This window comes from Chenopodium quinoa, unplaced genomic scaffold (assembly GCF_001683475.1).
Source record: "Chenopodium quinoa cultivar QQ74 unplaced genomic scaffold, ASM168347v1, whole genome shotgun sequence".
Classification (NCBI taxonomy): domain Eukaryota; kingdom Viridiplantae; phylum Streptophyta; class Magnoliopsida; order Caryophyllales; family Amaranthaceae; genus Chenopodium; species Chenopodium quinoa.
This window is the reverse complement of record NW_018745003.1, coordinates 4178029-4238976: the sequence shown is the minus strand read 5'-3', so window position 1 is coordinate 4238976 and position 60948 is coordinate 4178029. Positions and strand designations below refer to the sequence as shown.

The following is a 60948-nucleotide window of genomic DNA, read 5'->3' as shown; positions in this document are numbered from 1 at the left end:
ATCTTTTATTTCAGTAGAATCATCAACCTCGTCCACAACCAACCTACTACATCAATGGATAAATTGAACCGTGAAATGTTAGCCAAACTGAAATTGATATAAATTAAATCTTTATATTTATATAAAATAAATCAATATATTTACCAATAAATGGAAAATTATTGCAATATATAAAATCAAATCTATGCATTGGAATTTTTTCATCATCTCCAAAAATAACCAAAGCCATCCATATATTAAGTATACAACATCTAACCGTATGTCATTACATACAAAAATAATCGCTAAATATCCTAAATAAATACAATGTAACTAATAATTACAATTACAAATACAAATTTAAATATAAGATTTTAAAAATTACCCGGACATTGATAACCTAAAATTAACACAAAATTACTTACACAAAATTCGCTTGATGGGGTTTTGTATTGATACGAAATTTTATTTGTGTCGTATAATGTGTTAGATCTGCATGTAAAAAAACATTTAGTAAATAAAACATAAACATATAATCGTTGAGTATCCCAAATTAATACATTGTAAATAATAATTAGAAATATAATTTAAACATAGGATTTTAAAAATTAAGCTAAAAATTACCCGGCCATTGATGACCAAAAATTAACACAAAATTACTAACACAAAATTCGCTTGATGGGGTTTTTTATTGATACGAAATTTTGTTTGTATCGTATGATGTGTCAATTTATAATGGTAGGTATCACAAATTTTAATTTAATTATAATTAACGAACAATTTGTATTTCTTATCATAAATACTATCAAAATTTATCTTATAATGATAGGTATCAAACTTTATTATAAGCGTTTATCATTTAAATATTTCTTAGTATATTTTTTTTTTATTTCTTATACCCGTAGTATTGAATTAATATATTTATCTTTTCCTATATTTTTACTTTTTTTTTATTAAAATAATTTAATTCGTAGATTATAATCTACGTGGCATTAAAATTTTAGATTATATCAAATCTAATTCGTTACTTTTATCTAGGTGGCGACATAATTTTTTAATTCAAAAATAAAATACAAATCTTTCTTCTTATTGGTCGAAATAAGTATATTTCTTACGTTTCGCTCCGAATGCTCTCCAAAAATGCCTACTTTATTTATATATATTAGATTAGATTCTTGGTGAGATTTTTAGGGTCGCTTTTTAAAATTAATTTGAAGCCATATCTATTAACTATTACTAAAACAAAACGTGCTGATGTCATCAATTCTTTAAAGTGTCTTATGTGTCAAGTTCTCATTAAAAGATTTCCCTCCAAACTTCAATATGATGTCATCATCATTTTTTTTTTTTGCCCTTTCATTTTACTTGCTAGAAATTAGGACAAAGTAGGTATGAAACTAAAAATCCGAAACTTGAATTTTGTATCAATATTGTTGTATACTCCGTACCAATTTTGGATATTCCTAATACAGTACAACAATATTCAATAGATATGGATACTATGTCTTTAACTTTCACTCTAAACGTATAAGCTCAATAGATATTGCAATATATTTTGTCTAATCATCATTTTAATATATTTTCAATAACATAGTAAATATTATGATCTAGCACAAAAAAAAAACCCCTTTAAAAAAAGGATTATGGACATGTTTTTTTTATATTTATAAAAAACATCTTTATACAAAAAAATAAAAAAAATATTAAAAAGTTATCAACAACAAAAGATATAAAAAAAAATATGGATTAATAACTTATCACCACCGTGCAACGCGCATATACTAATCTAGTATTAGGGATATTTGATTGTTTTACTTTTAACTAGGTAATAATGTTATATTAGCATTTTGTAAAAAAGTTATAATAATAAATTAAAGAATCATTTAAGCGTTACTATGTGGCTACAAGCTACGGACACACACTATCTATAAAATCACTATTTCTTTTATAGTGTTAGGGTTATGATATTCATTATTACATATATAGACTATCCAATGGAAATGTCAAATTAGATTTCTTCTCCAAAATCCAAATTGGCCCTACCATTGGAATTATATATGATATAGACGTAAAGAATCATGATTATTAGCTTGCAATTTCCACCTTAAGATAGATATTTAACATTATGCATTCATACTGAATAATCATACACGGTCTCACTCTCATATACTTCGTATGTATTTTCAATATCAATCAATTACAGAATATATAATCAATCAAGTATAGAGTATATATTTATGCAATGCCTTCATATGAAGAAACAATTTATTGAAAGCCATCCCTAAAACTGTCACACTCTATCATTTTTTATGATTATATTTCGGTGAAGATATTAATTTATTAGGATTTCAAAAGAGAAAGCTACAATAATTGCATTAGGTTGTATAAATGGTCTTATAACTCGATCAATTTCTTAGAAATGAATGAATATATTACTCTGTAGAAACTCTAAAAGGGAAAAATTTGACTCTTTTAGCGATGAAGGGTGTAATTTGACAAAGTAGCTGATACTTGATCGAGACATTGTTCTTTTCATGTCGTTTAAAAAAAAGCCATTAATTTTTTAAATTCGAATATATAATTCATGAATATTTCTTAAACACATTAATGGTTGATATTCAAACTTTAAAATATAACCCCGAATTTTGATTAAAATATAATTTAGGAATATTGATTAAAATTATTCTAGAGTGTTTAATATGTCGGCCTGTTTACTAGCTAGTGGAGAGTAAATATATATTGATATTATTCCAAAACTCCACATCCAATTGCATGTTACTTAACGAGTAAAGACAGAGTTTTTATTTTGGATTATTCATACCAATTGGTTGGAAATATATCTGAATTCTTTCTCCCTTTACTAGATCAAACCAATTAACCAAAGAAAAATGTATAGGAGTTGATCAAATAAAAACTATAGAAAAGTAAGAATTATAACGCAACTTGTTGATCAGAGTTGGCCCATTTAATTGTCTGTATAGGAAACTATTCACGTTTTCATCTAATAAGTCGGGGTTGTACATAGCCTCTGCTTTCTTAGTTTTTGCTACTAGGTCAAGACTTCATTGATGCATGCGAGTCTTTCGTTAAAAAAAAAAGTATATATGATGAATTGATGATCAATTAGGTTATGTATATCTAAAGATCCCTAAGACCCTAACATACATTTAAAAAAAATTATACAAGTATATAGTTTTTTTAAATAGATGTTACATGTATTCATTAGTAGTGATGAAAGGCACAAGTGTTAAACGCCATGTTTTCATTTTTTAGGTTGTTTTAAGTTTGAAGTTGGTAGTGGTAAGTCTTAATTAGTTCTTGTTTCGTATTTTGTAAACTTTGATTACATAAATATATTTAGTTGTTGTCAAAAAAGAAAAATTAGTGAAAAAGTTGTACGTGTACATCTAAAAATATATGTTACGTACTTTATATCACGTACGTGTATATATATATATATATATATATATATATATATATATATATATATATATATATATATATATATATATATATATATATATATATATATATAGATCTTAACCAACCTTTTCAGATTGTAAAGAAGGTAAGGCGAATCATGTTGTATACGAGTATAAGCAAGTGAAAACCAGAAATCAGACATACTAGTAAGTTTTGTTGGCAATTGCTCAAGTTTTGTTGATACTATGGGCAGTCATATCAGCTCCAGAAGAAACACTAGTATGCTTTTGTCCAGATATCTTTACCAAGTTATCATTATTTGAAGTAGGAAGTACTATCTTTCCATAATTTTAAGCTTTATAGTCTGACTGATTAAAAGTAAGCTATTGTATGTTACAACTAACAAAGTAACAATATGTTTCAAAAATAAAACAAAGTAACAATTTAATGCTTCATGCAAAAGTTAAAAACTTGTAGACCCCTCACTCCCCCATATGTATGTTTTCATTAACCATATTGTTTATTAAACTTCTTCAAATCATAGTTTACACATTTTTAATTAGATGATTGTAATTATAACATGATCCACTTTATAAAATATTTATATATTGATTAATTTATTAAAAGTCAATGTTGTTACTTTCAAATAGTTTAGGCATTAATGTATAATTAAAGCGGATGTTGTGGATCTATATTGAGTCATCTATTTCAAGCTTGTTCTTACTCTTCAAGATAGCTTAATAAAATAATTAAAAAAAAAAGGGGGTCGGAATAATTAAAAAAAAAAAAAAGGGGGGGGGTCAGAAGTAATAGTAATTCTACTGAAATTTTGAATGAGATCACTATATTGAAGTGGTACGCCCCTTTATTATCATATCGCTCAAAACTCACAATTATGGAATAAGCTCATACATATACGTACTCTAACATACATATTGTATTGAGATTAATATTGCAAGAAAACTATAAAGGTTTTTTTTTTTTTTGACAAGAACTATAAAGATTTATGATCTTGATTACTAAACCAAGAAAATGTTGAACTATATATGGTTATTTATTTTTCTAAGTAATGGTAAAAAAATGTAAGAAAAAAAAAGGGGTGAAAGCAACTGTGGGCAAAATGCAATAGTAAGGTTGTTTTATGCCAACTAATAGTGGGGGAGTATTTTTGGCAGCCTCTTATTTGGCTTAGTCCCAATGCTTTGTTCACGTGAAATGCTGCTTCAGTGTTCTTTTTTTTTGTTCTCTTGTTATGTATGCATAGATTTTGCCCTCTATATAACCAACACTCTTTTCTTCACTACTCTCTACCATTACACTTCCTACTGTGCTCTTCTTTCTCTTCAGTACTACTTCTATCATATGATGGACTCCTCTAAGTCCTCTGCTCTTCTCTTCATATGCATGCTTTTCATTTCCTCGGCCGCTCCCATTTTGGGTTGCGGCTATTGTGGTGATCAGCCATCTCCCAAGCCCGGAAAGAAACCCTCTGAGCCACCGGCCACCATCCCTAAACTGCCCGTTCCACCAGTGACTGTCCCAAAGTTGCCCGTTCCACCAGTGACCGTCCCTAAGTTGCCCGTTCCACCAGTGACCGTCCCAAAACTGCCACTACCACCAACAACCGTCCCAAAATTGCCCCTACCACCTACAGGCGTCCCGAAACTGCCCGTTCCACCAGTGACCGTTCCCAAGTTGCCCGTCCCACCAGTGACCGTCCCCAAGTTGCCCCTGCCACCTACTGGCATCCCAAAATTACCCGTTCCACCGGTGACCGTCCCCAAGTTGCCCGTTCCACCAGTGTTGAGCCCACCATCAGGCCCAAGTGACGCGCCATGCCCACCCGGCAGCAGCCCACCAAAAGGACAGCCCACGTGCCCAATTGACATCCTCAAGTTGGGTGCTTGTGTGGATCTTCTTGGCGGGCTAGTCCACATTGGGCTTGGTGATCCATCAGTCAACAAATGTTGCCCGATTTTGCAAGGCCTTGCTGAGGCAGAAGCAGCAGTTTGCCTGTGTACAACTCTCAAAGTTAACCTTCTTAACCTTAAACTTTATGTTCCTATTGCTCTTCAAGTTCTCCTCAGTTGTGGCAAGAACCCACCTCCTGGCTTCACTTGCTCTGTTTAAATGGTACGTCGCTTCATCAATCTCCCTATTACTCGCTCTTATATTATATATTCTTTCGCTGCAAATTAAAGATTACAAATCAGACAAATAAAAATTAAATGGAGTATAATATGTCTTATCGTCACAATATTATTGCTATTATATAATATATAGTACAATTTTATGTGTTACTCATTTTATGTGAGAGAATATTTAAGATTGGGATCCTATATAATTTGGATTTCAGCCTAATGTACCAGAATTATTATAATATTGATTGTTATACATTATAGATAGTTGATGTAACGATAATTTAATTTGGATACATGTAACAATGTAAGAATTACATTTTATTTAATTATTTAAATATTTTCATCTCATATCTTCTTATTTATATTTCTCCAGATAACATTATAACTAATAGATTAAATTTAACGTCTAAGATTTTATTTCCTTACATTGATTGGGCCCATTTACGTATGGACATTTAAGAAACTACCTTATAGTTAAAATTAAAAATAAATATATTAAAAATTTCTAGATTATAATTTTTAATTTTGTTTTTTTATTATGTATCGCAGGTTGGTAGATGAATTACGATTGAACGAATGGATAATTTTGACATGAAAGAATGTCGAGCATCCATTAATTTTATCTCTTCCATTAACTTGTTCTACCTCCTCATGTAATATTTTGGATTTGTTAATTCTTGTTCATTGGAATTTGGTAGGATGTTATTTGGGTTTATTATTGAACACATATTTTATTTGTAATGACTCATATGTTATGAGTTAAAATTGCTACATTCATATGTAATATTATGTGTTGTACCACATTATGTTATTATTGTAACCAAGTAATGCAATGGCACATCCCTTCAATTTGTCTCGTCTTCCTTATCTTTATTTTATAAGTTAAATTTTGAAAAGTTTGGCGTTCACATATATAATCGTTTGAATTCAATATTTGATAGTCTTTGTACCATACATTTCCCAAAGAAGAAATTTTCTATGACGATCATTCAATACTTTCTTTAAACAAAAGTTGGTTGTATTATTGTTTACCCCAAATTCACTTAGGCATAGACGACATATCAAGTTAACTATTAGTGAACTTAATTGGTGAATTTAGGTTCGATATAAAGTCGATTCGGGTCATTTTCACTCTAACTTTTTCGATTATTTTGAGTTTTGGGTCAAAAAATATCTTCTAGAACCAAAAAAATGGCGAATTTTGATTGAGTTTATCATCACAAGAGACACAACCCCTAAACACCACAAAAATGTAGGGTTAGAATTTGATCTCCTTACTTCCAAAGTTACAAAGGATGAGGTAATCGCTAAAATTTATGCTCTTGGATGATGATGAATATTGTCTCCCTATCGTTTCATTGATCCAAACATTGATCCAAATTACGTAAATGTTAACTAACGTAATTAAGTTATGAGATGGTCCATAATCGTCGAAAAACGAAAAGAACAATGATTGGAAATGGTCTTCCTTCTCATCAGGGAACAGATCGAGTAAGCTGGAGATAATTCAAGTTCCATCGTTAAAGTTAGGTCGTATTTTACATGAAGTGTTGGAATATTATACTTAATTAGTTTTAATCGTTTCTATTTAGATTTTGCTTACAAGTTTTTACCTTTTATTTGAAAGGGTTTTTCTAGAATTTAGGATTTGTAATCTATCTTTAAGTTTCTTTAAGTTCTGTAAACTCAGAATACTTATAGTTCGATTCTAGTTCGATTCTTTAAACAAGTTGATTAGTTTGTTACGGTTTTTAGTTATTAGCTAATTAACGTGTGTCTTCTATTAGGATAAGATTAGTTATTAATCTATGTTAAAGTCCTATATTTTAGGGATAAATTTTAAGAAAGAATCGATTTGGTTTAGGACAACTAAACAAATCAGATTTTATTAATTGTAAAAACCATGTAGACTTGTTCTTGTGCTTGGTTTCGGAATACTAGTTAATTTTATAAATAGTTTGAGTTTAAACACTTAAATTTGTATTGATTGCAATCAAATGCTGTTTACAATATTCGTTTGCACAAACTAGTCTAGGCGGATTCCTTGTTAATTTAGCTCAAAATCTAGTCTAATTTTTTTTTTTGAAAACAAACTCAAAATCTAGTCTAATTTATGGCGAGTATTTTGTCTCAAACTAATTAGGTTAAATTATATCCTTGTGACTTTTAGTTTTCGAACTGAGATTCACATCGCTAATTCCTTATTAACCCTAATATTATCCTAGTATATATAAATATATATACAGCTATCTCACACATCATTAATTTCTCAACAAAATTACTAGAGAACGAATAAACCATGGATTTTTGCGTAGATGTTGCCGTGCACAAATTAGTAAAGGAGGTATAATCATCCGATAAACCTTTAGAAAACGTTGTTTTTAAGCCTTTTGGTATGTGTGTAATATTAAACATGATTGCTAATGGTGCTAAAGGAGCAACCTTACATCAACTTCTCCATTATATCAAACTTCAAAGTGTTGATGATTTGGTCACTCAAGCTTCTAATCTTATGCAATTAGCCAAATCCTCCGGTTCTGACGATGACGATGACAATCCGGTTATATGCAACTTCAACGCTCTTTTAGTGAAAGAATAAAAAACCCTTAATAAAAATCACCAGGGTTTTCTTGAGGATGTATACCAGGCTAAAGTCAAGTATGTTGATTTTAAGCTAAATGTAAATAATCTCTACTTTTGTTATATTTTTATCAATATGAAAGTTGAATTAGGTTATGCTACAATTTAGGTTAAATTAATCCAAACCTTCTAAATATTACTAAGTATGTTATGTTTATTATGATATTAATTTGACGTGTATAACTTGGACTATTAATATCTCTAATTACTATCAAATACAAATTAAAAGAAGATAACATTTTAAAATTATACATGTCGCATCTAATAGGATCATGTGACTTTGTAATGTGTTTGGGTCCAATTTCTCCTATATTGGGCCTAGTCATCAAATGATATAATTCAAAGCCCAAAAGCAAGGTTCAACTCTCCAGCCCAGTGCCAAGTCAGTCAAAGGTCCGGTCAACGCAAGCCCACTTGACTTCAAGGGCCCAAGTCCTTTAATTGAGCAAAGGTATAAAAGCTAGCATTGACTTCATTTTACATTTCATTCACAATCAGCCTCAAGCAACCAAATCTCTTGCATAGCTCATTCTCTCTCTCTTTTAACACGGTACTGACTTTGGCATCGGAGGGCCTTCCTCGGCACAACCCCCTAGACCAGCTTTACGTGTGTTTGCTGTGCAGGAAACCCTTGGCCCAGCTGTCACTTGGATTGAGACTAGTCTTCCCCCTAGAAGAGGGCCTACTGAAGGTCCCATTGTTTTCATCCAAAACAATTTGGCGCCGTCTGTGGGGAGGATACAAAAAATCAAGCCAAAAATCAATCACTCCTAGCGAAAAATATGACTAAGAGTGGCAAAAGCACCAAAAGTGCTAGAAAGAAGGGTGGTTTTACCCCCTCAAGGAAGGACAGAAACCTGATCACGGTGAGGGAAAGTCAACCGATTTCGCCATCACCGGAACCATCTTCTCCTTCTTCGAAAGCTCCCAATTCTCAGGAAAGGGAGGCTTCAAGAGACTCTTCCTCACACCACACTCGCCGGCCAACAATTTCACCTAGGTCGAGTAGGTCTAATGCGAGGAATCCTCCACCGAACAGTCTGCACTCTCGGTCCAAGCCGAAAGAAACCCCTCCATTGGGGCCCTCTACAGAGGAAGTGGCAAGGGCCGTAGCAGTCTGTATGGAGTTCCTCAAAGCCCAAGGGGGGCAGCTCCCACTAACGCCCCCCGAGTCTTCACCTCTTCAGCCGAGACACCTGAGAAGGAGGATTGGACAAGAGGAAAATGGACAAGTTCCACCCTACAAGGAGCTCGGGGAGAAATGGCAAGAGGACACATGGAAAACCGAGAGGGAAAGGAAGAAGAACCCTCACTTATTTCATCACTCCGAAACTCGGGACTCCATGAGTTTCCGAAGCAGCAACACCACCACTGAGGGCAAGGAGTCTGCTCGCCGAAGCGTCTATGAACGCTTAGGCTCAAGAGAGGTAGACGTGCGCAGCCATCTCACCTTCCTCCAGGGAACCAGGCCCTACCCTGAATTGTCTCGGCCAGGAACGAAAACCACTTCCACCTCTTTAAGAGGGAGAAGCGAGGTCCCTTCGACCAAGCAAAAAGGGAAAACCGTGATGGTCCATACAAGCTCGCCCTTCCAAAGTTGGATATTGGAAGAGCATGTGCCAACGGTAAAAATACCATCGCACATTACTTACGATGGTACCTCAGACCCGAAAGAGCACATTGCCTCTTACGAGGGGCACATGTATCTTAATCCAAGGTCCGAGGCTACTTGGTGCAAATATTTTCCAACCACCCTCAAAGGCGTTGCACAATCGTGGATCTCCAAGGGGGTGAAAGAAGGCTCTATAACAGGTTTGAGTGACCTCGCCGAGAGAAAACGACTGCAGAGCTAATGAGTCTGCAGCAAACGGATGATGAAAGCCTCCGAGACTATCTGACTCGCTTCAGCAACGAGTCATCCAGAATTACGAGTCTGGATCAGGGCCTTGCCGTATTCGCACTACGAAATGGCTTACAAGCTGGAAAGTTCCTTGATTTCCTGGTTATGCATCCCCTGTAGACCTTGGAGGAAGCTTTGGACGCCTCAGATAAGTTCATCTGAGCCGAAGAATGGAACAAGACAAAATCTCAGTCCCAACCCAGGGTTGAGAAAGCTAAGGGACAACTGTCCGAAGGCCAAGGGCCGAGGAAAGGGAAGGCGAAAGCCTCAGAACCGTCCTCGGCACCTAAGCCGAAGAAAGATAGGACCCCCTATACGGGGAGGTTTGAGTCTTACAATCCCCTTGCTCTTCCACGTGCTAAAATTTTCAGCACAACCAAGGATGAGGGGAGATTCAAGAAGCCGAGGTCACTTCCATCATGGCATCAGAAAAAGGGGAAGGAACAATCGTACAAATTCCACGAATCCCCTGGACACCGCACCGAGGACTACCTCCGGCCGAAAGACCAGATTGAGGATTTGGTCCAAAAAGGCTACTTGAAAAAATACGTCGCGGAGCGCCGCGAAGAAATGAAAGCCGAGAGAGACTCTCGACGGGATTTAGACTTTCTCCGGAAAAGGGACAAGCAGAATGACGGGGAGAACCTTGACATTCTCACTATTTCTGGGGGTGTTTCTTGGAATACGCTGAAACGCCGCTTAAGGGGCTTGGCCCATTAAGTACATAATGCTGAATTCCGAGCACCTCAGTCTCCGGTGCCGAACATGCTGTTCACAACCGAAGACTGTAGGGGGGTGGTGTACCCCCATGATGACCCATTAGTGATCACGACGGGCATTGCAAACCACAATGTCTATAGAACCCTAGTGGACGGTGGCAGCGGGGCCAATATCCTCTTTTAAAGGGCGTTCGACCAGCTGAAGTTGGAGAGCAAACACCTAACTCTAGTGTCCTTCCCGGTAACTGGATTCAATGGCTCTTCATCATACCTAGACGGGAAGATTCTTCTTCCTGTCTTCCTAGGTCAAGACCTGGCGTAGCGAAGCATTATGGCCGAGTTCTTAGTCGTCGATGTTCCATCTGTGCACAACGTGATCATGGGGAGGCCCCTTATTCACGATATTCAAGGAGTTGTCTCGACGTACAATCAAGCAATGATTTACGTTTCAGACTAGGGACGCTCCGAAAAAATCTTGGGCAGCCAAAAGGAGGCCCGAAGATGCAACCACCTCAAACCATCCAAGAATCGCCGTAGCGGCAAGGATGATGAGGAGGAAAGAAAAGGACCGAGGAACGAAAAGGCCCAAGGGCTTCAGTGCCTCGGCCCAAGGATCCCCAGCAAAGAAGACATCTTTGGGGAAAGAAAAGTCTAGTTCTTAGTCTGAGCCGAAAGACTCGGGAAGTCAGCCAAAGTCTGGGAAGCCCACTGATATTGTTAGCAGGTCTGAATCCGAAGAATCCAATGCCAGAGCAATGGAACTGGATATATAATCAGACAGAATCAATACCATTGTCAGAAGGAGATGATGAAAAATGTGTTAGCATCGTATAAGGACTAGATCCGAGGTTCCTTGTTGAGTTAATCCAACTCCTTCGAGACAACAGAGACGTGTTCGCTTTCTCAGCATCAGATATGCCCGGGATTGACCCGAACCTCATCTCCCACAAGCTTAATGTCGACCCCACATGTCGACCCATTAAGCAAAAGAAGCGGAACTACTCCGCTCAAAAGAACCAAGACATTGCAGTCGAATTCCAAAAACTTCTGGATGCAGGGTTCATCAAGCCTTGCTAATATCCGAAATAGATGGCTAATGTGGTGATGGTTCAGAAGGCAAATGGCACTTGGAGAATGTGCGTTGATTTCACGGACCTAAATAGAGCTTGTCCGAAGGACTTTTATCCTTTGCCGAGGATTGATCAATTAGTCGACTCGACGAGTGGCCATGCCTTGCTCAGTTTCATGGACGCATCTTCTAGGTACCATCAGATCTTCATGCACCCTGATGACCGAACGAAAACAACATTTGTCACAAGTTCCGAGGTGTACAATTACAAAATGATGCCCTTCAGATTGAAAAATGCGGGGGCAACATATCAGCGGTTGGTTGATCAGGTCTTCGCCGAGAAAAAAGGCCGAAACATGGAAGTTTATGTTGATGACTCCATCGTCAAAAGCAAAAAAGTAGAAGACCATGTTGCGGACCTGGTCGAAACCTTCGTCACTCTTCGCAAACATCAAATGAAGCTGAATTCGAAGAAGTGTGTCTTCAGCGTGAAGTCAGGCAACTTCCTTGGCTTCATGGTCAGCAAAAGGGGGATTGATGCCAATCCCGCCAAAGTACAAGCGACTCTTGATCTTCCCGAGCCGAAAACAAAGAGGGATGTTCAACGTCTCACTGGCGGAATGACTGCCCTTTCCAGGTTCATCTCTAGAGCCTCGGACAAGAGATTACCTTTCTTCAAAGCACTCAAACTCCCAAAATCAAAAGAGCTCATGTGGGAAGTAGAGAAAAAGCAGGCCTTTCAGCAACTCCATGAGCACCTGGTTCACCTCCCTACGCTGGCAAGCGCAGCTGATGGAGAAATAATGTACTTATACGTGGCAGTGAGTCCAGCCACTATCAGCGCGGTGTTGTTAAGGGGAAAAGAGAAAATTCAGCAGCCGATCTATTTTGTTAGCCATACTTTAACAGATGCTGAGACACGCTACCCCTTACTCGAAAAAGTTGTTTATGAAGTGGTGGTAGCAGCTCGGAAGTTAAGACCCTACTTTGATTCTCATCAGATAGTGGTCCTAACTGATCAACTGCTGGAAAAAGTCCTCGGCAAGGTGAAAAAATCTGGTAAACTAACAAAGTGGGCTTTCGAGCTTACCGAGTTCAGTATCAGCTATCAGTCGAGGGCAGCTATCAAGGCTCAAGCCTTAGCAGATTTCTTGGCCGAGTGTTCTTATCAAGAGACACTTGACGAAGAAGAGAAAATCTGAACTGTTTTCACGGATGGATCCTCCACCTTAAACGGTTCGGGGGCAGGGGTAGTCATTACCTCTCCTGAAGGAAAATCCTTTGAGTATGCACTAAAATTCTCATTCAAGGCTTCAAACAACGAGGCTGAATATAAAGTAGCAATTGCTGGTTTAGAGCTGTGCATAGCATTGGAAGTCGAGCACGTCTGTCTGAAGACGGACTCTTAGCTTGTCGCAAATCAAATCCGAGGAGAATATGAGGCCAAAGAGCCTTCAATGGTTTCTTACCTCGCAAAGATCAAAACTGTAATTGCAAAGCTGAGAACTTTTGAAGTAAAGCTGATCCCAAGAGGTCAAAACACTCAAGCCGACGCACTCTCCAAACTTGCAAGTTCATCTCTAACCGAGCTGAACCGATCTGTTTATGTGGAGGTGCACCGAGAAAGAAGTGTTGACCAAGAACCTGCGGTTTGTTGCGTCGCACATGAACCGAGCTGAATGGATCCCATCCTTGCTTATAAACTTCGGGGAGAACTTCCCGAAGACAATAGCCTCTAAGATGAAGAGAATCAGTTCAAGGTTCATCATTTTCGAAGGGGAGCTCCTGAAGAAATAATTCTCAGCCCCACTATTGAAGTGCGTAGGTCCAACAGATGCAGATTACATCCTTCGGGAAATTCATTTCGGCATCTGCGGGAACCACATAGGGGGGAGAACCTTAGCCCATAAAGCACTAAGGGCGGGATTCTATTGGCCAAAAATGATTCAAGATGCTAAGGAGTTGGTCAAAAGGTGTAAGAACTGCCAAAAATTTGCACCAGTCATCCATCAGCCATCCCGAGATCTTCAACTAATCCTGAATCCACTTCCATTTGCTCAATGGGGATTGGACATTTTGGGACCCTTTCCCGATGCTCCATATCAAAAAAGGTGGTTGATAGTCGGCATATACTATTTCAGCAAATGGATCGAAGCCGAAGCAGCTTCGAACATTACAGAGCAAGCAGTCAGAATGTTCATCTGGCAGAACATTATCACTCGCTTCGGAATTCCGAAGGTTTTTGCCTTTGATCATGGGAGGCAATTTGATAACTTGTCGCTAAAGTGGTACATAGATCAGTTCGGCATTAAATTGGCGTATTCTGCGGTTTGTCATCCTCAGAGTAATGGTCAAGCCGAGGCCGCAAATAAACAGATCCTTAACGCTCTCAAGAAGAGGGTTAAGGATCAAAAGTCCAAGTGGATAGATGAACTCCCAGGAACTCTCCGGTCACTTCGGACAACATAAAAGGAGGCGACGAGGCATTCACCTTTTGAATTGGTGTATGGATCCGAAGCCGTCCTTCTAATAGAAATTGGCTCAGAAAGTCTCCGAGTAAATCTCTTCTAAGCCAAAGAAAATGAGCAACTCATGAAAGAATCACTTGACTTCGTTGATGAGATCAGAGACTCAGCTCGAGACAAAAAGGTTGCATACAAGCAGAGAATCAGCAAATTTTATAATCGAAAAGTCCATGCAAGACTTCTCAAAATGGGGATCTTGTTCTTCGGAATGTCGCTGCTGTGCAAAAAGGCCGCATTCATAGGAAACTCTCAGCTACTTGGGAAGGACCTTATGAAATATATGATGAGCTTCAACCAGGAACATACCGACTTCGACAGTTGGATGGAACTGAGTTGAAAAACCACTGGAACGCTGATGTACTAAAAAAATATCATGTGTAAAGCCCTTCGGGGAAGAACAATCTATGTAAGTACATTCTCTTCATTAATGAAAGGCCTTTGAGCCACCATTCATTCAAATTCCGCAATGTTTCTATTTATTTTGTCTTCTATATTCAAGGTTTTTGTTCGGTGCTGTCCGAAGTATTGCTTAATGAGGCATCGTACTTCGGAAAGCCACAAAGCCTGCCGAGACGGGGATAAATGGTAAAATCCCGAAGTATCGCCTAATGAGGCCTTGTACTTCGAACAAACCAGTTCCCCCGGGCAAAGAGGCCATAGGCGCATCTTTAACACTGTCTAAAAAATACGGACTTATAAAGCCCCGAAGTATTGCCTAATGAAGCATTGTACTTCAGATGAATCAGTTTCGGGTAATGATTGCATTTCTGAAGTATTGCCTGATGAAGCATTGTATTTCGGATAGATCGTTGCCCCGGCATCGTGTTTCGGATAGTCGTTCCCTCGAATTAATTGAAAGGGTCACAAGAGTATTGCTCTCAGAGTCTATGGCTCTTGAGTAATAAATAAGAACTTCTGAAAACAAAAATAAAAAAAATAAAATGAAATAAAATAAATAAAAAAAAAAGAAAAAATGAGGAGAAATTTCAAAGCTGGAATATTGCAAAAATTTCACCAAGGCAAAACCCTCGGCTGCGCCAGGGAAGTCAAAGCAATTATCCCAGAATCCTAAAGACATCACCTTCAGATTTCTGGGGGGGGGGCAAGAGGCACTCGGTTAGCAAGTTCCTAGCCGAAGCTTAGTACTTGGGAAAAATTTTCACAAGTTGAAACATCTGAGTAAAAAGAGTGAGGTAAAAGGAAAGCAAATAGAGACAGTGCACTCTCAGATAAAGAAGTTCTCAGCCAAGTATATCTCCAAGTCGAGGTTCTTCACTTAGCCAAATCTTGAAGAAATTCAGAAAAACAGCTAAAGTACAAAGAACAGAAAAGCAGGCAATGAGAGAAGAAAACTGAAAAAGTATTTCATATGCATAGATGAGGATTTCAAATGTCAACAACAAGAAGAAATTCAAAAATCAGCAGCTGCCCACAAAGCGGAGAGCACAACTGCCGAACTGAGTACGAAGTGCAAAAAAAAAAGTTTGTACAAATTCAAGGCAAGCTGAAAGCAAAAACAGAGGCAAAAGCAGATGCGGCATAAATCAATTAGGCACATGTGGATTCGCAGGATTCCGTAGACGACTTCCCGAGTTCCTATGCTTCAGCATTCCCAGGGCCAGTGCTCGGAACGTTAGAAGCCTCGGCGCCAGCGGAGGACGAAGCAAGGCAAGCAGCATCTTGTTCCTTCTTTGCATCCTCCTCATCCTGAGCCTCGGCCTCAGCTTGCCGAGCCAAGAAAGCGACTTCAGCGAGGCTAGCCTCCTGAATATGGGTATCTTCGGGGTCTACAGACCAGGTATCGACCTGATCCCAATTGATCTCAGGGGCGACATGAAAAGCCAAACGTCGCGTTGTCTTGAAGTCGTTTTCAAAACCTTCAGCATACTCTTCCTCGGTGTACATCCGAGTCTCCAGCAATTTTTAGCAGCTTCAAGTTCAGCCTTATCCTTGGAGGCTTCCTCTCTCTGAGTCTTCAGCTCGTCTCTCAGCTTTTGGATTTCAGCCTCCAATTCAGATTGCTTCATATGGGACTCTTCAATAGCGCGAGCAATCTGACCTTCCAAGTCCGCAACCATGAGACGTTGAGTCTCAACTTCCCTCTTCACTCGTTCCTCAATGCGGGCCTTGAAGTCTGAAATGCTTTCGGCCCCATACTCTTGGATCAGAGCATGATCTTCATCAAGCCATGGGAAGACAGTCTGCTCCAGACCCTGGCAGAAGGAGAGGAATTGAAGTTGGCGCTCATAGACTGCATATCCGCTAATAAGTACACGAGTTGAAGTTATCCACTAACAACCCCATTAATCCCACTTTACTCACTGGTTGTTCGTGTTCCTCTCCAATTAATGACCCACTAATCTTCTCCACTTCCCCATTTCTTCCAATTATTTCCAAATTAACGGTTATTAACATCCGTAACCTCTCAAACTTCTCCTAATTAAAGTTATCATCATTTGCTTCCTTCCAATTTTGCAAGTCAAAACCCGATCCGTTACTCTTCCAAATCGAGTCTGGGGGGCAAGTTGTTTGGGTCCAATTTCTCCTCTATTGGGCCTAGTCATCAAATGATATAATTCAAAGCCCAAAAGCAAGGTTCAATTCTCCAGCCCAGTGCCAAGTCAGTCAAAGGTCTGGTCAACGTGGCAAGCCCACTTGACTTCAAGGGCCCAAGTCCTTTAATTGAGCAAAGGTATAAAAGCTAGCATTGACTTCATTTTACATTTCATTCACAATCAGCCTTAAGCAACCAAATCTCTTGCATAACTCATTCTCTCTCTCTTTTAACACAGTACTGACTTCGGCATCGGAGGGGCCTTCCTCGGCACAACCCTCGAGGCTAGTTTTACATGTGTTTGCTATGCAGAAAACCCTCGGCCCAGCTGTCACTTAGACTGAGACTAGTCTTCCCCCTTGAAGAGGGCCTATTGAAGGTCCCATTGTTTTCATCCGAAACATAATGTATGTAATTAGTGTAAAGGTAAAAGAATTTTAGCAAAAAAAAATGGAATAAGAATTAAAGAAACTAGCCATCTCGCCCGTGCAATGCACAGATTGTTCATATAAATTGCATTGAGAGATGAGTGAAAAAATACCAATAATCGTTATGGGTGTAATGTGTAATCGAAAACATGATTAAAAATTAAATTTTTAGAACTTTAATTTAAAATGAGGCTTGAAACAAAAGGTGGAGGGACTAAAATTAAAGACAGAAAAGTGAAGGGTTGAATTGAAGAGGGGAGATGAACATGAAATGTTTAATGAAATAGTTAAGAAAGATATAGATATTGTAAAAAAAATTAAAAAAAAAAATTAAAAAAATAAGACTACATGTGGCACATTGGGTTGGAAAAGATGATAGCGGATGGGGACATTTGTCTTTACCGGTTTGAGTTTTTAAATACGAAGTATAGATATAGATTTGCATCTTGAATTATTTTCGATTTTTTTTTTTCAATAAATACGTCTCTTTGATATCTATAATTTTGTTTTAGGATGAAGCAGTTGCTGAGGTGAATGCATGAGTTGAACAAGAGACAAAAGGCCTCAATAATAAACTTTATCTTGATGGAGCCTTTGATTCTCCATATTTAACCCTAAGTCATGCAAATGGACTCTATTTTAATGGAAAGTGGGAAATGGAGGAATTTCCCCTGTAGGTGAAAGAAAACGGTCCGTTGAGGTGCCTTTCATGAAGGATTTCGAAAATTTCTATGACTATGGTTCATTTGATGAATACGACGTTGTTAGAATTCCCTATAAGATCTCACATGAGTATGATCAGAATCTCTCGAGCTCAAGGCGATTCTCTATGGTCATTATCCTTCCGAAAGCAAGAATAGGGCTACCAAAATTGATTGAAAAGTTTCAAGAGAGCCCTCATCCTCTAACAAGCCAGCATTTGAAAATGAAGAACGAGTTGATAACGTGTTTATCTATTCCAAGGTTTAAGCTCTCGTACAATTTTATACCTTTGGATGATATGCAAGAATTGGGGTTAACATTGCCATTTGATTTCAACGATGAGCTCGATGGTTTGATTGAAGATAATGACCACGCCGTCTCACTAAAAGTTTCTAGAATCATCCGACATATTCAAGTTGAATGCAATGAGAAAGGCACAGAAGTAATAGCTTGCACTTATGACTCAGATGATGATATGGGTTTTAGTCTTGAGTCGCCGCCACCTCCAAAGCGGATTACACGGTTCATCGCTGATCATCCCTTTATCTTTATGATCAAAGAAGATGTCAGTGACTATATTTTTCCTTGGCGCCATATTCAATCCTCTGGATAAAGATAAAGAAAATGGAGTTATATCCGAAAATGATCCTCTGGATAAAGAAAATAAAGACATATCTGACAATGAAGAATCCGATGATTCTAAGGGTTATAGTCTATTTGATTAAACTGCTTTCTCTTTTCTTCGTATGATATCTAGTTTGATGGAAATTTTGTTCAAAAGACGATGAGAGAATTACTATTTGATCATATATACATGAACACAATTTAATTATGTTCTGTTTTCAGTTTCCCTTCACTTGTAAGTTGAAACACTCAATAATAAAACCAGTCTACAATATACTCGATCAATCGGATACTTACATATCGACTTCAATATCTGACGGTGAATACTATAAATGACCTTTACTTCTTACGTCGTACTTTATATGCATTGAACAAGCCAACAATGAATATTTCCGACCTTTTCCAATAAAAGTTCAGAAAACACATTTGAATTCAAAGAAAAGAGAACTTGAAAGAAGGATATCTGGCTTAATTTGTATGAAAAGAGCTCCATGTTGCTCTTTTTCTATTTCTCAATTAACATAAAAATGACTAGCCACTAAAACATCAACAATTCAATAACTACAGCTCACATCTAAATGACTAAATGACACTATGGCAGGCATTTCACTGACCTAAGAGAAAACGTTGGCCAAGCCACACCATCTCTCGGACCCTACATCGGCTACATGTAAATCTAGGAGGAAAAGTTAATGAGAAAAATGGAAAAATGAAAATATTGATTCTCTGAATCGAACTATATTTATGTTACAAATACTTTGTAAAGATTGGGTTACCTACCTTTCATCTCTGGCACCGCGATATTGACTACATGACTAAGTGCAAATGAGGGAAAATGAAGAAAATCAACAATAAAGATCAAGAAGCGGCTTTTGATCTTGAAGAGAAGGGCAAGAACTGAACCCAACAACAACGTTTCAACTTGATGAGAGCTTCTCGAGATTTGGCAAGCTTCAGATCCAAATAAACTGCCATGAGTGCAGCTTCTTGGCTAGCAGGCAGAGTCGCCAAAGCTTGAGCTGCATACCGACTAGCCTGCTCAAGTTCTCCCTGTAAGACATGCATGGATGCTAAGTTCACATAGAGTGCTCCCCGGGCTTCCTCTGGTGAGAGAAATACGTCATCTTGTTGCTCCTCATACACAGAAGCCCTAGCAGCAGTTTGTCCAGTATTTGAATCTTCAGCGTCCAGTGTTTTCTTTGTCTGCCACTGTCTACAATCATCTTCACTGTAAGGCAATTCCACATTTCCACTGGCTAAATAAGTAGAGAGATGTTCAGCAGCTTCTTTCGGTCTGTTCAGCAAGCAAAGGGCCTCAGCTGCATAAACATGCCCCAAAAAGGCATTCATTCGGGAACATTCAGGTATATTCAGGAGAGTTAGAGCTGTAGAGAGCGCATTAAGTGGATTTCCTAATTCAAGCTCAACAAACGCCAAATCAATAAGAATTGCTTGCTTGAGCTTATGGTTTTCTCTTTTACAAATCTCCTCATACTCAGATAGGGTGTTTGCTGCAGCTGCATTAGAATGAGCTCCACCTCTCTGTTCTTTTGCATCTCCATTTGTACCCATTTGACCTGAACCTGCTGTGTCTTTAGACTTCATATCATTGCTTCCCAAGTTCTTGTGAGCCAAGTTCTTTGCTGTTACTACATCAGTAGATTCACTTTCCTCTGCAGAAGATTTTGTCAATGACGCAGACTTGATATGCTTCAACTCAGAATTGCCTAGCAAGTGAAGGGCGTTAAAAAGACACTGTCGGGCAAATGACAGAGATAGCGTTGGCTTGCTATTTTTGTCAAGACTCGAATCCTCCCTGTCATCAAGATTAGTGAAACCACTTCTCAAAGAACCATTCTCAAAGGCAAGATGTCTCCATTTCCCTTGCCCAATAACTTGGACCTTAAACTGTGATTCATGTCTAGGGGTCTCAGTACGCTTTAAGAGTCCCTTATCCAGCGCCACAAGGCAGCATTCTGCAAGTCGCAGCCACAGGAGAGGCCTGTTGTAGAAAACCAAACAGGCTTTCAGAAAAAATCGAGCAGCAAGAACAGGTTTACCACAGGACAAGTATTGCACACCACAATTATATGCTATGAGAAAAGATTTGTCTTGAGAAAATGTGGCTAGCTTCCGAGGCTTTTCCTTCCACAATGATGAACAATTGCTCAGGGCTTTGTGGAAAAATATGCTTGATGTGTGTTGATTCCCCTGTTGATAATAGATGCACCCAAAGTTATTGTTGATTATAATTGAACTTCCAACATCTGATTGACTATTTGATGCTCTCAAAAGTTTGAAAGCTTTAGGGTAGTTCCCACGAGCATATTCAAGCTGCGACTTCAGTAGTAGAGCCCTAGAAGAATCTATGTCACGTGCAATGTTCATTGCCAGCTTTACTTCACGCTTAGCTGCCTTCAGATTTCTGGTGAGGAGCAATAGCTGTATCTTGTAAAGGGGCAACTGTAACCTCAAATTAATGGTGGGTGTAGACCGATCAGCTGGTGTCCTTAACAGATCATTTGAAGTTGACAGATGAGATGCCCTGGATATATTCTGCCCGCTTATATCGAGTGTTGATAGCAAGGTCTCATACTCAATCGTTTCATCTGATAGTGTTCTAGATAAGGAACCTTCTGAGATATTTCCAGCAGCAGTCCCTTCAGGATTAAAGTCATCGGAGGCTGACGAATTATTGGGAATTGATGAGGACTTCACTACAATATTTGAAGTTGGTTGCTGCCCTGTACTTCCACCATCAGCTTGATTGAGCATATAGCTTACTCCAAAAGCCTTTTCAAGATAGCTTATTACATCCTGAAGAAGAAAAAAAGTTGGCTTTTAATTGGACTCTAGAAATAAACAAGAAACCAGACTCAAATGTAACATCAAGATTTCCAATGTTGCACAGCATTTATTATTTTATATTTAATACAACTGCAGCTGCAGTGGCTAGGATTTAAGGTACAACCATACAGCATCCAGCTCTTCAAAGACTTGATGTATATTATTAACTTAAACTATTATACCCAGCATAGGAAAAATTCTATTGAGTTTTCTAACCTGTTATACCCAGCATAGGAAAAATTCTATGCTTCACCCTTCCAAAAAGGTGGGAGGAGACTGATGTAGTTTTCTATTGAGTTTCAAGGTTGCAAATTTATATCCAAAAAGTTATTGAGCGAGTTTGCCACATTAGATGCTTTGGGAGTAATGCCTGGTACAAATGGTGCTAGACATCCCTTAAAACTTATACCTGCTGCAAGTCAATGCAGCGTGCTCACTAAACTATACACAAATCCATCCTTGACACAAGTTTAAATCCCAACAAAATCCTCTTCCCATGCCTTAGCCAATAACATTTAGCAACAAGCACTTTAGGTGTCCTTAAAGAGCACAGAAAAGACAAAACGCCATGCTCACCAATTTTCTCACTAAAGAAAGCATATGTCCAGACAGAAAGAGAAAACCATCTTTAACCCAAGTCTAAGTCCCAACAAAGCCTTTCTCCATGTCTTCACCCTATAATATCTAGCTACCAGCATTTGTAAGGTTCTTTGAAGAACACATAAAAAACACAAACCCACACTTGCTAGTTTTCTATTTACAGGAAGCATATATCTTGTCGGAAAGGAAAATCATAGAACAAAAGAAAGTCAATAAAACAGTGTTTAAAAGACAGAGGGCCAGAGGCTGACAAACCAATATAATTGAACGAAGTTCGTCTACCATCAATGCTATGGGTCATCTATCACAACTACTTGACAACACTTTTCTTATGCACAATCAAACATAAAATCACATCAATCCCAACAGCCAGTCTGCTACCAGAAACATGAACAGTACACATTTTTCAACAAACATGCTCAGCTCTCCCCTACAACTAACAGTATTCCAATCTCAGGTATATCCCTATCTAATACAACTACACACCAACAACTTTTGACTCTATAGGCACAAACAAAAAAAAAAAAAAAAAAAAAAAAAAAAAAATCTAAAACTAGGTTCATGAAGAGCACAAAATGAAATCCAGAAACATAAACAGTCCACATTTCAGACTATATCCTCCCCTACACCTAATAGTCAACCTTTTCCCATAGAAAAATATTAGAGCTATCTCTGGTGCTAGGATGATAGAATCATAAGGCCAATCCTCTATGTTTTCTCAAAACAGAACAGTCTTCAACAACCATAGCCTTGGATTGGATGAGGGAAAGATATAACCAGAGCCAGAAAGCAGTGGATAGTTCCCTTATATTGAGGGACATGCAATCTTCCACAATTTATGGCTTAATAAAAATTAAAAAATAAAAAATTGTTCAACGGTAAGAAGTGCCCATAAAAAATTTTGCACCTAATTAACACCAGGATGCAACACAACTGCACTTTCAAGTTCTAAATTCTTCAACCAACCAACCACCGCATGTATTCCTGTTTCATGGGTGACACTACATATTACAATTGTGGCTTTGTGGCAGCATTACTTCTTCCTCCAAAGTAATTCTCCGCAAATACAATAGGGAAAAGTTTGCATTTTCCACCACAGGTTAAAAGAAAATATGTGTTGTCAAACAGCAGCACACAAACAAAACTGCTTCCTCTGAAGGTTAATTCACGGCAGAAACTAATTGAGCCGAACAAATAGTTTCAAATTTGATTCAACTTATGTCATATATGTGCTCATATAGCAGCACAAACAAACTAAACATTGACTGCTGTATCTAAAAATAAAAAATCAACCAAAATAAACACAAACCCTTTTGAAGACCAATATATCAAAATCCAAATGATTTACAAAACCCTCTAGAGATGTCATCATGAATCTTATTCTTTATTACTCAACATATCTCATTAAAATCTACAACCAACCAATTGATCCAGTTGGGAACAGAAAGATACTCCCCAACAAGAAACCGAGATGTGATGACAAAAGGTGGATGTTAGGCAACAATAAACAAGAAAACTACATGTAAAAAGAAATATGGAACGGAATTAGTAATTTGATGAGTATGCTATACAACAATGGTATCAATTAAAATCAACAGTAATTCAACTAATTCACAGTTAACAAACTTACCGCAAATTTAGATGCCTCTTGAGTCACAAAAGCAACATCCAGCAACAAGAGGCAAACATGAAGAGCTGTAGTCTGTGCTTTAACAATTCAAAAGCATAGAAAAGGAATCAGAAAGATACATATTTGCATATGTAAAAAAAATAAAAAAAAATAAAAATAAAAGACAGATTTACCTCATAGTATATAAAAAGACATAAACTTACCTCATCTATGGGTTCAATATTCTGAAACAGTGGCTCCAAAACCGACAATGCCTTTGAATACTCGTGAAGGTGGAATAGGACAGTTGCCTGCAATCACAATTAAACAAACAGACAAACTAAATCTCTACCCAAGTCCCAAATAATTAAAAGAAGGCAAAGCATAAATAAAATCCAACATTGTGAATGTGAGATACTACTTAATACATACAATGTTTAGCGCTGCCACAGATGAATCAAATTCATCTGTGAAAACTTTACTGGGGCTGTTCGCCAAATTGTTAGTTCCTTTGGCTCCAGAAATGGCTTTATTAGCAGCTTGGGAAGCAGCATCTGTTTGCTCTCGGGATGCACGTGCAAGATCTTCACTTTTCCTCTGGAAAATATAGAGTTTTCTCAAATCCCAGCTTATCGTTTCAAATAAAATATAGATTGTAAAATGGAAGAAGTACAAAATTCCATTAGGGTACAATAAATCCATTATGAGACTAATAATTCAATTTTGTAACAAATCCGCGACAAATTTAATTTTAACTAGACCAATTGCCTAACTATTGTGAACTGCAGTACTATAACTAAATCGTGGCATGCTTTTACTACAACATTTCCATATTTCACTTTGCCAACAGTAATTGTCAAACAAAAAGTGCCACAAAAAAATTCAACACACTTGAGAGAATTGGAAGAAATTTTCAACCAGCATATTGCTAAAAGGCCAAATGGATTATTCTCCTTTTATTTCTTCCAACTACACTTAATTCGACTTCATATTACATATTATCAAACAAGAGAAAACGAGCAGCTATATTATAAGAACAGTCGCATCACTCCCATGCAACATGAAACAAAATACTAAGATCATATTCCATACCTTAACATTGACAAGCACTTCAACCAATTTCTTTGGATCGGAACATCCATCACGCAAAAATTTTGCCACCGCAATATTATGCGAAATCTGTAAACATAACTTGCACATGAACAAACAACCATGGAAAGAAAAAACAGACATCGTCTATGATCTACAAATTAATCAAGCCAGATATTATACACTCATAGTTTAGCATCAACACAGTGAAAAGAAACTCTTCAAGTAACTTGTATAATCAGATTCCAAACATGAATCTAATACTTGAACAATTTAATAAAATATGCAGTGTACAATTTATTGTATAACTATTGATATGAACTTGACATGAAATATCACATAAGCAGTTTCTTCTGAAATATACAAAGAGAAAAAAAAAAATAGAGATAATGAAAAGAGCAACCAGCAATTTCTCAAGATGAGAATAAGGCTTAACACTACTATTCAAACTCCATGATTACCACTTTAAATCCACTTGTGCCACAATCACACACACTTCCACTAGCAAAAGGCACACAATTGGCTAATTGTCTTGCATCTTAGATTGGAAAATTTCAAGGTATAATTATTCCTCAAGATCTCAGAATGAAGCAATCATCTTGCATATCCACCATAAAAACAAACCAATCATCATTAGTTGATAAAATTCACCTTATAAAAAATGGAATCAATTGTCCCTCACTAGAACTTAAAACGCAAGATAAGAAACTCCAACCCGTGCATATCCACTCGGAACATAATCTACTACCAAATTAAAAGTAATTTGAATTCTGATCCTCCAATCTGTTTCACCAGCAATTACTCGCTAAAAGCTCCAATCTCTCAAGCTCTAGAATTCAACTGAGAGAGCCTCACTCAGACAATCAGAATTCTCAGAAAGCATGAAAACAATTCACCAGACTTCAAAACAAATATACACACAGAACTAATCCTGTCAACATTAATACATGTCCTCACCAAAGCAAATTACTATGCCCTATCAAAAATAAATGATGTGGAAGTAACTACATCATCTTGCTACCATAAGCATAAGTAGTGAACCAAAGTGCACACATCCACACTCCAAAGCAACTTCCTTACATACCCATTCTCGCATACTAAGTAAATATTAACAGATAAACTACATTATCTCTCCAATCTATCCAAATAGAGCAATTGAAATCAAATGATGGGGAAACCAGTAAATTTTACAAGTTAAAAATAAGTATAGATCCATTCAAGCTATTAATTCAGTATAAGAACTACCACCAATATGAGTTATGAGTCAAATGAAAGTGACTTATCCAAATGTTTCGAATGAATGACAACTAAACTAGTGAACTTCACGAGCTAAAAACTCGATTTCGGAAACAAACATGAGTATAACTATAAATTTAATTCAATGCAAAAACTGCCTCCAAGATGAATTACGAACTAAAACACAAATGAATTACGAACAAAAACACAAATGAATTACGAACTAAAATACAAATGAATTACAAACTAAAACAGTGATTATAAACAAAAATTAATACGAAGTAATCAAAAATATACCTTTGGATCACCTTCCTTCTTCTGCAACAATTGATTGAGCACATCAACACATTCCGAAAACTTATCAGATTGAAACAAGGCAAAAGCTTCTTTAGCGAGCAAAGCAGTGGCCGAAAGAACACCGTCGTCATCGGAACCTTCTCTAGCCACATTAATCGAAGAAGACGAAGTTGAATCTCGCGAATCCATCCGAAGATCGAAACAATTTCAACCAAAAATCACACTAAAAATCCAGCAAAACCAAAAAAAAAAAAATGCAGTTGAAAAAAATCGAAAAATTAAACCCTAAATTTTCCACTAAAACCTTGAAAAAGAAGCTAAAATCTCAGAATTGCATGGTTCATCGCAGAAAATCAAGGTTCCATAACCAACAACTAGAGAAGAGCGAATCGATGAAAATGAAAACCCTAAATCAGTTGAGAAATTCGCCGATTTGAAAGTGACGAACAATTTTGATTCTCCCTCCTAAAGAAATGAGAGGATGAAGAGATAGAGAGAGAAAATGGGGGTTTTTGGGAGGAGAGAGAAAGAGAGGGATTGTGTAATTTTTGGTTTTTGGGGAGGGATTCTTTGAGAAGGGTTGAGTTTTTCTCCTTTCTTCTTTGTGATTTTTCTTTTTTTTTTTTTTTAAAAAAAATTTATTTTACAGTTTTTGTAAAAGCAGACATTAATTTTGTTAATGTTATTAATGGGTTTCTTGCTATGCCTTCTAAAAACGATCTCACCTCCAATTAATTTAGAAACGAGCGATTTTTCAAAATAATGCTAAAATTAATTCCTTATATAAGTCGGTTTAAAAATAATTTCTCACGATACCGTCCACGTAGGATCGGTTCACAAGTTTGGAATTTGGCAATGTAAAACCGCTAACAATGTTGTCGGTTCTATATATAGAATTGCTAATACTATTAGAGGTTCTATGCATAGAACCGCTAATGGTAAAACCAAATTATATAGAATCGCTAATGGTCTTAGAGGTTTTATATAAAGAATCGTATGGTGCACCCTCTTGATCTCAGGTGCACCAAGGGCATGGTGCACTCGATCAAAAAAATAGCTGAAAAAACATTATTTAAATTGTAAAGATCATGGATATATATAGAAAATGACATAACATTGTTTTGTAAAGAGCGTGTATATACTGAATTCTCATAATAATTTTCTCTTCTAAAATTAATATCTCCAAAAAATAATTCAAGGGTTCATTTTCAAATATCAAAATTTAAAATTTTAGTTTTCTAAATATTTTGTAATCTCCCATATTTTTGTAAAGTAAACTATAATATTTTTCTTTATTATTTATACAAATATTTTATTTCGATTCTATTGTATAAATTATTTTATGTAAAAATTTAATTGAATTCTGTTAAACTAATAAGCATTTGTTTAATTTAAAATTCTCTTTTAAGTCACCAACATACTTTGTCAATAGCTTAGTAGCCCAATTTTAAGTAAAAAAAGCTTAAACTCCTATTCAAGCTGTAACGCCCCGACTTCTCTAACCTTAATTTGTGTTACTAAACTATACTTAACTCGTCATTCGCAGCGGAATTAATAGTAGATAATCTCATAACCTATGGGTTATGGCCTGGGCCCACAAATAAACATACTCCTTAATCAGAAACATTCCTTTAAAATGATACAACTTCCAGAAATAAAATTAATCTATCTCTCGATAGAACATTATCCATGATACATAAACTCTTGGTTCTGATTCCGTAATCCCTCAATAATATTATTTTCATCAATCACTTTGCCTTTGACTAACTCGAGCTCCAACATCATCATTCCTGTAAATATCCATAAAAATAGAAAACAGAGAAAACAAAGGATATTCCAAAAATGAGTGGAAAACTCACTAACATTACTTTAGCCCGTAAAATAGCTTTTCTTTCAAAATCATTTAAGCACATGTCATATATACATAGTTGTTTAGATATAATTTAGTATCATTATCTTTAAACTTGTGTCGGCAAGGATCATTCCTTTTACATAGGACCATCAGTAAGTACAGGTTTTGGACATAACATAACTTTCATTCGTGTGGGATTAATTCCCCATTTCATTAACATACTTTCCTCCACCTGTAACTCACCTTTACCACGTTCAGTTCATTTTCCAATGCCGATAAAAAATAACATCGTATCATATTAAATCATTTCTAAACAAATTTATACCTCATACAAATGCATAGTACACTAGCACATTTCCATAACGTTGTAATAAAATAATCACTGTTAAACATTTAACAGGGGCATAACAAATCACATTCACATATCTTATAAATTAATAAAATAACTAGAAACACCAGTCATTCATAGCACCTTGTAAAATAGTAAGACATCTTTATAAACGATCGTACATATCAGTATATCGTAAAACTCATCAATACAGTATCCTTGTGAGTTCTCGTAAGTCCTTTAATAGAATTCATGTATTCATAACCTTTTTAATGGACATGCTAGTCGCTGGACAGTATAACATGGCGGAACGTCTTCCGTGATGGGCAGGTGCCCATAACATAGAGCAGGTGCTCGACATATTTATCATGGGTGCATGCATTGCATGACCGAATAGTACCAGACGGATTAGGTCTTTCACTATTATTTATCATGTTGTATAACTTTTAATAAGTTATTTATAGATTATTAACATATTTTTGTGAGATTCAAAGATCAATAGAATATCGTATATTTGTAAAATCATTCATATAAAATCATATGACTGAAATACATCAATAAATGCAAGTCATTAAAATATATCCAAAGATATAAATACTTTTAAATGTGACATCATACTTTAATAAACACATTTCGAAAGGAACTGCAGGTACTAGCAATAGCAATAGTCAATAAACATGCTTTCATACTAGACCATGTTTACGTTATCTATATGAGGGTGGGATCATATATCATATCTTTTGCACATAACATGCTTTTAAACCATAATATGTTAATCATATCATAAAAGCATATCACACATACGGGACTAAACATAGTTGCTAGACATAATAGTTACCTCTTTCGATCATCCTTAATCATCTCACTTATTCTCCAATAATCATCATCCGAACTATTTAGCCTCCATCATTAATTCCTTATTGCCATCACTCTCAACCATACCCGTAATAATAATACTCATTAGTAATTTACTAATTTAAAACCTTTGATAAAACAAATATAAACTTACTTTTAGAAAACAAAACAAGTATTACCTCATTTAGAGTAAAATAAGCACTATTTTAAAAATAGATACTACAACTATTCATATTAATAGAGAAAAAGGATTAAAAAAATATAGGTATTTTAAATATTCAAAGCTTTTGTTAAATAATCTAGCAAAATGTTATGAAATATTTGTGGATATCCATTATCCTCCTTGTATCATTCCGGAATATTCTAGATCGGGTTTATTGTTATCTAAACAAACCCTAGTTATATTGTATGTATATATATCCCCACTCTATGGAATAATAGAGACTGATTTATTCTATTCCTAATTCAGCACCATTGCTCTCATTGATTTCAATATCAATTGAAGCATCATAAATTGACTTATCTCGAACGACAATCAAAGTAACTCCCAACATACTCTCAAACGTTTCCCTAATACTACTACCTCTTGATTTCACGAACATCAACCAGAAAAATAATTTCCCAAACAGACCATTGCTCTGCCGATACCACCGATCCCTGCTGCCACCGTCGGTCAGCCGTACGTCGGAGAGGACTCAATAGCGTAAGCTGCCTGCTGCCACCGTTCACCGCTCCGGCCTCCCGTGCTCGGTGCTCCACTGCTCCGTCATCCACCCATAAAATATTCTGGGGCTTTATAGGTGAATCACTGAATTTTTACCTCTTAATTTCTTATATTTTACATACTATTTGTTTTGTTAATTTGTTTATAGATTTATATCTTGAATTCTTGATGATAAATTATGATGTATTGAGTTCATATAGATTGATTAAGTCGAATTAGATACTTGAGTAGCTAGAAATCAAGATCTTAGTTTCTGTATTTGCTGTAATTCAAGAAAAATAATGCAGAAATTAGAAATAAAATTTGATAATCAATGAAATTTGACTTATGTAAAGATTGCGAAAATAGGATTTTTTAAACATAAATTGCTCCTTCAACATTATCAGTTCATAGTATAAGTTTAATCGTAAGTGTAGATTACCTGGTTTTAGGCTTCAGTTCATGAGGAAAATAGATTGCTCCGTATAAACTTCTCCACTGTAGACCTTTTGGAAGGATAAATATATTTGTTAGTTTGCTCAGTGATTGTGTGAGCTTCTGTATTGCAGACATTGTCGTATTGGTGGAATGGTGAATGGTTTGCTTATTGATATTTTTGGTCTACTTCTTTCTCGTATCCATTAATCGTTGAAACTAATGAAATTCGAGTATTACTTACCTTATTAACAATGGACTCCTTTTTGGAGGATTAGCTTTGTACTCAATGAGTCAATGTTTAAGATAGAGGAGAGAGAAAATGGAAGAAGATAAACATAATTTATAATAAATACAATTGAGAATATGCTTTTCAACGATGATTTTTTTGGGTTCTCAAATTATTGATGTGTGGTTAGTAATTTCTTTGATAAGAGAATAGTATTATGTTGAGTTTAGATGAATTATTGGAGTTAATTACAAGTTGTGATTGGTTTTGTAATGTATTTTTCTTTTGAGATTCTTTCCATGAAAGATTTATTATTTCCTTAATAAAATTTATTGAGGTTTATGTTTTGTTATGATAATTGATTAGTGGACTTAATTGTGGTCTCGTGAACAATAACCTTCTCAAGGTTCAATACGCAAATATTGTTATAATTAATTACTTGAAATAATATATATATATATATATATATATATATATATATATATATATATATATATATATATATATATATATATATTCATTATACCACCTTAGGTCCTAATTTATAATATTGTTTTATATATCAGTGAATTATGTCAAACCTTGCAACACTCGAATTTGTTGCTCTTGATATTACTGGAAACAACTATCTTGGGTGTTAGATGCTGAAATACATTTAGATGCAAAGTGACTTGGTGATACTATTAAAGAATACAACACTGCAACAAGCCAAAATAAGGCTAAAGCTATGATATTCCTTCGCCATCACCTTCATGAATGCCTTAAGACTGAGTACTTGACTGTTATAGACCCACAAGTCCTTTGGAGTAATCTAAAGGAAAGGTATGACCACCAGAAAACTGTGATATTACCAAAAGCTCGTTATGACTAGTTACATTTAAGATTACAAGACTTTAAGTCTGTGAGTGAATACAACTCACCCATTTTTAGAATTACATCACAATTGAAATTATGTGGAGAGAAAATCATGGATGCAGAAATGTTAGAAAAAAACATACTCTACTTTTCATGCAAACAATGTTGTCCTGCAGACACAATACCGTGAAAAGGGTTTTACAAAATATTCTGAATTGATATCTTGTCTCCTTGTGGCTGAGAAAAATAATGAACTATTAATGAAAAATCATGGATCACGCCCAACTGGCTCTGGCTCTACTCCATTCCCTGAAGCGAATGCGACATCCCATAGTGGGAAAGAGCAAAAGGCTAGAGATCACACCAGCAGTCGTGGTCGAGGTCATGGTCACGGCCGCGGACGTGGACATGATCGTGGTCGAGGTGGCCATTTTAGGAACTCATACTCTCACCAGAAGTGGGACAATAAAGATGGAAATAAGAATGAGAAGGATAAAAATGAAAATATATGCTACCGGTGGAGGAAAAGGCCATTGGTCTCGTGTGTGTCGCAAACCAAAACATCTAGTAGACCTCTATCAACAATCAATCAAACAGAAAGGAAAGAAAGTGGAAACAAATTTGGTGTACGAGGATGGCGAAGGTGATTTTGATTACGGTGATAAAACTCACCTGGAAGCAGCTGATTTCTTTCCTAATCCTGAAGAAAATAATTGAATAAATTATGATCCATTGGCGAATAAACTCTATTAATTAGCTTGCATTTATTATAGAATTTTATCGTAGTACTATGATTTTATGCTTTATGGGACATTTGTTTTTGGATAATTTTATGTTTTTGGATATTTTTATGTTTTCGGATATTTCATTGTTATTATTATCAGTCATTTATTAATTTAAGTTATTTGGTTTAGTGAATCTTATTTTAGAATATTAATTTGAGAATTTTTAGTATAAAGATTCATATAATTGGGCAAGAGGAACGAATATGAGTTTTATAAGAATCATTTTACTTTGTTTGATACATGCATTGATAAGAGAATTTATGGCTTAAAAGGTGTAAGAGATTTAAAGGTAGTTGGATTAATTTAATGCCCCCACATGCAAGGATTAGGGGGAGATAGTATTTATTCCATTATTTTTATGTAATCCTTGCACATAAATAATAAAAATATATTGATGGTCAGTTTGGTACATACATTAACTTAAATATTAACGTTTTATTTAATAAAAGTGGCCACATGTTAATTAATATATTTCAAAATGATACCATCCTGAATATGGATATGAATAGATGTTATTAGCTATATACCAACTGTAAATGCTCTAATTGAAATTAATGTCCCAGAAGGACAACATCAATTATTGATGAACCTAAAGCACGCCTAAAGCGTGGTAGCCGTAGCCGAGCCCAATAGATTTCAAAGCTAAGAATCTTCAACAGAAAAATAGCAATTATTGACAATAGCAAATTGAGGAAGTAATGCATTTTGATAGGTCTTTATAAGAGATTATATTTAGTAAAATGGATATGTACCATGATTATATAGAGTACTCTAGAAGAGTATAGAATGTCCAACAAGCTTAGCATGTATCAAGATTATAGTCAAAGCTCCAGCAGAGTATAAAATTTTGGATCAAATATTAGTTGATTGTCTTGCCAATTATATAAAGAAACACATGTTGGTGTTCTAATATCACATCATATTCATGGCCATGCATAAAGTAATTTTAATAAAGTGATCACTAGTGTTGGAATACTGACCAGAGTTCCAATTTAGAGAAGTGACTGGATGTGATAATTAAATTAGGCCATCCGAGTTTAATAATTACCCGTTATGGAAACTTAAAGTTTCATTTGATAATGTGCTGACGTTCTCTCAATGTTGCATATATGAAATGAGTTAAATGGAAAGACATAATATTGAGATTGAGCTATTATTGAATAGTGATTTATAATAATTTGTATTGATGAAAATGTCAAGAGTAATGGGTGACCAGAAGTTCACCAGAATAACAAATATGTTATTGTCAACTATTAGGTGACCATAATCTCACCAAATACACTATTTAAATCTTTAAAGATCTCGAAGATCACTACCTAGCAGAATTCCAATTAAGCAAGTGATTTATGCTTGTATAATAATTCTTTTGATTGGGGCTATTATATGTCAACACATAAGAAATTGGAAAAGAAAGAAAAACGTACAAATGCACAACACATGTCTCCCCATTAATATTGATCTCCAGAAGAGAACATATTATGGAAAGTGTAACAATAAATATAAATGCAATGTAAAGTTAATGAAGAAATGATTCTTCATTGAAATTGTTCTCTAGAAGAGATAAAACTTGTTTAATACAAATCTTCTGAGATAATTATTTTGATTGTGATCCTCTCGATGAAAAGAATTTTAATGCAAATTTGTATACTAAGTTGGTATAGAATTAGACGCCCCTATAAATGAGATATTTTACCAACTTAGGGGGAGAAGAATTAGCAAAAGTTGGAAAAATCGGAAAATATAATTGATGATCTCTATAAAGGCAGTTTGAAAAGTTATATGCCAACTTTTGTCTATATATTATCAAGATATGTTGCACATTTATGATTTGATTTGTATTTAGTTATGACTCATGTTGCATAGCGTTGAAGATACTTTTTGGTCATATTATGTGTATACATTGAGATAAAATCTTGCCAATTATACTTGAATCACTACACATGAAGTGTAGGTTGTATGATCGGTTCCAAAATAAAGATATCTCTAATGGATATGATATATGGAAAGATAGTGCAGTTAATACTAATAGCGTAATAGTATATAAATACCATAGTGTATGAAATACCCTAAAAGTGGTATAGATATCTGAACTATTACAATAGATGGCCTATGATGTAAGGAAGTTATGATGGTACCAATAAGAAATGTATTCAGATATCATAGTAAAATAGCATGCGAAATGTATGTTAAAGGAATATTATGATACCGGTACACAAGGGAACCGATAAATAATATGCATGTGCATGATAGAATGGACTAGTGAATAAGGGATCTGAAATATATATGTCCATTTTGATGTCGACATAATGATAATGATCAAAAGTTTATCATGGACCAGAAGTCCAATGAAATATGGATTTTTAAATCCACACTGTACAGTGTCTTGCATTATTTTGAATCCTATGTATGTTTATATGCATGTATGAGTCATAGGTTAACGGGTTTTTCATCGCATATGTCACTAGTTGTTAGATGCATTACTTATTGTATATTTTGCTTAATATGTTATCATGTTTTATATATCTCATATTGCATGCATTAGTTTCTATACAACATTTGTGGTGTATGTGCACGTTCATTCAAAGTATAGTAAGACATATTTACAACTTTGATGGAAAATTAGAAAGACATATTTATATTCCAACGGGCTTATAATTATGATGAAATTATATATGACGTTGATCTAATATTATTTATGAATCATGTAAGAAAAGTTCCTGAAGAACTTATATGCAACCTATTTATAGCCCTACAAATTTTATATCTTGAATATTGCAATTATTATCAAACTCATGAAAAGTCTATGTGACTACATCATTGACATTTCAACCTGAAGTTTGAGCATATGAAAGTTAGTGAGATTTGCTTTTGTAATTGCAAGGGAGCTATCGTGTCAATTATGAAACGTCTAAAGAATATCAATGGAATACTTATGTGTGAGAATGTTTTCTTATGATCTAGAAGAAACATGATTAGCGTATCTAATTACATGTGTTATATTATAATTCAGATGAGATTGAAGAACGACATTAATAATATCAAGTTTTGTCATCAAATTACTATTAATGAATGTTTGATCAAATAATGATCATCGATTTCTATTATTCACAACCTCCAAAAGAAGGCCTAACCGCATAAGTTTAACTTTTAAGGTAACTTTATTCAAACAGAGGTTTGGAATGATGTAGAGATAATTAGATAAATACATGTATGGTGAAATGAAGACACTTCACATGTTCACTTGAAGACTTGAAGATGCAATTTCAATTTAGGAGGATCAAAGACCAATGAATGATAGTTTACTACATATTAGAAGATATCCAACTATATTGGATTCATTGTTGCGGCACTAGAAGATCTCAGGTTATGTATTCCTCAGGGGGAGAAAATACGCGCTGCACTCTTTTTCCCTTGACCATGGTTTTGTCCCACATTGGGTTTTTCTGCTAAGGTTTTTAATGAGGCGGCATCTCGAGCGTATTACGAAGAATGTTGTACACTTTTTCCTTCATTAGGTTTTTATCCCACAGGGTTTTTCCTAATAAGGTTTTAACGAGGCACACTCTTCGATAATGGACATCCTTATGAAATATTTGTGGATATCCATTATCCTCCTTGTATCATTCCGGAATATTCTAGATCTAGGGTTTATAGTTATCTAAGCAAACCCTAGTTATATTGTATGTATATATATCCCCACTCTATGGAATAATAGAGACTGATTTATTCTCTCCCTAATTTCTCTTCCATATTTAACACAAAACTTATTTTGCAAAAATTGATGATACGTAGTACTATAAGGAAGGTCATATATACTACTGTTCATATTTAGAGTAAAATCCCAAGTATAAAATCAGCCACATAATTAAAATTCCTACTCCCACTTAAGTTGAGAAACCAAGCCTACATGCTCATTTTAAAACCCCAAAACCCCTCAAATTTCCCCTCCTCACTCACGTTATTTCTCTTCCCACTGTTTTCCCCCTTCTTGCTTTTCACAATAAATAAATAAAAAAAATCGCTGCTTACCTTGCTGCCACCGACGCCAACCCACCACCGGTGCCACCCAGCTGCCTCCGGCGACCACTCCACCACCGTACAACACACCAGTTGGCCCCCTTCTCTCTCCTTTCTTCTTTCTTTTTTTTATTTTATTTTGTTTTGATTATTTCAAGTTTCAATCTTTAATAAGTTTTTGTTTATAATTGTTATTATTATGGTTTGATTATGTATATGAATCATAAAAGACTACAAATTTATAAATTATACTATGTTTAATTTAGTGACTAAAATTTCAAATTTATTTAATTAAGAAAATAAGATATTAAAACTTAATTTTCATGGTTTTAGGGCTTAAAAAGGTGCTAGTAAAGTTACTTAAATATATAGTGATTATATTATGTTAAAATTATATTTTTGATGATTAAAAGTTTAAAACTAATTGGGATATTCTATTTGGTGGCCTCGTGGTTTTAAAAATTCTACGTGGAAGACGAACTTTTTTCCAACTCTCTTCAGTGGCACCAAGGTTTAGAAAAATATACATAGTGACCTTTTTTAGGTTTATGGCTAACCTTTTTAGCTAAAATGGTTAACCTTTTGATTTTTTTTTAAAAAAATAAATTAATTTAAAAAATAAAATAAATAAATTAAAAAAAAAAAGCCAGCCACCATCAACTACCACCCTTCCTCCCTGCCACCACCAACCCCACACCCGCCGACGCCCAGAACCACCCTCGCCGGCGTGCAGGCCTTCCCAGCCGTCGCCAATCCCCACTAAACCACCACCCCATCCCCGAAACCCCCTCCCTCTCTCACCGAAACTCCATTAAAAACCCTTCCCTCACCTCGAAAACCCCAACCGGCCCTCCTCCCACCTCGAGAAAACCCGTCGCCCCTCCCCCCACCAGCGCGCCACCACAAACCAGCAGCCACACCTCTCAATAAGCGCCAACAACCACAAATCGAAGTAACAAAGCATAAACCCGTCGCCGCTTTATTTGATTTTGGGTTTTATATGAGGTAATTTCATCTTTTCATGATTCTAGTTTCTACAAATATTTGTTGGGGTTATTTTGTAAGTATGAAACATTGAATTTTGAAGATTAGTTTTATAAGAATAAATTTTCAGAATTTTGTTTATTATTTTGAAGCCTCTAATTACATTGAATTGGTGAAATTTTGGGTTTAAAGCCTACTAACTTAATGTATAATGTAGGTAGTTTCAAAGATTACTTTGATTTTAAAATTTCATGTATAAAATAAATTTTCAGATTTTTATAAAACTTTAAACTTGCTGTGATTTCATGAATAAGGGTGTATTTTAAGGTTTTTATGAAGGAAACTTAAAGAACTATATATAAGCTTTTAATTTTAGTTAAAGGGAAGGTTTTAAAATGTTGTTTAATTGATTTTAGGATCATGTTAGGAAACTTGTGGATTGGTTGGAATTGTATGGTAGCAAGTTTGATTGGTGAGTAATGTGATGATTAGTTTTGATTCATGTATGAGAAATGCGTGTTGATTTATCTTGTAAGTATTATTTATGCATTAACATGCAAGATGGGCTTAGAGGCAAAGGTACGTGAATATGTGGAATGAATTATTTTATTACTCGTTCATGATTATTGAAATGGAATGAGTAAAGGAAGAATTAAAGTCTTATAAGACGAGGTTGAGGATTTGAGGTGTCTGATGCACCTAAAGTGTTTATACACCGAGATAGTGTAAAGGATTCAACGCTAAATGTTGTTTGTCACTAATAATTCAAGAATTGAATTGGAAATTTGAATTGCTTCAATGATTAATGTTTGGTTGGTTGTATTGTTATGCATACGAGTTAGCACCAAGTCTAAACTTGTAAATCACGTAAAGTGCAAAATGGATGAGCAATAAAACTCTGGATTTGTGCATATCTAGAGTATTGACAAACACGGGTTAGAGTTCACGGGGTATTAGCCGTGTACTTTTTAGAGGCCATCTGATCTACGAGTCTCTTGTTTTTAAATACTTTTTAAAAATTATAAGGAGTTAGATGAGATCTCATACTAGCTATGGCCACGGAGTCGCACCCGTCTGCCATTGGATGTTTATTGATGTTTCCGAAAGGAGGCATGGGGTTTTTATTTATTAATGTTCCTAATTGGAGCATGGGGAGAAAACCTTGTCTATTGCTTAATCCAATGAATAAAATGAAATGAAATAATCAATATTAGTTAGTGAAGTCTTAGTAATGTTTATAGTTGGATCATGCGTTTGAGTTAGCGGTTAAATTGTTTGTGTGTTGTTTGACAATTAGTAGCATGATAGGAATTTTATTATAATACTTCGTAGCTTGTATGTACTTAGCGTTGCTGATTGCGTGTTTTTGTGTCTTTTTCTTGGTCATGGCCTTCGCCTTTCAATGACCCTGTAATGATCCAATCTTTACACTTGTAATATTGGGAAGCAGACTTATCACAGGTGTTTGCATAGTTTGGACTTGCATCAAGGTGGTGGGAATTTGAGTGGAGAGTTGGTTATTACTCGTAGTTTATTTCTTTGCATAAACTTTGAACTTATTTAAATTCTAGTTTGATTTATTTACTACTTTATTAATTGGTTTTGGATAAGGGTCTTAATGGTTTCAACTTGTAAGACTTAATTTGGTTTTGAAACTTGATTACAACTGAGTTAGTTTTTCCATTGCTAAATTCTGAACTAGCCTTAACGTTTGAACATGTGGCGGTAGCACGTCAGTAATTCTCTTATATTTTATTAAAGGTATTCATAGGTTTAAAGAGAGAATTATTGGGGTGTCACAATTTTATTTTGAGCAAGCCCCACTTTATAACACCGTTGCATTGAAAAATGACATTTTCGTAAATAAGTTGCATTGAAAAATGTGTTTTTTGATTAAAAAATATATATTTTTACTGTTTGTGGGCCACTATGACAAGTTGGACAGATTTTTGGAGTTAACTCACCGTTTGCTACTATTCATCATCTTCTTCCTCTTGTTCATATTTTTTCTTCCCACCCACCTTAATCTTCTTCCTCCAATCTCTGCCCACTTTCACCTCCTTTTTTGAGTCCGTTTGACACCATTTAGCTGGCGAAATTAAACGAAAACCCTAATAATAAAAGGAGAAATTAATGGCATGCATGGTTAACCCTAAAAGGGTAGCTAAGTTTTCTTTCCTCCATTAAATTCGATTTCGTACCACCATTTTTGGCGGCTTCGCCGCCGGAATTAAACGAAAATTAAACCTAAATAACAAAGTGAAAATAACGAGCATGGTTAACTTTAGAGGGTAGGTAAGCTTTTCTTCCTCCATAGATGTCACTTGTTCGAGTCATAGTAAAAAGGTGTACTTTCCACCATTGAAATTGAAGGTTGAAGGAGGAGAGAGAAAACAACAAAAGGTTGAAGAAGGAGATAGAAAATCAGAAAATACCAAAAGGTTGAAGGAGGAGAGATAGAGAGAAAGCAACAGTCAACCAAAGTTAGATGTAATTTACATATACACCCCTTGATAAACCATTTTTAATTATCAAGGTTATAAACTTGTATTTTCTCTTTTATTTTGGTCATATTTTTCACCATTTTTTTTATTTTTATATATAATTATAATATTTATCTTAATAATGGTCATGTGTATATCTTGTGATGTTCTTTATATGATTTAATAAGTGTTATTTACCTAAAAACATGATGTGCTTATAGTTGTCTGTAATTTACAAAAAATTATTACACTATGTTCTTTCCATGTGTTCATTATTATTATAATATATATAATGATCTTTATTGGATCTCTTGATAAACTATTTTAAATGTTCATATTCTTTTATTGTAATTGTAATGTCCTTTTATAGTAACTTAATGTTCATTACTATTGTGAAATATTTTTCGAATTTTGTATTTGGATCATGTTATGTGGATTTAAATAATATTCATTACATAATATCATGTTATTTATTGGTATTACGAATGTTCTTTAGATTTGAAAATCAATCATCAATAGAGGAGTTCCTATAAGAATATCATCATCAACCTTCATAATCCCGATTTTTAAAAAAAAATATACACAAGAAGATGATAATTAATATACAAAAAAAATATATATAAAATTAATATATGATATTGAAGATTAAGGGTCAAATTCTAAAAATATAAGATATAAATTCAAATAACCTAGACACTAAAACAAATATAAGCTTAACATAAAGGAACAAACAAACACGAGCATAGAATAACATGTTATTTAATTAAGTAAAAGAACATACTTTGTATAATTGAAACCCAAAGAGCATTTTTAATCTATAGACATTAAAGAACAAATAGTAGAGTTCATACCCAAATAACATAATGATCAAACTCAAAGAATATATTATGCTTGCCTTCTTTGTTAATGTATGTAATGTTCTTCTTTTGTTCACATTCTTTATACATATGCACATGGTGCACCCGGGTGTTCCATAGTTTTTCAATGAATTACCATATACCACTCATTATGCACAAGAAATGATATATATAACCAAGCTAAACTTTGGACGTGTTTAGTTCACCTTATTTCATATCAAATAAAAAAAAAAAGTCCCCGTCATAAAAAATAAGTTTTGACATATTTATCATTTTACGTGTGAATTTTTAATTACTACATATCTTTAAATTTTTATGCGTGAGTATTGGGAGTTTTTCATTTTCTCAGTAGAGATACTTTTGTTACTTTGATTTTGATCACATTTCTTTTGATGCTAATATTTGTATATAGTATAAATCTATAGATTAGTATTTTGACTCGAACAATGCCCAATACATTTATTTATTTTTTTGTTTGTAAGGTAAGAAAAAAAGGAAAGAATTAGGACCCCCTCCTCACGAGAGGCGATCCTAAAGCATCCGAGGTGAGAATGGGGTACAAAGCTGAAGAGGTACAAACAGAAATATCCAATTTGCTTGTGACAAGATGGCCAACATTTGCAATCCAATCTGTTGCTCTATTTGCTTCTCTGTAGACATGCCGAATTTCCCAATGGGTGAATATGCAAAGTAGGATCTTAATATCTGCTATAATGTGATTAATCTTCCACGAGGTCGACCAAATACCGTTCACTGCGTTGACAACTAAGAAGTTGTCCTTTTCAATTTGAAGATTTTGTATTCCTTGTTGGAGGGTGAGGATAATTCCTTTGTGGAGACAAAAAGCTTCGGCTACAAAGACGTTGGTGGTTCCAAGGTTGAAAGTTTGTGCTGCAATGGGTGTACCATCACTGCCTCTGATGATGACTCCTACCGTTGCTGAATTGTTTTTGACCGAACCGTCGAAGTTGAGTTTGAAGGAGTTGAGAGGAGGAGCCTCCCATGCAACTAATTGTGGGTTGGGGTGGTTTGGGTGAGGAAGATGATGGGTTTGGGATCTCGGAGACCCCAAGCTTAAAGAGGTATCTATGAGAATGCAATAATTCCACTGTTTGAACGCAAATTGCGCTCGGTGGAAGGTTCTAGGGATGTCAAAAGTCTAAGATAACCTTTCGGAGGGAGGAGTTGTTTTTCCAATGCGTAGATAATGTCGTTATTAAGTCTGTGGGTGGAAGTGCACCAAGCAACCAGTTTTGGATTAAAGTGTGGTTCCAAATTTCTTTGACCCTATCACAAGTAAGAAATAAGTGATCGTGAGATTTCGGATAAGTGGAACAAAAGGTGCAAAGATTGAAAGGAATAATCTTTCTTTTATAAAGGGTGTCTCTAACTTCAAGACTATTATGCATTATTTGCCATAAGAAGATTTGGAGTTTAGGCGGGATGTCTAGTTTCCATAGCCAACGATGTGGCCATTTTATAGCATTTGGCTCTAAATCATGTGCTACCCATGTAGCCGACTTTACCGAAAAATTCCCCGAAGGCGTAGGGCCCCATACTGGTGTGTCAGTCATTTGAGAGCTAGGTAAGGGGATACCTATGATTAGTTGTACAATAAATTTTGGTAATAAAGAACAAAGCTTATGTTTATTCCAATGTCAATCTGGGAGAATAAAGTCTGCAACCTTTAAGTTAATGTTGACTTGGTGGCCTTATAACTCCAAGGTTTCTAGGAGACTCTTATTTGTGACCCAGTTGTCTAGCCAAAAGTAAATGTTATTGCCATTACCGATTTTCCAGCGAATGCCTTTGCGCAAAATTTCCCTTTGCTCGAGAATGGTTTTCCATATACGTGAGTCTTTAGGTTGAAGTTGATAGTAAAAAAAGAGGAGCTATGGAGATATTTCTCTTTTATGAGTTAAACCCAAAGATTAGTAGGGTCTGATAGGATCTTCCATCCTAACTTAGCTAGGAAAGCTTTTTGTAAGGGAAGGGTTCGCCTTAAACCTAGGCCGCCGTGGTTCTTGGGTTTACAAACTTTATTCCATGCTATTAGAGGAGTACCGTTCTTTTCTTTTTGTTGCCTCCAAAAGAAATTTCTATGGAGAGAGTCTAGATTTTTCGCAATATCAATGGGAAGGAGAGACGAAAAACAAATGTAGGACGGAAAGGCTTCTAAATTACTTTGGATTTAACGTGTGGCGACTCGTTTTAGAGAGGTAATTTGCTTCCCAAAAGCTTATTCGTTGTTGGGTGCTATCAAGTACTCTCTTAAAATCTTTTTTCACAAGGTAATAGGAGCTAAAAAGGACCCTTAAATATCTTCCGAGAGATAAAATGGGAGTCATGTTAAAATGTGCTGCAAAGACAGTGCGACGACTATTTGTAATTTGGTGTGAAAAAATAATTGATGACTTGTGGAAATTAATTAGTTGACCAGAGGAGGATTAGAACTCGTCTAGTATTCTCTTTAAATTATTACAAGCCGACGCTGTAGCTTTACATAAAACTAAGCTGTCATCTGCAAAAAGGAGACACGGAATATTAAATGAGCGGGGAGCAATTTTGAACCCAATCCCTGATTTATGTTTTTGGCTTTCTAGGGATAACTTTCTAATTAGAACTTCCATGCATAAGATAAAAAGATACGGAGATAGGGAGTCCCCTTATCTTAGCCCCCTTGAAGGCTTGAACCATTATGTAGTTTTTCCATTGATTTTGAGAGAATATGACACTTTTGTGACATATTCCTGAATCCAGTGAATCCATTTTGAGGTAAATCCAAAACCTAATAGGGTTTCCCAAAAAAAATCTCATTCAATCCTGTCATAGGCTTTTTCCGTGTCCAACTTTAGTGCACACCAACCCGTCTTATTTTTTGATTTATGGAAGGTGTTAAGTATTTCTTATACTATAAGAATGTTGTCATGTATTGAGCGATCAGGGGTAAAAGCATTTTGTAAGGGACTAACCAATTTCTTTAGGATTGGACATAGACAATTAACCAGGATTTTTGATATGGCTTTGTAGATTGTGTTTACCAGGCTAATTGCCCGAAAATGATTTGGGGTTTCCGGGATATCTGTCTTCGATATTAAGGTAATAATAATGTGGTTCACAAAGCGGGGAAGATGCCCATGCAAAAAAAAACTCTGAATTGCTATATTGATGTCGTTCTCAACTATTGGCTAATAGGCTTGAAAATATTTAGCCCCAAAGCCATCTGATCCGAGGGATTTATTTGGATTCATATCAAAAAAGACCCTTTTTATTTCTTCTATAGAGATTGGGCTGAGGAGGGTGTTGCTATCATTTGGTGAGACAATTGGTTCGATAAATGAAAGATCAATTTGTCGACTAGTAGGCGAATTAGAACTGAATCTATATTTGAAGGAATCAAGGAGAAGTTTGTGGATTTCCTCTCTAGATTCTACCCAAATATCATCTATATCTTTTATACTGTAAATTGTATTAAGAGCTATCGTTTTACGCATTTTATTGTGAAAAAATCTTGTATTTCTATCACCTTGCGTAAGCCAATTTTTCGTAGAAAGGGCACCCCAATGTCGTTGGCCAAAGAGTAGAAGTTTTTCTTTTTGGCGTAGCATTCTATTCATATGACTTACCAAAATCGGGTTAAGGGATTGTATGCGTAACGCTTCCTCGAGAATCCTTTATTTTTTCTGCATAAGTATGAGCTTATTATTATTATTCCCATATCTTTTTTGTGCCCATTGATTTAATTCGATTTTTGTACAGGACGGTTTTGTTGAATTATGTAGAATCTTGAACCCCGAATCGGTGATGGCCACGTTTTTTTCGCGATTGCAAGAGCATCGGCCTCGAGTGTCCAATGGTTTTGGAATCGAAAGGGTCGATGGGGCATAATTTGGTCATTGTATTGAGAATCATAAATCAGAGGAGCATGGTCTGATATTGTAAAACATCAAATTTTCTTTGTCTTCTAGGGAAAATTCGAAGGAAATCATTACTACAGATCGCTTTATCTAGTTGTTCATGAATAACTCTGTTATTGACATATTGCTTCCATGAAAATGAATTTTGGGTACTAGGGATGTCTATTGCGTGAGTATTTGCTATAAAATTATGTAGGCGTTGTGATTGGTGAGGAAGAAACGGTCTCCCTCCAATTTTATCATTTACACGGCATTTCATTAAAGTCTCCTAGAATAATCCAAGGTATAGTAACATTTGAGCTAAATGAATCAAGGCAATCCCAAAAATCATTTTTATCAGACTCTTGGGCTGGACCGTAAATGCCACTTATTAACAATTCACAGTTTAGAGGTTTAAAAATGATATTTAGGTGGGCACATCTTTCTGTCAAAGTAGATTGATTAATACCACCAGAGTGACCATTTGGTTCGATAATAAGTGTGCGATAAAAATGTAGAGATTTTAGTATTTTCCTACTATTAATAGAATTCGTCATTGTTTCCAAGACAAAGATTACGTCTGGTTTATGTTTGTTTTTTAAATGTACTAGTTCAGCCAAAGTAGCCAAAGCATCCACCTTGTATATTCCAGCATAGAATTTTCATAATAATAATGTGTGATCGGGTAAAAGGGTCTTTGCTGCATAAGATTCATCGCGAGTGTCAAGCACTCAATTCCATTGGGGTTTTGAGGCCCCGATTCTATAATATAAGCTATTACAAATACATACTTGCGGTGGAAAAATAAAATAAGACAAAATAAAATTTTCAAGAAGTTGCGATGTAGAGAGGTGCCCTAAAGCCACATCGTATCCACAGGGGGTGTCAAGCACTCGATTCCAAGGGGTTAAAATAACTCATTCATCAAACGACAATATAATCATTATTGCAACTTTAATTAAAATAACAGAATAAGAAATTGAGTCGGTACATAATAGTAACATGATCCATGGATGGAAAGTGTTTTTGGTAACCCTGCAAGGTAGCTGTAAACAAGAACATGGGCGAAAAGCAATCATGAAATGCAAGTATAGAGAATATAGTGCATTTAGAAAGTATAACTTCAGGTTAATAGCCAAAAGAACGGTAATTAGAACATGCCAAAAGATGGGAAGTTGCAAGCTTAGGTAAAAACCAAACAGACTATAGAATAAAGGAGGCCAACAAAGTCGTAATTCAAGAACCCGTAAATCCATCTTTCCAACAAAAAGAAAGGGTATAACTACCTGAGAATTGAATAACCAAAGACCCAAAGTACCAACAATATTTAAATTAGGAACACATCGACATAAAAACTTTGAAATCATGACAATGTTAAAAATAGAACAACCCATATCAACAGCATAACAATATAAATCAAGGTATAATCTAAGATTGATGTCCAACAAGACAATCATAAACAAGGAAGGAACAAGAACTAGCATGCGAAATACGACTAGGATCGAAATGAGCATACCCATGTATAAGGCATAGGTATTCCAGAAAAAGAAAAGGAAATGCTTAGAAACGGTTGATAATTTAATGTTGATAATTCTTTTGTGAATGAGTGTTGATAATTATTTTGTGAAGCAGAGGATCACAGAGAACCTGATAACATAACATTATGGGTAAAATATGACATAATTATTTTCGTGGAAATTTCCTGATAAACAATTCAGTGAGTGCAGGACTCAGACCTTAAACAAGGAAACAATATCTTCTTTCCACTGAAGGCAACTGACTAAGTATGTAAATGGGGGGAGTATCCTGCAATATACAACATTAACAGATTAATATACTCCATCCGTAGAAAATAGGCATGCATATAAATATAAATGTAATTGTCTAGTAAGATCTCATTACATAACCTTAAAATAACATGTCCTGGTGCTTCATTAACTGTGCTCATGAGATTTATAAGCCTGCATTATCAAGGGAAAAATAAACAACAATCAGGCCTCTACAGTGAGCCGACATGTATGTAAAAGACTAAAAGAGCAAAGATACGAGTGATGAAGATTCACAAGTTATAAGAATCAACAACAAAGATGTCAGCTATCTCTTAAGAAAATTTATTCTAACCTGCATGAGCTGGGCCTAAGAAGATGAAGTCAGTCCGAAGTAGCAGTGCAGTATGTAAATTTTGGCAATTTTCAAACTAAAAAAAAAACATAATTAAAGGCAAGTATATCTAGCAAAATTTAGCACAAAAACTAGAAATCACCCCTCTATTAAAATTGGCAGGATCATTAAAGGCCTTGTTGGACTTCACGTGTCATGTATTTTGACTAGATGCACCTGCTGCACTATACATTTTACACATAGCTATTATCTTGAAATGGTTTCATACATTTTACATAAAAGACAGGCCAAATAAAAATAACAGGGGAAGAACAGGAGCCAGGCCAGGGCCATTACTATAAGGCAAGTAAGCAACAACTTATGACTGCTAAAAGAGACAACAGATACAAAAAATTTCAAGGGTAGAAAATCATAATAACACTGACCTGGCTATAAATTCCAAGCAGTTGTTTATGCCACTGGATTCCGTATAATCACACTTAATTGCTTCAGAAGTGAACTTTTCAATATGCAAATTCTTTAAAATACACTCAGCTATATTACCACAGAAAGAGAGAAAATGGTGCTCCTGACTGTTATCAGGAGGATCAACCTCACCCATGTTGCTTCTTTGAAGGAGGAAGCCATTCAAAGATGAACAAAGATCTTCTGCAAAACTATTCTTATTTTGATTTTCTTGCAGGATAGTAGAATTCACTAGACAATAAAGTGACATCCACACTTGTTTAACTTGTGAAAGGTTTTCTGAGAAACATGAAGAAGCTATAAGGGAATTGCACTGCTTTTGGGTTATTACTGGTTTCTGAGGGGTACAGACAATGAGTGGATAAACCAAGAAATGGCACAAGGTAATACAACCAGTACTAGCAGAATGGGTTTTCATTGGCACAATATCCTTAGCAGCATCTAAATATTCCTTCAAACATTGGGCAATTGTAATCCAAACCCTTAAGGAATTGTGATCAAATCGATCATACAGGATAACAGTGATGGCATGGATCACTTCCAGAGAATCATACAAAGATAGCACGTGAGTAAAATAATTATATGCTTCTTGTAGACTGGAGTCACTAGACCCAATGCTGGCTTCCTTATTGCTAAGTTGAACCGTCAGATAAAAGTAATGCACAGTTAAGTAAGTTATTGGTGGAACCATTTCCATAAGCTTTGTGGGGCCAATTCCTGTCAGCATATTGCATCCAACTTCATGTGTGGATCTACACTTCATGGCTAAAGCAACCTTATAAAGAGAGGAACCCAGAATAGAAGGATCAAGCTCCTGAGTTACGGCTTCTAAAGTCCGTAGGCAAATAAGTTGAAAGTCAATTGTTGCATCATCCACACTGAAAGCAGTGTCACATACTGTCTTTACAAACACCAAAATATCATTCATGAACTGCATAACAGTATCATAATTAGTTAAAGATTTCATAAAATCTATTTGAACACCTTTCAAGAAGAGACAGAACATCCTCGTTGCAGCATCACAAACCAACCTCTTACTATTGGGGCACAAAGTAGCTTTTGCTACTTGACAGAAAATCATCTGTAATGTACTCAGAAGAAAATCCACATGACTACAGTCCCAAGGTAGCCATCTAACAGAGTAATTCTTTAATGCAGATTCCTCTGATAGCGATATAAGACTTAACATATCAGTTGTTGGAGGTGATAATTTACCATCAACCTGAGTGTGTGATCCATAACTTACAGTTTTTGATTGGATAATATCATGAAACAAATCCATGCAGAGTCTCCACCTCCAAATATTATCGTCTTCAAGTCCAATATTAAAGACTACCTTAAACATAGGTTCCACAACTATACCTTGAATATGAGGATCATTTACTAATGCATCAAGCTTATGTAACAGATAGCACCATGTGTTCAGGCAAGATGACTGGACAGAAAGACCAGCTTTACTTGTCATGATTCCAACTAATGGTGTCATGATCAGCTTCAAACTTTTTGAAAATGCTTTATTCTGGACAGTGCCTCCGCTAACTTGTTAAGTATCACCACATACTTTTGACGGAAGGAAAATAAGTGCATCTATTAGACCTTCCCATGCTACCTGCACAACAAGCAAACAATTTAAATGTTAAGAAAGAGCATAGGAGTACCATGATTCCTAAGCTGACAGTACTTTAGGATCTTGTTCAAAGGCATGCCTGAGTTTGAATTTAGCAATCATAAACTCATTTGGAAACATTTTAACAAAGTATTATACCAATTCATGAACTCATTTCCTAAAATTTATCAATGTGCATAGCCACTTTGCCTATTTTTTTAATACCTTTCTGAGTTAAAATACACAAGGTAGCTGTTTTTATGTGGGAGAATCTTCATGGGATAAGTACATCCAATGTAAAGTACTCCATGAGCAAAAACATGGTACAAAAGCTTACCTGTGTGGCAATCTGGACTTGGAGGTCTGAATCAGAAAAGGTTTGCTCAGGGACTTTGAGCAATGCATTAACCAAATGCCTACTCTTCATAGAATATTGTCCAAGAATACGAATAAACCATCCCCATGCTTGGAGAGCCTGAACTTTCTTGCCATGTTTCAGCATTTCGTCCATCCCAGAAAGTAAGCTTAGCTTCATGTCTTGAGCAATGGACCAACAAACAACACCATGTAATAAAAGCGGGGATAGTGCAATAGCTAAATTTATCAATTCATGGCCTGTTTGAAAAAGAAAAAAAAAAATTAAAAAATCATGAAAACTAGATAATGCACTATCTTATAATTCTTCTCCAAATGACCCTATCTATTATCATGAGGTAAGGCATAACTAAAGAGCACTCTAGTTACTCAAAGTATAGCAAGAGCTAAGGCCCACAACCTTCAGCTAATAAAAGAACTTAAACACTTTATAAGCCTTCAGCCATGAGTTAATAGCTTGTATAATGCAGAAAAAAAGGCGTCACAATTGACAATACCAAGATGGTTCTAAAGCCGAATACATACTTTGGACGAGGTAGTAGCTCAAATATGATGGCTGAAATCTAACTCATCCGCCTATTACTTTATAATAGTTGCTCCATAAGAGGATCATAATACAAGCGGGGTCATGGAAGAATAAGTTCATCACATATTTTGTCATAAAGAGATATACATTGATATTGATGACTAGATAATCACAATGAGAAGCATAACGGTTGGGAAACTTCAAAAAGGAAGAATAGCACAAGAGCACAGTTTCTTCTGCCTCACTCAAATTGTAAAATACGAATATATGATAGTTCCCCTGTATTATCAGTTTCTACAGTCAAAAGTCAAACCACCATTCATCCATACCTTTGAAAGGGCCAATTGTGGAGGAACAATTAGAAACTTGATCTTCAACAAACATCTTATGCACATATCTCTCTCTTTCTTTTCTCCACTTAGAAGTCTTCGATATATAGAAGGTGCCCATATAGATGAGGAGTCTCTCATTTTTTCACTTATCTGAGTTGCTAACTTCATGACAGCCTGTAAGGAACAGAACCCAAAAAAGAGAGAGAGAAAAACTTAGAAGCTTTACATCAATCCTTTGTGCAAAGGGATTTAGAATCGAGAACTTACTACACACCTAGAACTTTCATTTGTAGTGAAGATATTGAATAGCAAAAAGTAAGACGTTTTCATCATAGTTTGAGTCCATTGTCATTGATATTAATCACTTTGCAGTTTGCACAAAATAAATAAAGACAAACAAGAATAATATCTTTTAAGTAAATACCAGTCCTGAACTAGAAATTACCTGAATAGCCTCAAATGTTGTAGATAACGAGCCAACGGGATTGTCAAGGGAATGAACAACAGCCCTCAACAAGGATTCAAAGTGAGAAGCTAAATGTGATGCATCTAGCTGCTGAATGGAAATACACCACACGCCAAGATTGCAAACCACCTACATTCAGCCAATCACACACTTCAACATGTTAAGTGCAGCAGCTACAAGTCTACAACAGCGCCACCAAATCAGACCAAAATATACCAAGCATTTGTTACCTTAATTTTCGTTGTCGTGATCAGCCTAGCCAATGACTCAAGCACTTGATCAACATATTCTTCTGCATTTGACCACTCCACACAATCAGAAAGGTAATAATATCCTCAAATACAATCATATGCTACAAATTCGTATTCTAATTCATTTAATTCCCCTTGTAGCTAGTCTAACAACAATTCACAGTCTATGGAAAATCCTTCATCTAACCAACAATAACATGAGCCACTAAGCAATCATTAGTTCATCACTCCGAGTTCTGACACAGTTCATCAAGTACAATATAGTGATATACCATAATACATTCATAAAAAACACAATACAAAAATTCGATTGCTGCTATCATAAAGTAATCATATTATTCCATAAAATCCCAATTACACTCACTAACAAAACCAAATCAAAATAAAAAAAGAAAGAATTAAAGGCATACTCGAAATCGCTACAGCGAGAGAAGGATGATAAATTATGAACCCTAAAAACTTCAAAGCCAGTGTAGAACTGCAACAAACAAACCATAAAATTAAGTGTTAAATCAATTTTTTTAAATCCTAAATTTAAAGACTAAAGAAACTAGCTTTAACAAAAGAATTTGGGTTACATTTCTTCATCAGCATCAATAATTCGAATGTCAGCGATAATTGAAGAAATGATGATTTTATTGAAATCAACAAGAAGCTGAATTAAGGAATCATCACTGCTCGCCTGCTCTTGAAGATGTTGAAGAGTTGAATAAGCAAATGATTTTTCTGATTTTGAAGATGAACAGATTAGGGTTTTGATTTGTTCCAATTGCTCAGAAAAATTCGACATTATTTTGTTGTATTTTCAGATGATTGTATAATTAGGTTCAGAATTCAAGTGAAATTATGAAATTTCAATCGGAACCCTAAATTGAGAAATGGGAAGGGTTTTTTTTTTTTTTTTAATTTTCGCGCCATTTATGGTAGATTGGGAAAAAGGGCGTTTTTTTGTTGTTGGATTTGGTGGGAATAAATATATGGGCTTTGGGCTTAGCATAGGAACACTTGGTCCAAAGAGAGTTTTAACAGAAAAGTATATATGTGCGCGTTTAGATGTCCATAATGCAATCGGGTATACCTACATATTATAAGTACATTATAAGTCATTTTTCGCACGTTTGCTTATTAGCGCTCACATTAATGATTTAGACCACTCACAATGGTGAGCAAAAAAAAATGTCCACCCACTTTCTCTTTCAACAAATTAGTTTTGCCCATGGGCAAATTTTTTTCACAATTTATCTCCCAATGGTGAGCAAAAAAAATGTCCACCCACCACTCTCTCTCTCTTGCTTTTTCAATACCCCACCATTACTTTCTCTCTCCTATACAACACTTCTTTATTTATTAATTTCATTTATATTTTAACAATATTACTCCAAATAAATAAAAACTAGTTTAAATTTGTGTAACTTATATTTTTTAATTTTGTCTTTTTTATCGTTAAAATTTGTCGTAAAATTAAGTACGTTATATGAAATAATTGTAAAAAAAAGCTCAAAATTTCTCAAATGTTTTTATTTATTTTAAAAGCGGTATAATACTAGAAACCAATTACATTTGCAACGTCATGCGTAATTAAACTTAGGAAATAAAATAAACACAACAATTAAAAAAAACTCGACTGCGTACGGAAAAGTAGGTAGGCCATAGTACTTGGCCTAAAGTTGTGCTAATTTTTCCCTAATTATGTGGCCCGTATTGTAACCAAATATGTTTGACTAAATCACGTTTCAGAGATAGATGAATTTCTCTATCACGGAGGGAAGCTTTTCGCTGTAAAAATGCGTTAAAGTCAAAGTCGGTAGGTCGGCCTACATTGAATTCAAACGGTGGCGTTGTAGACGTTGATGCTGGTGTTAATTCTTGTTGATCCTCTTCGTAGAAGGCTTTTAGAACTTCGGCTCGAGTGTAGTTGTGGCGCTCATCTTCAACAATCATGTTGTGCATAATGATACATGCTTTCATTATGTCCCGCAGTATGTCCTCATCGTACGCCAGCGACGGTTTTCGTATTATTGCAAATCGAGCTTGCAAAACACCGAAAGCTCTTTCAACGTCCTTTCGAGCAGCAACCTGGTGGTCAGCGAACATTTTATCTTTGGCCAGTTGAGGGAATGTGATACCCTGAACAAAAGTTGCCCACTTCGGATAAATGTCGTCGGCTAAGTAATAAGCCATGTTGTATTCATGGCCGTTAACTGTAAAATCTACCGGAGGAGCTCGACCATGCAGAACCTCATCGAACAGTGATGAACGGTACAACACATTAAGATCATTACAAGATCCGGGAATACCAAAGAAGGAATGCCATATCCATAAATCCTGATCCGCAACGGCTTCCAGTATTAGCGTTGCTTTCTTGTTCCTACCGGCGTACTGCGCTTTCCAAGCCGTTGGACAGTTCTTCCATTCCCAATGCATGCAATCAATGCTGCCTATCATGCCTGGAAAACCACGCAGTTCATTTTGATGCAGTATCCGGGCCAATTCATCAGTTGTAGGGTTTCACATGTACTCGGTTCCGAACTGATCAATGACCCCGGCACAAAAACGTTGAAGGGCAACTCCAGCGGTTGACTGACTGATTCGAACGTATTCATCAACGGCGTCTGCAGCCATGCCGTAGGCTAACATTCTTATCGCGGCTGTACATTTTTGTAGAGGTGATAAGCCTAACCTTCCAGCTGCATCCCTACGCTGCTGGAAGTAAACATCACCTTCAACAACCTTGTTCATTATACGTAAAAACAAAGGTCGTTGCATACGAAATCTTCTTCTAAATTGGGTGGTGTTGTACACAGGATTATCGGAAAAATAATCATTAAACAGCCTGGCATGTCCCATTTCACTATCTCTTCTATTCGTACCCCCTCTACGTGTTTTTGAAGTACGTTGGGATTGTGTTTGGGGCATGAGGAAAGATGGGGGTTGGTATGTGAAGAGTTCATCAACGAGTTGATCATATTCTTCAGTATTGGAAGAAGATGAACTTGAACTTGAACTTGATGATGGTCTGGAATACATCATGTATTAATATTGTATGTGGTTGTGGATATGTGCCATGCGTACTATATATAGCAAATATATCAAATGAATATGTGGTTACAAATCTGAATGGCCACACCAACTAAAGCAATCAAATTTTCAGCCACGGAATAGGTATACTATGCTAGTTGACAATGACAAATCTTGACAAAGTGAATTCAGAAAAATGTGACTACACCATGACAAAGACTTATTGCAATTATGTCGGTATCAATGACCCAAAGTTAAAGCATACTGACAAAGTTAATTCAGAAAAATGTGACTACACAATGACAAAAATGTGACTACTCAATGACAAAGAGTTATTGCAATTATGTTGGTATGAATGACCCAAAGTTAAAGTGAAATTAGAAAAAAGTGACTACCCAATGACAACAATTGAATGCAATTATGTCGGTAATAATGACAACTGAAATCAACTTGTTAAACAACTTGTCATTCAATATTGGAAAATCAGAATACAAGTTTACATATGACATTGAAATTAAACACACCAGTAATACAAGTTAAACATAAAAGACTACATTGCGCATAATTAAAAACTTAACTAATACAAGCGTACACCTACTACAACCAAACATGCTTAAAAGCCCTGTAACTTACCCAGTCAAAAATTCTTGTACGACGAATTCTTCAGGAGTGAGTGGCGTAGGCGAATTCTTCAGAGTTTGCAGCATATCAAACACGGTTCTCATCTTATGAATGTCAAGTTCCTCCCGTTTCCTCTGTTCCTTATCCTTTTCAATTTTGATCCTCTCTTCCTTCAGAATGGCCTCCCTTTTGCGAATTGTAGCAAATTCCTTCATTCGTTCGCTAAGCTCAGACGAACCACTTTCTGAAGCTACTTCTTTCCCTTTACGCTTAGCCTTTGCTTTCTTCACACCTTTGGGTCGTTATATTCCTCCAGATGAAAAACCATCCGTAGGAATTTCATCCCTTCCATCATCACTGGACCTCTTCCCACTTCCAGCACTACCTTGCTCCTCAACATCACAAGCAACTTTTCTTTCCTTCTTTGACAAGGACCATCTCAGCTTTGGCCTCCACTTTGGATCTTTATTAAGCATTTCAACCGCGTGAGGAAAACCGAAGTTGCGACCTTGGGCGAGATGAAAAAGCTTCGACGCACTTTTTATACGGTCAGCTTCGTTGTAACCACTCCCTCCCTCCGGAAGTCTACCCGCTTCATCATAGCAAGATATCCACTGTAGTGTGTCTGCTGCCAACCTTCTCCAGTGCGACGTCAGACTCTTCATAGGTCTTGGCGGAAGTATATGCGGCTTCTCCGCATGAGCCATTTGATATGCTGCGTGTACATTGCGCCAAAGGGAAGTTGCTTTCTAGCTCGTACCTTTAATAGCATTCTCGCTGATCTCCAAGTACAACCCAATCAGAGTTTCATCTTCCGCAACAGACCAAATTTGAGTCGCTCGTGCAGCAACCTCGTTGGATTTCAGTCTGGGAACCGGTGGAGGATACTGCGACATCTCTGGTACGCTTTCCTCTTCGCTCTCATCGAATTGTGTGTTGCTATCATGATCAGTTTCAGGTGTACATTCTTCATTAACATGGTTTCGTAGGGGAAACTAAGTGGGTGTCTGATACTGTGGAGGTGGTTGCAAAGACGTATTGCCCATTCTTTGCAAGAACAATTGAAAGTCGGGATTAGTTAGGAAATCATCACTAAAACCAGAAAATTGTTGACGGAAATTTGGGTTGTTTGGATCCATTAAAAGATTCTGCATCACAAAACAAAAGATAAATATTTTTACAAACATTTACTCAAAAAACAAATTAAAATGACAACAAATCCAAAAAAATATCAACAACTTTCTTCAATTACATAATGCAATTACATTACATGGCATACAATATATTTTTTTTTTTACAAAAAATCACATATATACTAATTTTAATACATAACTAAATTTAAATATTAAAAAAAAAATTAACCAATAATTGCAACACTTTATTAACTACAAATTTAGTAATGTATGGAGAAAACATCAACAACTTTCTTCAATTACATAATGCAATTACATTACATGGCCTACAATATTTTTTTTTTCAAAAAAACACACATATACTAATTTTAATACATAACTAAATTTATATATTAGAAAAAAAAAATTAACCAATAATTGCAACACTTTATTAACTACAAATTTAGTAATGTATGGAGAAAATATATCAACAACTTTGTTTAATTACATAATGCAATTACATTACATGGTCTACAATATTTTTTTTTTCAAAAAATCACATATATACTAATTTTAATACATAACTACATGTATATATTAAAAAAAAAAATTAACCAATAATTGCAACACTTTAATAACTACAAATTTAGTAATTTATGGAGAAATTATCAAAAACTTTGTTTAATTACATAATGCAATATAATTACGTAGCCTACAATATTTTTTTTATTCAAAAAATCACATATATACTAATTGTATTACAAAACTGGATTTAAATATTAAAAAAAAAATTACCTGAATATGGGTGAATTGCAAAAAAAATATTCTTCTACAAATTTAAAATACTTGAGAAAATTAAAATGTGGAGGATTTAAAGTGTTTACGAAATTATATCAAAATATATCAAAATGCATGTCTATTTATAGAGAATTTAATTTTATGACCGTTGGTAATTTTTTTTTTAATTAAATATATTTTTCAGAAAATCAATTACAAATATTATAACCGTTGTAAACGGCTATAATTTTCTCATTGGCTGGTGAACCTGCGCATGACACGTGTCGTCCTCCCATTCCCCAATTGACTGACGCGCGTCAGTCAGTATTCCTTTTTTTTTTTTTTAATTTTGCAACTTCAAAACGACGCGTTTTGAGGCGCGCCTTTAAGGCTGCTTCATGAAAACGCGTCGTTTTGATATGGGGTCAGCCAAATTTTTTTAAATGCGTCTGCCAGTTGTGGGGCCTACACGCAATACTATTCATCCAAGAAAATGCTCATGTTTTGAGCCTTTTTGGTTTTGTTCATGGGCTTTTGTTTGGTTTTTATCATTTCCTCACCATTGTGATTGATGATCAAATTTTTTGCTCATCAAATATGCCCATGAGCAAAAAAAATGCTCACCATTGATAGTGCTCTTAGATTAGTACAATAAATTCATAAATAAAAAGTCACATAACAACGAATGCACTACAGTATACATTCGATACTGAATATGCATCAAAAGAACATAAGTACTATGTACATGTTTAAACCGACACGAGTAAGATAAGAACATCTTGTTTTGGGTGAAAACAATGGATCCTTCGTCTGAACTTTTTTGTGGGCTGAAGATTGGATTCGGTCCAAGTGATGATTGGGACGAGGATTTCCTGCACAGCAAACACACGTAAACTGGTCTTAGGAGTTGTCCCGAGCAAAGCCCTTCCGATGCCGAAGTCAGGATAGGGTTTCTAGAGAGAGAAAACTATGCAAGAGAATTAATTGCTTGAAGCTTGAAGTGATGAACGTAAATAGAGAAAAGTCAAGGCTTTTATACCTTGCTCAAATAAATAACTTGGGCCTTGAAGTCAAATAGGTTTGCCATGTTGACTAGGCCTTTAACTGATCTGGCGTGCTTTTAGGAGAGTTGAACCTTCTTTGAGCTTTGTAATTGAATCATTTGTGGAGTTGGCACAATTTGATTAAATTGGACCCAAACACATGTTATATTTTTTATTTTATAACACTAATAGAAATAAATTAAATCAATAATTTAATACTAAAACAGGCACGGGGAGTGACATGTGTCACATCTTGGTGCTGTTTTTTCCCTCCAAAACTCCCCCTCCCCTTTTAGCAAAAAAATTTTGTTTTTGCAATATTTTTATAATGAAACTATAATAATATTATTCCAAACTTATATATAATCTCTATATAAAATGTATTCCTTTTTATTGTGTTCTAAAATTTTCCGTGAACATTTACCTTAAATAGTTTTCCAACTCTTTTTTAGTTATCTTTTAAACGAGTATTATTGAGTTTTACCGAAAAAGTAATTATAAAATTGATTCATATTGAAGTAATTGATATTAAAGAAATTACTTTAAAACATCACTTTAATTTTATTTTTTTTCAAATTCCTTTTTATTTTGTTTATTAGACTAATGGAGTATTAGATATGACCATAAAATAAATATTGTGTTCGACAACTATATTATATGTCTAATTCAAAAATGTAAAATATCAATCAATTTTTTGTTATTACATTATTAAAAGAAGTTAATATCTTAGTAAATACAAAAAAGTTATTATCTTTTGCTGAAACACTTTATTGAAATAATAATTTTATCACATTTGACATTCATGAATAAGTTGCATTTTAAAAAAACACGTCGGACATAGTGACAAGTGACATATTCTTGTGTTTTTTTTTTGTTTTTTGGATAAATAGCTATCATCGACAAATAAAATTTTAAGGCAATAATTAAACAAACAATGATCAAACACTTATTGGATAGCTTTCAAACACATTTTTATATAATAACAAAGAGCGACAATATCATGTAAAGTATCAATCCATAAACAGAAAATGTACTACTAATAATATAGGTTAGTGTTGCCTAATTATTGATTGTTATTGCCTTTAATGATCTAAGTAGTATTTATTTCCATTGAAATTATTTTATTGGATATAAAGATGATATATTATTTAATTTGTAATTTATATACTTTACATGTATGTTGTGCCAATAGTTTTACTATAGATTTTAGTTTGTTGTTTGATTAATGTTTTGATGTTTATTAAAAGACATTTATAAATAATTCTTTAGTCATATAGTCACTAGATTGTATAGTTATATTGGGAATAATATGCATTATTAATGTAATATAATGTATATTACTTTTAAGTATTTTCAACTCAACTAATCAACAATAAATTTTTTTTCTTTCTCAATTGTAATTTTAATGAATTTTGCCTTATTACTTTATTTTTCTATATGCATTGCATTTATTTATTCCACACGAGTTACCTCATTTTTATGTTATATTAAAATTCATTATGGGAAAAAGATTATTATTATCGTGTATCGCACGGATACTAATCTAGTTATTTTAATCATAATGTCGTTTACTCCATATGAACAGATCGAGAGTACCGTACCATACGAGTGTATATATTATATAAGTATTTTTTCGATCTATAAATACCGTGTATATATCTGTTCATGATCTAATTTACGATCACATGTATCAATGTATGGACTCCTATATATGGGTTTTTTTTTTTTTTTTTAACCTACTTCTGCCAATAATTCTAATATTTGCGGTCTATTTCAACTTTCTTTTGTTTACTTTATGGCTTGCTTTTCAAACTTGATAACTTATCAAATTTGATGATACACTATTAAATTCTTGTAGAGTCGTGGAGATCCTTCTCAGTGACTCAGTTGCACTATAACATGCACTAAAAGGCCCTTATATGCTACTGCATTTTTTCATAATACTTATATACGGATTACTTTAAAAACTATCCAAGCAACCCAAACAATTAGCTAGGGTTTAACTAACATACTCCCTCTGCCCCCGATCTTTTGGTTGCTCATTTTGATCATCAGGGTATCAACATATTGTTCTTGTAATCTTATATTCAGTCTTTCTAATTTAATTTTATCTCTCGTCAACTTGATCTAAGAATTATTTCAAAAATGTTTTGTTAACAAGGTTTTAATTGGACAAACTAACAATATAATAATAATTAGGTAAAAAAAATACTACTCCGGCAATATAATCATTAGTTAGTAGGTGTAGCATTTAGTGACATACAACTCATTGACAATTTTCCATGCACAACAATGTCCACTTTCAACAAAAATCGTACCTCTGCCTTTCTACTAGGCTAACATTTGGAGGAATATCATGGAATTAAAGCACTAATCAATAATTAATTAGGGAAATCATTCTTTCAACTTTGCTTAATGTAGTTACAACCTAGCTTATTACTGGAACTACCGTTCTTCTTCGCGATCGATATATATTACATCTTTACCTTATAATTAAAGAGGATGTTGTTCATATCAATGATCAAGAAAAATAAGACGTATGGTCTTACCCTAATAATAATCGTAACTAATTGTTTTTCTAATGATGTTAAATGACATTTCATTTAAAATATTGTTCCAAATATATCAAATCAAGGACGATATCTTCTAAAAATATTGTACGTAGAGGTGTCAAAAATCAACCCGACTCGAAAAAAACCAAATTCAGATTGTGATTTGTTTGGACAAATAATTTAGCATGACTAAAAATTTAAAATAGACCTAACTCAACCCGACAACCCGACTCATGAAGGCATGACACCTATACTTATACGCACGGTCAATGGTGCACATATATGTTGCACACATGAAGACATTAAGCTGGAGTTGAGGTGATGGAGTAGTGGCATCGCTCCCACCTTATATCCTTAAGATCTAGGTAATTAGAGATCAAACTCATGAGACTCATTTGAGGAATTTCCTTATCCTTTCAAATGAGCCCTTCTTCTTACCATTTAAAAAAAAATGAAGACATGAAGCTAAGGTAGTTGTAAAACAAAACAAATACTGTATCTTTGGAGACCCGTGCGAAAAGATAATTCTTTTTACAAGTACTCCATATTTTTTTTCTTTAACTTCTAACCGCACACTTGTGTATGGAGTCACCCTCCATAGACAAGAACAAATCCAATAAAGTAAAATTAGTTCAAGTGTTTAACCTTTTTTGGGACCCTTCTTTCCTAGCTAATTGAGTGAGCCTAATAAATTACAATCAACTAACATCGTTAAATTTACATTACTTATTATAATTTGTTTTGTTCATCTTATTTCAACTTATTCAAAAAAAAGAAGAAGAAAAAGTTAAGAATATATATATAAGTTAATACAGGGTTATTCATTCAAGTTCAATTTATAAATAAAGCAAGTTGTACTTCATATTAAATTTAAATAAGCTCATTACATAAGTGAAAATAAAAGGCATACCCTTAATGACATGCAACACACTAAACCAATATGATCCCTCCACCTTATTTTTCTCATGAAAGGAGTCCGTTATCGAAAAAGGGCACTTATACTATATGAAATTAGGATACTT

The 60948-nt window shown here is 35.1% G+C and overlaps 7 protein-coding genes and 2 long non-coding RNA genes across 9 annotated transcripts; 4 read left to right on the top strand and 5 right to left on the bottom strand.

Annotated features, from left to right (window-relative positions):
* Nucleotides 1–4692: 4692 nt before the first annotated feature.
* LOC110707994 (36.4 kDa proline-rich protein-like) lies at nucleotides 4693–6400 on the top strand. Its single transcript, XM_021886087.1, has 2 exons — nucleotides 4693–5535; nucleotides 6093–6400. The coding sequence occupies exon 1, from the start codon at nucleotides 4765–4767 to the stop codon at nucleotides 5530–5532; it is 768 nt and encodes a 255-aa protein (XP_021741779.1). The 5' UTR covers nucleotides 4693–4764; the 3' UTR covers nucleotides 5533–5535; nucleotides 6093–6400.
* Nucleotides 6401–18087: 11687 nt separating this feature from the next.
* On the top strand, nucleotides 18088–18693 carry LOC110708153 (serpin-Z1-like). Its single transcript, XM_021886259.1, has one exon. The coding sequence runs from the start codon at nucleotides 18088–18090 to the stop codon at nucleotides 18691–18693; it is 606 nt and encodes a 201-aa protein (XP_021741951.1).
* A 409-nt stretch (nucleotides 18694–19102) lies between these two features.
* On the bottom strand, nucleotides 19103–26982 carry LOC110707992 (CCR4-NOT transcription complex subunit 10-like). Its single transcript, XM_021886086.1, has 6 exons — nucleotides 26383–26982; nucleotides 24853–24939; nucleotides 24193–24357; nucleotides 23985–24071; nucleotides 23782–23853; nucleotides 19103–21521 (listed from the first exon to the last, which is right to left on the bottom strand). The coding sequence occupies exons 1-6, from the start codon at nucleotides 26569–26571 to the stop codon at nucleotides 19563–19565; spliced, it is 2559 nt and encodes an 852-aa protein (XP_021741778.1). The 5' UTR covers nucleotides 26572–26982; the 3' UTR covers nucleotides 19103–19562.
* Nucleotides 26983–27971: 989 nt separating this feature from the next.
* On the bottom strand, nucleotides 27972–30694 carry LOC110707990. The gene is made up of 2 exons (XR_002508622.1): nucleotides 30563–30694; nucleotides 27972–28172 (listed from the first exon to the last, which is right to left on the bottom strand). It is a non-coding gene; the product is annotated as an uncharacterized LOC110707990 (long non-coding RNA).
* On the top strand, nucleotides 28179–31854 carry LOC110707991. Its single transcript, XR_002508623.1, has 2 exons — nucleotides 28179–30217; nucleotides 31351–31854. It is a non-coding gene; the product is annotated as an uncharacterized LOC110707991 (long non-coding RNA).
* A 45-nt stretch (nucleotides 31855–31899) lies between these two features.
* LOC110708152 (kininogen-1-like) lies at nucleotides 31900–32286 on the top strand. Its single transcript, XM_021886258.1, has one exon. It carries the CDS (start codon nucleotides 31900–31902, stop codon nucleotides 32284–32286), a length of 387 nt encoding a protein of 128 aa, XP_021741950.1.
* Nucleotides 32287–45376: 13090 nt separating this feature from the next.
* Nucleotides 45377–48835, bottom strand: LOC110707655. Its single transcript, XM_021885678.1, has 2 exons — nucleotides 46569–48835; nucleotides 45377–46467 (listed from the first exon to the last, which is right to left on the bottom strand). Exon 1 carries the CDS (start codon nucleotides 48731–48733, stop codon nucleotides 47192–47194), a length of 1542 nt encoding a protein of 513 aa, XP_021741370.1. The 5' UTR covers nucleotides 48734–48835; the 3' UTR covers nucleotides 45377–46467; nucleotides 46569–47191.
* Nucleotides 48836–52486: 3651 nt separating this feature from the next.
* On the bottom strand, nucleotides 52487–53248 carry LOC110708151. Its single transcript, XM_021886257.1, has one exon. The coding sequence runs from the start codon at nucleotides 53246–53248 to the stop codon at nucleotides 52487–52489; it is 762 nt and encodes a 253-aa protein (XP_021741949.1).
* A 1496-nt stretch (nucleotides 53249–54744) lies between these two features.
* LOC110708150 lies at nucleotides 54745–55338 on the bottom strand. The gene is made up of 2 exons (XM_021886256.1): nucleotides 55203–55338; nucleotides 54745–55157 (listed from the first exon to the last, which is right to left on the bottom strand). Exons 1-2 carry the CDS (start codon nucleotides 55336–55338, stop codon nucleotides 54745–54747), a joined length of 549 nt encoding a protein of 182 aa, XP_021741948.1.
* Nucleotides 55339–60948: the final 5610 nt, after the last annotated feature.

Coding starts and splice junctions, on each gene's coding strand:
- LOC110707994 (XM_021886087.1), top strand. CDS start 4,765: ATGATGGACTCCTCTAAGTCCTCTGCTCTTCTCTTCATATGCATGCTT.
- LOC110708153 (XM_021886259.1), top strand. CDS start 18,088: ATGAAGGATTTCGAAAATTTCTATGACTATGGTTCATTTGATGAATAC.
- LOC110707992 (XM_021886086.1), bottom strand. CDS start 26,571: ATGGATTCGCGAGATTCAACTTCGTCTTCTTCGATTAATGTGGCTAGA. Junction 24,358..24,852: donor AAGTGCTTGTCAATGTTAAG/GTATGGAATATG, acceptor TATATTTTCCAG/AGGAAAAGTGAAGATCTTGC. Junction 23,854..23,984: donor ATATTGAACCCATAGATGAG/GTAAGTTTATGT, acceptor GTTAAAGCACAG/ACTACAGCTCTTCATGTTTG.
- LOC110708152 (XM_021886258.1), top strand. CDS start 31,900: ATGAAAAATCATGGATCACGCCCAACTGGCTCTGGCTCTACTCCATTC.
- LOC110707655 (XM_021885678.1), bottom strand. CDS start 48,733: ATGACACCATTAGTTGGAATCATGACAAGTAAAGCTGGTCTTTCTGTC.
- LOC110708151 (XM_021886257.1), bottom strand. CDS start 53,248: ATGATAGGCAGCATTGATTGCATGCATTGGGAATGGAAGAACTGTCCA.
- LOC110708150 (XM_021886256.1), bottom strand. CDS start 55,338: ATGTCGCAGTATCCTCCACCGGTTCCCAGACTGAAATCCAACGAGGTT. Junction 55,158..55,202: donor CAGCGAGAATGCTATTAAAG/GTACGAGCTAGA, acceptor ATGTACACGCAG/CATATCAAATGGCTCATGCG.